The sequence below is a fragment of the Phytophthora infestans genome, genomic scaffold, assembly GCF_000142945.1.
Source record: "Phytophthora infestans T30-4 supercont1.21 genomic scaffold, whole genome shotgun sequence".
Lineage (NCBI taxonomy): Eukaryota > Oomycota > Peronosporomycetes > Peronosporales > Peronosporaceae > Phytophthora > Phytophthora infestans.
In genome coordinates this window covers 772,687-842,848 of record NW_003303738.1, presented here as the reverse complement: position 1 = coordinate 842,848, position 70,162 = coordinate 772,687, and the positions used below count along the sequence as shown (strand labels likewise).

Sequence of the window (70,162 nt, the reverse complement as noted above, 5' to 3'; positions counted from 1 at the left end):
GTGCCAATTTCTCGAAGAGAAGGCGCACCGGTATTTGTGATGCTGACATTTACCTTTTGTTATCTAGATGTTAAAGACTTCTAACGTTTGTGTACTATGCAGATAGAACTAGCTTGAGCACAACGTCAGCATGCTAAGACCCTAATGCAAATGACCGCGTTCCTCGTGAACGTAAAGGCTCCTCCTGGAAAGCCAGAGTTGAAGTGACCACAAATGCTCGCGAAATTGTAATGTCATAAATTTAGAGATTTCACGATAAATGTGCGCTAAGTTATAGCACATTTATGAGTAACCGAGCATGATAAATGTGCTTTAGCGCGTTAAATGTGCCGTAAGACTGTTGTGTTGTTGTCATTAAATGTGCTCTAACGAGAGTCCTACTTTTTCGTGTTACATGTATTACATGTATCTCTGGTTTTACACCTGTTTTTAGCAAGCTGACGAATGTTTTCTTTTGTCGTTTTACAAAAAGCTGCAAATCACAATCTATGAAGGTCAATTACATGACTTTATTTAGTCTTTTTAAAGGAATTTTTTCGAAAGCTATCAATAGTTGAATTACATGTAGTCTTTACATGCGCAGTAGTTTTCAATTAGGTAGCTCCTCAATCTCAGTACATCACGCAAGCGTCCCACAAATGATGAGCACGCTTCTTGAGTTTTTTTTTGGAGGAGAATAACCTCAAGAGTAATGCTCTTGAGGTTTTTCGATTCCACCTCACTATCAACTTTAGCAGGGGAGCGCGAAAATATTGCTCGTCGTGCTCATTATTAACCGATCCTATTGGCTAAAAAGATGCTACTGAAATATTTCATGACGCAGAAGAAAATATCCCCCTGATCAACAAGATGGTGTTAACCCGAGCGCAGGTCAGAGCACAAGCGACGGCGCAGCAACAAGAGATTCCTGAAGCGGCCATTGTCGTTGTAGACCATAGCGACGAGACCGCAGTGGCTGAGGTGGTGGCAGAACGATCTACCGTCGAGCTTGTCCCGCATGTTCAAGACTATTTGGCTAAGCTAGCAGAGTATTTTCTTACTCAAACACAGGCCCTCGCTGAAGGGCACACATTTATGCAGATCCAGCTCGAAGGCCAAGGCGAAGCCCAAAGTTCCGCTCTGCTTGCTGTTCGAGAATCCACAGATGCAGGCATTAAACAGCTAGCCAATCAACAACTGGCAATCGCAGGCCGATTTCATGAAGAGCTGATGGCGACACACGCTGGTATTCGCGAGCAATTCTTGCGGCTAGAAACAATGCAAGCTAACGTCGGAGAGGAGATAGAAAGATCTGTGGCGGAGAAGCTATTTCGTGCTCTTCGGGAGGCCCATAGCGAGTCGCAGTCGATGATTGCCGCTCAGGTAGACGGTGTCGCTCGAGTGGAGCAGCAGGTTGACGCGAAAATTGGCAGTGGCTTCCAGGTCCTTACCTCACACATCCACCAACTTGTCGAGGAGAAGATAGCAGCGCACCAAGCGAGAACTATAGAAATGACAACCGAACTGGCGCAGCAGCTTGTAAGAAAATCTACAACACAGATGAAGGACCACCTTGAGAGATCGTTCGAGCTGGGCTTTAAGTTGGCGCGTGATGATTTGAAACAGGAGCTTACTTCAAACACGATCACTTCAGATGGAACTTCGCATGACGCTGTCAAGAGCTTCGTGCTGGAAGAAATTGAGAAATCAAAGCGCCACTTCGAAGCTCAAGTGCAGCAAGCTTTAATATCTACTCAATCTGATCTTAACCTTCAAGCTCAACGTCAAGCCGATGCGGTCTCAATTCTACGAGAAAAATTACAGCAGCATTGCGATCGTGTACCTGAAATACGTGATATGGTAGATGAAGCTGAGGCCTGCAACACAATAAAAGAGCTTGTGAAAAAAGAAGTGGAGAAGCGTATGGAACTTGTGCAGCGCCAACTTCTGACTGCCCATCCACAAACAGGAAGGTGTACGGAAATTAGCGATATCAAGGTGGAGCATGACGTGGCTGGGGAGGTCGGCCAACGTCTTACCGAGGTACGGATAGACGATATTTCCGAGCAGACAAAGCAGACGGTGGAGAATAGCGTGAAGCTGATACACGATCTCGTTCGCGAGGCCATCCGCCGTTACGCTTGTGTGAGCGGCGATACTGGAGATGGATCGGGTGACGTTGGAGGTGAAGACGACGAAGATTTATCCAAAGAAAATCGCAGTATCCAGCAGCGAATGCGAGATGCTCTTGTCAAAGCGCATGCATCCGCCTTACCGTCGCAGTTGAAGGTCGAGGCGGAGAATGAAAACCTCAGCTTTCCGAAATAAAGAGTTCCCGAAATGATGAGGACATCGCATCGCCCTCTCGGGTGCATCATCAGGTATTGCCTCTTGCCTATCGTGGTGAGCTAAACTCAAACGGAAACGCGGACCGTCGGGCAGTGATTGCTGATGTTCAGAAAGAGGTTGCACAGAGAGCGGAGGCTGCAGCGAAACGCTACGGAATGCGCAAGCTGCGTTAGGATGTTGAAATGCTGCGAGTATCTTATAGCGTGCTAGAAAGAAGGTTGGGTACGCGATGGACGCAACAGGAAGGCCACGTTCCGAGTCCACCTAGGATGAAGTATCAGAGCTTAACTCAATATATTTTATGCAAGTAGCTTTAGTTAAGTGACATACGCATGAATGGGCAAACTTAGAGAAGTTTGCTTCGGCTTCGATTCACAATCAGGGCTCGTAAGATGAACTTTGGACGGATCCCAATGTAAACTACTCTAGTCCATTGCTGCTTCTCACGGACACCGATGGTTACCGTCGTAATCGCACCGGCATCCAGGTCCACGTTCGCAAAACCAACCAGACCCGTCGCATTGAGCTGAACGCCCGGGTACATCATTGCGGCGTCCGCCAGTGGCTCAATGTACACCTTCGGCACCCTTACGCCCTACGCGCTACCAGTGCCCGTCACTATGAACGACACACTGACGAAGGTGTCAGCGTCGCTCGGCCTGCACGAAACGTCCTAGTTAAAGCCGCTGTTGCTCTGCTGTGAGGAACTAGACACCGAACTGCTCGGGTTGCCTCCTGGATCAAGCGCACGGACTCGTCGAGCAGACCTACCATATACTCCTTCACAAATTCACGTTCATTGTAGCTATGTCGAGTCTTTCTCTTCGTCACACAAACTAGAGTTCGAGATGAAATTGGCCAGCATCTCGTCCGCGAAATCGTCGATATTCATGTCCATATTCAAATCCAGCGGATACGTAAAACACGAGGGTGTATACTGTCGGTGCTTTCCTTTAGTAATCGGTTCACACTGCAGAAGGTCAACAAACTCGCGATTGCGGTTTAGAAACGAGCACATATCAATGTTGTGCTGCGACAAACTAGTGCGTTGCACAGTGACCATGCTCCCACTCACGCTAAAGTCGCGCTCTATTTGGCAGGACGAAGCTGGGATAGCGAACAGCAATCGTGCGACTCTTGATAGAATTTTGTAGTCACCTTGGTGTTCAATTCTCCGCCAGAATGGTAGCACAGATTCGGGTGCTCCATTCGGTGAGCGCTCTACCGCGATTGGGTCGTCGATCCAGCGGTCTAATTCCTCTGCATTGCGTCGGTGCATCCGGTCTGAGGTGATGACTTGTGGTCTGCGTGGCGGAGGAGCAAATAAATTCTCCAATTCACTAAAATATGCTACAGGAGTGGGAGAAGGAGGTTCAGCAGCATCGATTGGCTCTGCGACGGCTTTCATAAGAGTGAGTAACTTATCGCGAATCTTCTCATTCACTCTGTCTCGCTTAGCACAAGCGTCACGAGTGCCGATGCCGTGCTGACGACACACCAGCAGCACAACAGCATTTAGACTCAATCTTGGACTTTTGTAAATCGGGTGAAGCCTTTGTTGCATTTCAAACACAAAAGAGCTCTCAGCCATCTTGGCGTTATCATAGTAACGACAAAAGTACCGCTCGTCAAGTGCATCCCGTAGTAGCAGACGTGTAGACTTTGCTAGTGGCAGCAACTCGCTGGGATCAATCCACCGAGGGTTCTTCTCTGTCGCCAGATAGTGTCGAACTGGTTTTTCTGGGTTAAGATCGTTCAAACGAATTTTGAATAGCTTCATCAGAGCTTCGACTTGAGTCGCAGACTCAGCTTGACAGGCGCGTTTTAGCTCTGTCACAGACTGCAAAATCGATAGGAGCTGGATCAGATTGGTTTCTTGAGCTGCCAGTGGAAATACAACTGGTGGTTTTTTATCTCGAATTGCTTTTTTTGCTCGCTCTGCATACCACGACTCCAAAGCAGGCCATTATTCTAAGACACGCTTAATGGAGCTTGTCAAACTCAAAAACCGAGAGGCCGAATAGCTCAACAACTTCGTTGAGGAAGTTCCGGTCTGGGCTTTGCACAGCGCTTCGAACAAATCACCAGTAACTTCAACGGACCGAACTTGGTAGATTGTCCGTGTCAGCTTTGCAATTAAATCACGCATGTCGGGATTTTTGCATGTAGCATTGTCATTCATTTCACAGGAAGCCTTCGTTGCCGCGTGAGCCATATGAGCCATGCACCATTCCCATTGCTAATCGAGCTCTTCGGTCAGCAAGCCCACAACATCGGAGCCCTTATCGCTGGTGGCACCGTAGAAATCCTTAACGGTCAGCTGGAAATCCTCCAAAGTGCGCTTCACCCACAGCAGAAAAGGTCGTCTGATCCCGCCATCTCGATCACCATAAGCGGGGTTAAACTTGCGTGTTCCCAAAAGTACAGACCGAAACTGCCAATTAGTATCAATAAGATATACTCGCAAGCCGAGGTATTTCTTGCCCGTCGTTTTGCATGTCCAGAAGTCCGCCACCATCGTGAAGTTAGGAAACAATTGGCGATTTGAATGGAGAAATTCGATTACTTCCTCAGTTGTCGACACATAGAGCTCGATAATTAATTCTTCGATAAGCTCAGCAGTGATGACGACCTGCATCTCGTCTTTGACCACGAGAGCTTCTTTGAGCCTTGATTCTTCGTACTCGCCTATCCGGAGCGGTAGATTGTGGTTAACAATGCGCAACGTCTCGAGGAGAAGATTTAAACGGGCAGGATTGCGAGAGTACAAAACAGACGAGCGTAAGTGCTCAATCTCTTCTTCCCGCTTTCGTTTTGTTGTCATCGCCTTCTTTGTTTTTGGAGACTCCAAGTGATGAACTAGTCGCAGGTGTTTCACGGCGGCGGACGTCTTTCCATGCGACAGCAGCAACAAGTTGTCGGCGGTATCAGTGCGTCGGCAATACTCATCTGCCAGGCAAATATAGCCAGCCTTCGTTTTGGCTCCTTCGGTGTATTCAACACGGACGCCCCAATCGAATATGAAGGAGCTCTCTCCGGGCTGTATGGGCTTTCTCTTGAAAGGACCGATATCGGCCCAACTCTCGACGGCACGCTTCACCGCTGCTGGCGGGTCCAACGTTGTAGTCATTACGTCAGAGCAAGGGGGCGAATACTTTGTACGGAAGTGCTTGGTCCACTGTGTAGATGTGTTATCCGCGTCTGGTAGCCCAGGCCGCCGCCGCGTGCTTCACGATGACTGGAAAAGATATGCAGGAAGATCGCCGTGATTTACGAAAGAACATCGCGAATTTCCACCAGTAAGGAACGCTACTGAAGGAGCACAGCTTTGAGCCGGCTCTTGAAAAAGAATAAATTCCTCGTGCATTGGAGTTTTGCTCTTAGCCATCGTACTTATGTGGAAGGAAGAATAAAACCTCAAAAACCGTGCTCCCCAATTTTGCGAGAATCTTTTAACCTCGTTTCTGGTGGCTGTATCCATTTTGCTCGTGGGAGGCTTGACATCACGGAGCACGTGACTATAATAGCCACACCCAGCCACCAAACCTGTTCCAGCCGGACTGGCATCTTTTGCTGTAACATCTGAGTCCACGTGCTCCTAATCATTTCTTTCCAAAATGAAATCTTGTATAGTCTGTGGACAGGATAGGAATTCAAGGACATGCAGTCCTAAAAACAATCGCCCCATGGCATTCGTCAACTTGCTACGTACATGTACAAGGAGCGCATACCGTTTCACGACAGCCCATGGTGTTCACCAATGCAGCACTTCTGGCTCTAGCCGTAATTTTGGCACGTCCGAAGCAGCAGATTACATCACAGTCGACCCCGCTACTCTGACTAAAGTGAACCTTCAGAACCAGCTACCAGGCCCCGTTACTTCGATCTCCACGGCCAATCCCGCTTTATTCATGGGGATTGGCCCTGAGATATTTCCCGGGGAACCGGGCTACAAGGATCGCTTGGACCCATCCAGTAGTGGCAGCGTGTCGGGCTCTGGAAGTGTCGGGAGTCTCATCGTCACCTGCGCCCCCGCTTGCCCCAGTGATGACAAACCCGTTTGTGGAACGGATGGCGTCACCTACCGTAATTCGTGCGAATTGGGGGTCGCTGCCTGCCACAATCCTTTCAAGGGTATCGCCAAGAAGTCTGATGGTCCATGCAACTAAATTTGAGCTCAAGCATGCCAAAACAAGATGCCCCATAAAGCTGCTTACAAATCGGTACGGATGAAAAGAATATTTTTCTTAAATCCTTTGCAAGTACCTCGGTGTTAGCAGAAGCTCTGATGCTTAACCGCGAGAGCTCGATGGCGTTTACCCGAATCGGGTTAGCATTCTAGGGTCAGATTTGTGTAACGGAGAAAAAAAATGAAGATCAGTGAGCTATCACGGCTCATAACCCCCCCCTCCATTCTGGTTTCCATTTTGGCTGTTACCCAGGAGTTTTCGGCAAAAACTAAAAAACTGGATGAAATGTTTGAATTGGACCGTCACAAATTTGAATTTTGGTCTCATACTTTGCCCTCAACGTGGTATTCTGAAAAATCTATAAATTACTGTTATAAAATCTAGAAAGACAGCTCCGAAATGAATCTGTAATTAATGTTTTCAAGTCTTAAAAAGACGGCTTCGAAAGACGAGTTTTAAAATTGCGTAAATATGTAAATATAATCAAGTACTTGCTTAGGATAGTGATGTTCAGAGGTACTATAAAAAATGTATTTTTCAGCTAGCCGAGAGCAATTTTCGGCCAGACATAGTTGTCCGAATGATTTATTCGGTTGGTCATTGTCGTCCGATACCTCGTCATAGGGGCTTACGGATGGGTTTGGCCAACCGCGATTTTGTCTTTGCGGCCTCTGGCTTACAGTGGAGGTCAGACGATGGCAAAGGTTTAACACAGCTGAAGCATAGCTCGTGAGAAATGTAGTTAAGTACATGCATCACAGGCCTAAAATCGCCAAGATATTGGAGTCAATATGTTTCGTGGGCATACGTCCCCGTAGGTCTGAACTAGACTGAGCTACAAGAATGTCGTTTAGAATCGATGGACTCAGTATTGCTCGCTTAGCGCCAAGCGCGTTTCCAGCGCCGGAGCAATTACTTTACGGCGTGGCACTGGAAGCTGGTATCTTTAGGACAAATATCGCAACAAGCCCAAGCGGGGGTCTTCGGTAGCTCACCATTTTCACCAATGTTTGGCAACTTCTCCCACCACTTCAGCAAATCAAAATTTAATTTGTCCGTTTCGAGTACTTCTGCGATCCCAATTATCTCTCACATTGTATATTATCTAATAATGTAGAAATAGCAGAAAGCTAAACGCACTGCGAAATGAATCCGAGATTTACTACACCTCGAATATCTAAAGGTTTTTGCTAAATTTTGGGTGTTTGGAGGGAATCCTCTCATAACACATCTTCAAGTCGTAGACTATAGGAGACAGCCCAAAACAAAATGATACTTATGAACCTAAGTACGAATCGCGATTTAAGCACTCTAAACGAAAGCGGGGCGTCTCCTCTATCTTTTGAGCCCTTATAAGCTGCAGAATGCTTAAAACTGAAGAAGTTGTGGTCGCTCAAAAATATTATCTTCATTTATGGGCCCTCGAAATGACGATACGTCTAGGAGTGTTGTGAGCTCAATATTTTTCCAATTTTAGAGATTTAAGTGTTATTTTAAAGCTCTTGTTAAAAGCAATTGAATAAGGGTAGTTTTACAGTTTTTTCGACGGAAGTTTACTATAATTGTAACTGTTTCGGCTAAGTGCGAAAATAAGTTGGCCGACTTTAAGCTCGAATATCTCGATAACTCTAAATGGTTCGTAAGTATCATTTTGCTTGACGTTGTCTCATAGATATCTCCCACTTGCAAAGTAGCGGTAATAACCAATAAAGTATGCAATTGGATCAGGTCGCCTGTGCTCACTCCTACCCACTGGAGCGATATTGAAGAAACAAATTATAATTTCGCGACCCATTTTTCGCAATAGACATTTGGATGTGTAGTAAACCACGGCTCAAAGTGCTGTTCACATACATGTAAGTCAGTGAGCTGCAAGACAACAGTGTGCATTTTTTTGCGGCTCAATGGGTACCATGCTCTGCAACGCTCCGATTGCTAACAAATCGGAGCATAGACTTTTATTTGGATCATATTTCAATCATCACATAAATGGTCAGTTGATCAAATCCCTCGACCCTGTCGAAAGTTGATCAAATCCCTTCACCCTGACGAAAGTTGATCAAATCTGAAGTGACTCGAAATTGTTCTCATGTACAAGTCCTTCTACATGCATTTCTAAATATACAGAAAATTGTATTATCTTTAGTACTCTACGTAATCTACGCGTTCGTCGTTAAGGTGTCTGCACTTCCTCCAAGTTCGACAGGGACAGGGAGATCTAGTGATTCAGGAGCTCGACGTTGCCGTTTCTTCTCTCGGGACTTTGACATATCCTCAATTCGGTTGACATAGCCTTTCGACAGAGCTTGGATTATGGCAACAAATGAAGGTAGAGAAGGGTGTGGGGCTGTTAGCTCCGCGTTTATCTCGCGGTTAAAACGCTCTAAAGGGTTATTAGTACGACTTACCATAGCATCATCCACCTCATGAACATTCCAAACACTAGGAGTGTATGTCTTCAGCCACGTTGTACGAAAATACGACCAAAACCGCTTCCACAACACGTCCGAATACCGAATGCTCTTGGCCACACACGTGTCTCTTATCTTGCCTTTCACAAATTTGATGCCTTCGTCTTTAATCTTCTCGTGCGGAATGACGGTAAGCATATCCAGACAGCCCTTACTCATTGCAATGATGACCTCACTTTCAGGGAGGCTTAGTGCCTTCATCTTCCTCGGCAGGCCTGCTTAAAATGAAAGTAGCAGCCGACGATATCTGCATCTGGAAATTGAAATTGTGCTGCCTTTTGCAATCCAACCTCAAAGTCGCAGACCACCATGCTCGGCTCGACTTTGTCGTCTGCAGCGACATTGACAGCCTCCATCAAATGCCAGTGCGTAGCTTGGGTCTTTGACGTGCACAATGCATAAAATACAGGGACGAATAGGTCCGTTGCATTATTAAAAACCATCACTACCACGCACTGGTAGAATGGGCGCGGGACGCACCTAAATGTCCCGTCGAGAAACAACGTAGTCTGTTTGTACTTCAGTAGCTTGATCAGATCAGGATGAGCCCAACCGACTAAGCGCTCTAGTGTTGTTCCATTCATATAGGACCTGTAAAATTGAAAGAATGGCTGTGTGGTCCCCGATACCAGTGACAGCGGCGGAGCCTCCACAATACCATGCAAATCTGCACCAAAGTTAGCACGTCTCGCTCGGTGAACTCGCTGGAGGACTTGCTCACGTGTAAGTCCGAATTGCACCAGTGATACTTCCTCAGGGTAGAAGTCGTTGCGAATCTGCTTTCAGATTCGTTCCGCCGTCAAGTAAATTCGAGTATAGCCATCACATCAGTGGCCTCCTCCATGTCTTCGGTAACATCTACTCCAGGTAATGCCACTCTACGCCGGTCTATCGGGACAATAATTGTGGCCCACAATCGGCAATGCCATATCGTATCCGACTTGAGCATTCTTCAAATAAAGATTAAAAAAACTAATCCCTCAAGAACTACAGTACAGCACATAAGCGAATCTGTTTAGTCGTACTTTATTTCCTCACATACCGTAAATTCCTGACAATGTCCGTTATCAATACACCGCTGCAATCGCTTCTATGACTCTCGAAGCAAGCTCGTCATGTGTGGGCAAATTCGGATTAGCTCTCGACTGTTGCAGCAAGTAAAGCTCCCGTTCGTCCAGACCAAGAGACGGCACTTGAAGTTGAGTAGGAAGCACAACGTAGTCGCTGTTGATCTCGCAGATTTCCATCATAGTGTGCGCCACCTGCTTCCAGATCTGCTTCAACCCCCTTAAGACACCGGCCACAACATGTGGGTTCACCACAGCATGTCCACGTGTCTCGGGGTGTCGATGACGCGGAGGTGAAGCAAAGAAGATGCGAAGGACGTTGTCGGACGAGTCATCATCCGCTGGCTCCACGACCGCTAGCACCTCAATCTACACCGTAAAAAAAACAGTTAGAGCTCGTACAAACTCTAGCTCGAAATACTAAAAAAAAACATACCGAGAACTGCGATCCTTCCGGCAGAGCAGGCACAAACAGCTTCATGCCAAACTCCAAGCGTCGACGTTTAGTACGTGGCTTCAAGTCACGAGTCTTGGTCTCTTTACTTAGTCCCGACGGCGGACGCTTTTTGTCCCGACCCGTATGCGACCCACCTCTTTTTTCTCCTCGAGAACTATCCGTGCGTTTGTCTCCTCGTCCGCTATCTGTCAAAGAAGATACTGGTGGATCTTGGTTTCGAGCTTTAATAAGCGCGTAGTATTGGAAATCCTCCACTTGGGCCACGTCGACTCCCGGGATCCCACTCAGCGGCATTCGGAAAACCTGCTTACGTATGAACCCATTGGTACGTTCACGTGCCTGTCCGGACGCCACAATAGCACGCCAGGCACTGATGTCAACTTCCATGTTGCCACTCTGTGTGTGTGCCGAGCGGAAAAAGGAGCAAGCATCGGACAGTAAGGCCTCGAAAAACAAGGGCGCCGTCACCTTACTGCCCATATTCTCTTCAAGTACTTGGGCGAACTCTTCCGGTATACTCTCGAAGAAAGGAGCGACCGTGGCGGCCACCATCGCCTGAGAGGGGACAATCCCACGAGACGAGGACGAGCCGCGACTAAAAGATCGCCATGGGAGATGGATAGGCAGAGTACTGAGATTGTCAGAAAGAGGGGTCGCATCGGAAATTGCTGCAATGAGGCCTTTCATGACTTCGAGCGCGAATGTTCGTGGTAGGAAGGCCAAGTCTGGCTTTCCTCTGCTGGACGAGACGAAGCCATTAGCGGTCAACGTGTCGGTCGTCGCGGTACTTGGTGTGTCGGCACTTAATAGCGAGCCACGACGTCCGAACTGGTGTCTCGTATTCGCGTCCCGCAGCAGCTTCAGTAGAGTCGTACACGTGCTCCGAACGCCTTCCAATGCTCCACGTTCAAGTTGCGTCTTAAGAATTGTATCTCGCGAGAAAGTTACACCCGCTCGCCATCGGATATGCAGTCCAGTAAGTTTCATACTGTTTTTGTCAAAAGAAGATGACTTGTCTTCAGTATTCATGTCGGAATCTTCGCGGACAGGAATGTCCTCGACGTCCACGATAACTTCGATCGAGAAGCAGTTGCTGTATGGGATACTGAGCGTGTAGATCTTGGAGCGAAGCGAAGCCCTATGTGGCAATTTCTGGTCACCTTGTAGCTCGTCCTCGAGAGAATCGTCCTCTATCGTACACGAGTGATACTGTTCGATAGTGACGGCTTTCATGCTGTTTAGCGTCACGTTCTTCCCCGTTCCTCTACTGCTCCCCATGGTAGGTATAGTGGCTGCATCAGGATGATAACTGAGCGCTCGTACGAGGCCGAAACGAGGGTGGGAATGCCAGTCTCGAAGCACATCGTCGCTATCTTTTTCTCCAGTCGACGCAGAGCTTGACGCTGATCCTACAGGCGCAGAGGTGGCTAGTTTAGCTCGCTCCATCTTGCACTTGAGACGTGTAGAGCGCGGAGTTACCATCTCTAGGAATTCACTTACACTTGACCCGGGTATAGTGGCCGTCATCAACTCGGTCATGTCTTGTTCCTTCATCTCCAGGAACGACGTGGCGTTGGCGTCCGCTTCTAGCCACGGTAGATACATGTCGCCCATATCCCATCTCGTGAGTATGGGGGCCTGGAACGCAGTACCCTTTGCTTGTAGGAAGCCTCCGGTTAAGTGCGGAGCGGTCTGTGCTCGGGCCAAGGCACGGGCCGACGACGCGCTCGACTGAGACGCGCTATCGGCTGCGGCCATCAAGGCCGACACGTCTGAGCTGTATAGTAAGCCTATGGCATGATCGAATTGTTTCGACAAGAAGACACCACGTCGGCGAGATGGGCCGTGGCCACTACGATCATGTTCACTGTGTGACTCATCGTCGTCTAAGCTCGCGCTGTTGCTTCTGCTGGTCGGCACGGACGGGTGGGCGAAACTCGTGGATCCGGGCTTGTCGGCCAGCCACATGCCCTTGCCGAACCGGGCCGAACACAGTATCAGATATACTTGTGGACTGCACGCTCCGGCCCCTTTGTCGCCGGGTCGTTGCAGCACACGGAAGGCTTCCCATGCGTGTGATTTCTTGCTGGTCGCCACCATCTTTTGTACTATGTTTTGGCCCATGTATCGTTGTGTGGCCACGGCCCGAAAGCCCCAGTGGTGGGTCTTGCCACGCTCCACATGGAACAGACATGACGTATTGGGCTTGCTCGTGAACACGAGCTTACGGTGCTGCGTAACCCGCAGGAAATACCCCGTGGCCGGGTCCATGAGGTACACGGGCGCGTCGGCCGCGCTACGACTGAACATGTGGTCCTTCAGACTACCCTTGACCTGCTCGTACAGCGAGCTGCCGCTTGTACTGGACGACACGACCTCGGGCCGTTGGCTGCTCAGTCGACGTGGCCGAGTGAGCGATGCCTGGCCGTGTTGTGGCCAGCGTTCACTAAAGGCCTTGAAGAGTTCGGCCCGGGCGACGGCCAGTGCCTCGGCCGGCGTTATCTTGTGCTCTTGGGCCTGGCGGCCGACGGCCAGCAAGGCGGTCAACGTCTCCCATAACTGCGCGAAAAAGCTCCATCCGTGGCCTTCAGTGACGACGCTGACGGATATAAGCGTCGGCAACAGTGCGAAGAAGGCGAGCGGCACGGCCGGCGTGTCGGCCACAGAGTCACTGAGCTTGGCCGCCACAAGGAGCAACGCACCGCTCGTCCCGAGAGACAACACCAGTAGCGGCACCTTCGACGCCATGCTGTTGTAAACTGATCCCCCCAAATGGAATCATCAGGTCGTTTGACTGGAAGTTTGTAAGGTCCTTAAGCCTGTAAAAATAAGTTAGCATGACGTCAGTTGAAGAGCCTGTAGGACTTAATCGTTTACGCCAGAAAAAAAACGAATGTGATTACGGTTTCGGGAAAATGATTTAAAAAAAAAAGACACCGTTTATTTTTTTGGTAGCAGACCAGTGAAGGCAAGCTCGCAAGGTGTCCGTGCGTAGACACCATTTTATGCCAATTCTTTTGATTCGGGTATTCGCTCGAATTAGCGAACCGTACCCGTCGTTTCGTGACGCTACGGGGACCAACTTGGCTTCATGGATATAATAGCTTGTACGCTGATCTGGATATTGGCCAAAGCAAGATATTGTCGTCAGAGATATTTTAAAAATCAAGGCTAACTGCATAGGCGATCATAGGAATCAAGAAAGGCCAGCATTTTTGCTGTCTACAACAACGCGAGTAGCTGGGTGATTTTGGCATTTCGAGTACATTCAGCATAATACAATGCCGGCTTGTTAAATTAGATATGGCGTTGTGCCGTGCCATGGGAATCTGCGGATCCTCGATGGCGAGACTAGGAGCTAAAAGATGCGGCTGCTATGTTTGTTAACAAATTAGCGACCCCACCGCAGCAGTAGCGTCTCGATTACATCAATTTCCAAAATTGCTTTTTGCATCCACTCTAAACGCTGAACGGGCGACTGTCGAACAAGGCTCCGTAAAAAAAATAACTCGAAAAATTAACGCAATATTTGTAAGGAAGTGGATAAAGTCACACAATGGGATCTACTTCGAGTCCGGTAATTTAAAATAAAATCCCGAGAAACAAAAATTCCGACAAACAGGAAAATAGAAAACACCCCTTCCTTCCAGCTCCCCCCTCCTCCGTGTCACCCCCTCTCCCCCCTTTCACCCGCCCCCGACGATTTCCCGCCGTTCATTTCGAAACAGGACCAAATTCGACAAAATAGCGAGCGTCGCGTCGACTGGCTCGGGATCGGACGGCGAGAGTGAGCCTGCCGAGGCACGCTCTCCGGAGATACACGTCCCGGAATCGCGGAATACGTCTACGTGTGCTCCCCCGTTAGAGCAGCGCTGTTACACAACGTGGGGTGCATTTTTTTCGGCGTTGGAGCAGTACCAAGAGCAGACCCACCAAGTGTTCCGTAAGCGTACCTCTACAAGTGCTGCATCTAGGAATGATGAATTAGCGAAGCGAGGCAAGCTGACAGAGACGACAAGAATTCCTGATTCGTTCGACAAATACTACCGGCGACTTTGTTGCACGCATGGCTGGAGTCGGCCCAGTCGGTCTACTGGCAAGCGCTCCAACTACTTTGTCAAGTCGACGGGGTGCGAGGCTCAGATCTCGGTTACAGTGGTGTGGTCAGGAGATCATGATTTTCAAGTGAAGATAACCCAGCAGAACACGACGCACAACCACGGCCTCGGACCAGACAAGTATAACAACCACCCTGCCAATCGACGTATAGATGATAAAGAGATGCTTGATTTTGTCGACGAGCTACAAGCTGCTGGAGCAAAAAAGAAGTTGATACTTGCATTTTTGCGGCGTCGCTCAGGTACTAGTACTATCATTTGCTGTTTTCTATTGCTATAATATTGCTGAACTAATCTGTTTCATCTGGCAGGCAAGCAGGTAGCCCTACGTGACGTGCACAACATGGTGCAGAAGCTTAAGGAACAACGCCGAGGATCTACTACTGTTGAAGCAAGGTTAGAGTCCAGCCTTAGAGACTTCTGCTTGCGAAAAGGAAACACGGCTACCATCTACGTGGATGATGACAAGTTGGCTCAAGTAATTACTTTCCAGACTCATCAAATGCGGCGCTTTTTCGAAGCTTTTCCTGAGGTTTTGATGATCGACGCGACTCACAACACTAACGACGCCAGATACAAGCTTTTCAGTTTCATGATTCACGACGTTTTTGGCCATGTAAGAGCGCTTCATCTATCTTTCACGGGTCTGACCGTCTAATGTTGTTCGTTGTGTTTGTTTGCACGGTGACTACTTGTGACTATTGTGGCTTGTTGACAAATGTGTGACTTTTGTGGCGATTTACTGCGGCATTGTGGCGCTTTGTGATTTACGTGGTCGCGTTGTGGCATTTTGTGGTTTTGGTGTGGCGATGTGGCATTTTGTGACTCTGTGGTTTTTGTGTGACTTGTGGCACACAGAGCCAATACGTGCAGCATGCCCGTATGGAGAACGAGAGTGCAGAGGGTCTTTCCGATGCGATCACATCTTTCAAGTCATTTAACGCGACGTGGGATGACGTCCGTGTAATCATCGTCGATAAGGACTTCGGAGAAATTTCGTTACTGCAATCTGCTTTTCCGGCTGCGCGAATTCTCCTTTGTGTATTCCACGTTGTTAAGTATTTACGGACCGAGATGGCGAAGCGTGTGTACGGACTTCTTGATCGTGAAAAGATCGAAGATGCTGTTCATATGATGCTAAGTGCGCAAACGGAAGGCGAGTATGAAATTGGTCGAAAGTATTTGTACTACATCGTGGAAGGGAAACAAATTTTGAAAGATGAAGAAGTACCGGAGCCGGAGCACGCATTCTTACAATACTTTGACTCGAATTGGCACCAGTGCACAGAAATGTGGAGCGGCTTTGGGCGTGTTGACGTCCCGCATTTGGGAAACACAACCAACAATCGCCTTGAAGCAGCATGGGGTCATTTAAAGGATGTGTTGAAGCCAACATTGATGCTGGACGAGTGTGTAGATACGCTAATGTTTTTGCAGTCGATGGCTGAACTTGAGTACGCAAAGAAGATGACGGATGTTGGATATATGCGTTATGGTGGCGCTGATGCTGAATTGGAGAAGCTGGCGAAGGAAGTGAGTCAACATGCCTACCAGCTCGTGGAGAAGCAGTATCGGGTTGCGAATGATCGTAAAACACACTACAATATTATCGAGCTACAAGACCAAGTGTTTCAACCTTCTGCAGGAGGAGATCCAGACCGCAAGTATCACGTCGACACTAGAGTACGTTGGGTTAATTGTGATCATCTTTAAATTCCTGTGAACTTATCATAATGTTATGCTGTGCTTAGACCTATCGCTGCTCGTGTGCATTTATGCGAACTGAGCTGTTACCTTGTCGCCATGTCATCTACTGGCGATTACTTTCCAACAAAAGTCCCATTCCGCTGAAGCATATACACTCTAGGTGGAGTCTGACTAGCCCAGCGAATGTTCCTGTTGACGATGAGCCTGTCAGTGAAGAAAATGTTAGCAGTTCTTTTCGAGTGAGCAGCTCCGCATTGAAGGCATCCCGACACAAAAAGCTCAATGGCACGAGTAAATTTCGTACATCACACGAGACTGCCACGCGTATAGCTGACATTATGAGCCGCAACGGCACACCTATCTTCAAGAAAATGATAGAAGCGTTGCAACGATTCGAGCAGATTGCGATTACCGGAGAAACCCCGGTTGTATCGACTTATTCTGAGTGGTTTAACAAGTTCTCTGAGCTGTATCCACTGTCGCAACTTTCTGGGCTGGATACATATGAAGTTGGGCTAAGTTCGAACGACAGCGAGATAGCACCGACTATTAATGCCACACCAAGCCAGGTGGAAACACTTGATGGCGAGTCCAGAGGCCAAAGTCACTCGGACAGTGTGCCTTCAGGACAAAGTCACTCGGACAGTGTGCCTTCAGGACAAAGTCACTCGGACAGTGTGCCTTCTGGACAAACCAATTCACCAACATTACCGCAGAAGAGAGCAAACAGTAGTGGCTCAAGCTCTAGTGAGGAAACGTCATTCTTCGTCTCAAAAAGTACGAAGAGCAGAGGTCGTCCAAAAATTCGGAAAGCTCAGAAGCAGAAGGAGAAACGACAACGGATGGTGGAGTCTCGTAAAGAAGCCAAGCAACTTGTTCAAGGAACACTAACACCTGTCGCAACGCTCAAGAATGTAGCACGAGTCCTTTTCTCAAGCTTCAGCTACGAATCAGCAAACGAGTTTCTGTCAAGCGTAACCGTGAAAGTTTTAGGTCCAAGGAAACAAGCGATGGCCAAGGTTGTTGCCCCACATGAGTGCTCCAGCGATATTAAGTTCATTTTTACGGATCAATTCGTTGCAAAGTGCCGGCGGCTGCTGGATGAGTACAAGAAGTCACTACCAAACTCGGATCAACATATTAGTATTCGTGTGGCAAAAGTCGGGGTTTTCAGTGAAGAGCAGTTCGGGATCATGCATGACTACTACACGACAATGCAAATCTTTGCGTCTGTTGGTGCCACAGCGGAATGGATAAGAGCCACATCGCTGAATCGTCTCGCAATACCCGCCGGACTTCGTGAGTACGTTGACCTTGACAAAGAGGCCGCTGCGATTGCCATACAGAAGATGATACTACCGCTGACGAGGCAGACGCCATTTGGTAAGGTTCTCAAACGATCTCTTTTGTTTTTTCGTGATGACGAATGGATAAATGATGACTGTCTGCTGCATGCAATGACAACAATTCAAGAAGAGCATGGCACAACAGGAATAATTTCACCCGCATTCTGTGGAACGGTTAGCGTGGAGTCACAGTACACGATAATTGCCGCAACTCAGCCATTTCACGCAAGCAACGAGTATGTACTACTCCCTATCCATCTCAACAACAATCATTGGTGTGGAGTAGTTTTTGACATTAAATCACAGACGCTTACCTTCTTCGACCCGATGCAAAAGGAGGATCAATATGTCGAGTGTGAAAATATTGTCAAGGATCTGTTTTCCGACACGGCGGAGGCAATGATATCAAGACGTGAGCACCGCATGAAACAAAAAGACATCACCAACTGCGGTCCGCTAGTTCTACTGTTTTTCGAGTGCGCTGTGCGTAATTTAACGCTGCCGACAACATTACCGAAGAACCTCTTGCGCTACATCAGATTGCGTTTTCTGATGAAGTCGCTTTTCGCCTAGGTTCAACTAGCGTTCAAGAACGTGTATGTGCCTTTCAAACGAGATATTGAATCAACCTTATGTGAAGCTGCATCTTATAAGTAGCCACGAATATGTCTGCATAACTAGGACTGAGGCGGCCGGCACGTCGTCTCCTTTAAAAACCATAAATGCTTTCGTCTTGCATGCGTGTTCGCGAGCTCGCGCGCCCGTTTTTCGATTCTCTTCATGACCATGCAGCATGCCGTGCTGCATGGAATAGCGTAAGCACTTCTCCACCATGTATCTGCTTTCATGAGTCCATCAGCAACCGCTACAAATCTCCGTGTCCGACCTGGAACCGCGTTGTTGGTACTGTTGGCAAGGCACGAGCTGCGCGGCCATGCCCATAAACATGCTCTTACGTCGACTCTGCGGTGGTCTTGACAGCGCTGTACGACTGGGTGATGCCCACATTGCATGGCTCTCGGGCACTTGGTCACATGTCCAACGCCGGATAGCTTGTTCGAGACCTTCAGCACGGCGGTACAGCCTCCATGCAAAGCAAATCACGTCGTGACGAGGACGTCCCCTCCCCGTGCTACTTGCATCTCGGACGCTTGTTTCCATCGTCTTCATCCGTCATTCCTCGCGCGTCCGCAGCGCCCGCGTCGCCTCTCACTGCGGCAGAAATCAGACTGCGCGAAGTCTTGCGTACAGTCGTGCAACACGACCATTAGCACAACATACGCACACATTTTGGTATGCGCAAGCACGCGGCACGGGCTGAAATTTTTGAAATATATCGGGTAATTTATTTTGATAGTGTGCCCTTTTGTGGCTTTGTGACGCTAGTATTCGCCACACAAGACGGAGTGCCGTGTCTGTGTCACTAATATGCGCTTAAGTACGAAGTCACACTCTTATTGTGTGACTCTAACACTGGTCATTTTTTAAACGCAGTTAGATTTTACCATGCTGATCAACTGGCCAATTCTAGATTAATTCCATTTTGAATCGACAAAATGACACTGGTAGACATGATCGTAGATGCTCTGACCACCAACAGCTCCAGAAGACATGCTAGCGATTCTGAGCTGCTCACTTTGCATTTGCACTTGCTCTACTAGCTCTCAAGCCACCTCCAGCCTCTACTGCCCACCATGTCGCTCTCAAACCAAGACATCTGCGTCATCCTGTTCCAAGAGGAAACCCCGAAAAAGATTGTCTGCAATAGCTGCAGCCGTACCTATCGCAGCGCTCAAGGATTTACCAACCTCATGAACCACCTCCGCCGTTTCCACCCAAGCTACGTAGCAGAGGCGGAGACTGCGCTCGGTGAGACGAATGCACTTCGCCTGCACATAGTGGATGCGCGAGCGAACGACATCTTCCGGTGGGTTGTTTTGGTTGTCATGGAATGCCTTCCCTTTAGCTTTTGCGAGCGTCAGGTCGTGCGTCAGAGCACAAAGATGACCGACATTAGTGAAAAAAACGCTGACTCGCTACATCGTGCTGCTGCACCAGCATGTAGACGGCCGCATTATCGAGGTGCTGCCACTCAAGTTTGGCATCGTCCTTGACGGGTGAACGTGTGGAGGTCGACACTACGTGGCTATCGCTGCTGTCTTCGACGACAGCTCCTCCAGCAAACCTAGTGCACGTAAGGACGACGACGTTTACTTCGACGATTTGGACTGGCCATCGCGCCGTTTCCTACTGCTGGCGTTCTCGCCAGTCGACGACGAGGAGGACTTAGGCGCGCAAAGCCTCTTCGATCTAATTGCCGACACATTGTGTCGGCTCCAACGTCCGTGGGAGTTTGTGCTATTCATGGTTGGTGATAACCGCAGCGTAAATCAGTACATCGGACGTCGGGTTGGCGCCATTCCTCTGATTGTCTGCACCAGTCACCGCTTTAACCTAGCGATGAATGACTTTCTGGTACCAGACGAGCCACTACCGACTCGTGTCCACGCACTGATGAAACGGCTTACTACTATTAAGTGCCGCAAGATGCTGCGAAAGCTAACCCATCTGGCTCCAGTGATGAGAAATGCTACTCGATGGTCCAGCGTATGTGCTATGGCCAAGCGCTACACGGAGTTGTTGCCGCTCTTACTAAAGAGACTGTGGCTCTGTCTCTGACTATCGCCTCGAGAGCTATCTTTTAAGCCGGCGCGAGAGCGAGCGAGTAGCGAAACTGTGTGGCGACTTAGAGAAGCAAATGGCGTCACAAAAACTTTGCAGAAGTCGACACTGACTCTCTCCGGTATTCGCCGGCTGCTCGACCATGTGTTAGCGAAGTATTCGCAGCTGGGCGACCGCTTGGGAAAGGCTGCTACCATTATCAACAGCCAGCCACCGGAGTCAGGCATCGTCAAGATGCAACGCCACGAGGCACTTAGCCTTATTGCTGCAGGAAATTTACTTGGATTTTTTATGGTAAATATTCCACAGTAAAATGTAAAACGTGCATTTATTCTGGGTTTTACTCCGCCCCCCCCCCTGCAGCATATTAAATCATATTGCTTGGGTTTACCAGTAATTATTGCAATTATTGTAGTAAAACCAAGCAATATGCTTGGGTTTCTCGCAAACCAAATGATTCGTTCAAAATGAAATCCTCACATTTTGGTTGAGTAAAAAGGGTAAAACCAAGCTTATTGCAGGGTTTTAGTGGCAACGGCAGCAATAGGGTTAATGCTGCCGAGCGTTCGGCGTGTGCGATGTTCAGGCTGGCTGATGACGATCACAATCAAGCCGAAACGCCTGAGGAACGATCGTCGTTCGCTCGAAGCGCGTTCAAGAGACGCAAGTCAAATCGGCGCCAACGCTACATGAACGTCGGTTTTGTTCCGCCAACGTCAAATGAATGCGAGCGGTTTTTCTCTGCTGCGAAGTTGGTTCTGACAAACCTACGCAAGAGCATGGAACCAGAGCGGCTGGAGGCTGTAATGATATTGTCAATAAATAGGGAGCTCTGGAACATGTACGCTGTCGAAACCGTTAGACACCGGCTCGGTCAGAATGATCGCGATTAATTCAGTAATTTATTGTTTGCAGATTCTAAATACTATCAATCTGAGAATTCAATTTTACGGAGCCCTGCTGTCGAAGAAGTTGGGCTTTTGTTTGAGGTCAAACAGACGTCGAGCGCGCAGGAGGCAGCAGGCAAGTCAACGTCAGCGCCGACAGATGAAATTGATGCCGTTCTTCAAATTGATCTGACAACGGACATGACTCCGGATCGAACTGGCAACAAACATCTACTCGCTTTTGTTGACTTTGGATCAAGCTTCAATCGTAATTACCTTCTGCAGTCGAAGAAAGAGGCATCCGAGCACGTGAAAAGATGAGCTTGTATCTGTATTTCAGCGCCAGGACGGAGTCACTGTGAAGGAGATTTACACAGGCAGAGGTGGGGAGTTTCAAGGGCGGTTTTTTTGCGTTCCTAAAGCGACGCGACATTCGGCAGCGGCTTACACTTTCAGACAGCTATTTACGATTGGCAAAGAGGTAAAGATGCACAGAACGACCATAAACGCCAGTCGCTCCATGATATGGGGCGTCGACGCTTCCAGAGTGCTTTTGGGGTGACACCGCCAGATACGCCTTTCAAAATAAGAACCACCTCCCACGGCCAAGCCCTTTACTGATTTGATGCACTAGTGTGAGCACAAATTTTGATCCCCGATTTACTCTGAAATTTACGAAATTTAGTAGAGAAATCTAAATATTGATGAAACGTTTGTCTTCGATTTTGTTTCACCGCCAGGGTCTGTGGACCTGTTTTGCGTCATAATCGCAGCTATTACGACTAAAAGACACATCAACACGATTTATCAATGACTCTTAAAAAGGGTCAGGAGCCGTGAATTCTTTCAGCTAACAAGATACGGAGAGTAGATTTTGTTCAAGTCCCGGAACAAATGGCACTTCGTGTATCAGTAAGGCACACGTTTTGCCATTACTCCGTACACGGAGAACATATTGATGCTAGCATCCACCAGATACGTCTCTATTCCGCTTTGAAGGCTCCGTCGTCGTTGGCAAAATGCGACTGCAGAGCCTGAGTGAGTGGAACCGCTGCCTTCGGCGATTTCGTGAAGCGCAATTGGTCTCGAGCTGTTAAAGTTGCTGCGGCGTCATCTTGACTCTGGTCCAATCCGTGACGGGTTTTCTCCAGCAGGCTTGTGCACACTTGCACTCCCAGAATTTGTGCGCGCAGATTTCCTTTCTGCCACGTCTCTACTTTGCGGTAGCTTTTATCTTCGGGCCCCTCGGCGAAGAACACATTGAATTACTTCGTTGGGTGACGATATGCCACCCATACTTGGTAATCTGATAGTGTATTGACCGCTCTCCAAAGCTGTGCTGTGTTTGTTGCATTGGTTGTTAGTGACATTCGTCGTAGGTCGTGGTGCCCTCCAGCTTATCAGCAATGTTTCTTACCAGCTCACCGAAGTCACTTTTGAATTGCCGGAACGGTTAGTGCAGACCGTTGTTGCGTAAGAGGCAAATGCCGAAGTGAGTAGATTAAGGTTAATCAAAGCTGTTTAACCTGTCTCTCTGAACACCATCTCTCTGTTGCTCTCTTATTGTCTTCTTGGAGGTGTGACGTATTCACGATATCTGTGCCTTCATCCGATATCAGCGTTTCTGGAGGTGACGAGCTAATTGCGCTCCAGAATCAGCTCCCATCCGATGGCCAGCCAATAGTGGAACGGTTCGGCTGACCACTCCACGTTCAAACAGTAACGTCTAGCCGTGTCGAGCCGGTGTAGCTGTAGCACAGACCTTTAGCAGGTATAAACTTGTCGCGTGGTGCTGACGTGTCATGCGGGAACCAGGCGACCACAGCTTGCGATTAGCTATGGCTGCAGCGACGTGGAACTACTGAAGTTGTCGCTCGAGTACTGTACAAATAGATTTTAATTTTGCTGTACCAACCATAGGATGCGACTTGGTGCTACCAGGATGACTGAAAGCATAACCAAAACCGCTCTCCGCAGCAGGTAATGATTGGAGGTGTTAAAACAATTTAAAATCGCTCGCGAAATTCCGTGTTTTTACAGACCTTAAAGGCGAATTTTAATGTGGCGTCACAAATGGTAAACTTAATATTGCTCACTGCTACCATTTTTTTTTAGGGAAAGCACATTTCCGATATCGAGCTTCCAACGGACGGGAGCATCGCTCAAAACAAAACATGGCAGCCACAGTTGTATCTCAATATTAAGTCGCAAGTGATACCTCGGTTGAGCCGGGCTGCTGTCGAACAATGAGCGAGGCAACTGTGTTTCTTCGATCGGGTACGAGAATTTCCTCCGGAGCTTAAAACTATGCAGGGCTTCTAATCGATGAGATGTGTTTGCTTCTGGTGCGTCTAATCATATGTGCTTGAGCGAAGACATGCCGGTTGGGACGTCACGTTCCATCACATTTGCCAATGGTGATCTACTGCACGCCAGCATCAGAAGCCTCGATGCCCCCCCCCTACACACACACACACACACACAAAACGAACTACTGTGACCGTATCTTGGGGCCGGTCCAGACCCGGTCGCATACTAATCTTTGCAGATCAGATAGACGCCGCCGAAAAACGTGGCGATTACCAAGCAGCACAGCCCACAAATTGCAATATAATTCGATCGCAACTTGCATTATAACTCGACCATCATACCGAATAACTCGACCACAGCTAGCAGTTTAATTTGACCGTATCTTACAATATAACTCGACAGCACCTTGTATTGTAGCTTATCATAGACTACAAAAACCATATATAAAAGCTACTTTCAAAATCTGAGCCACTGCTACATGGTCAATGTATTCTGTAGAGCTGTCCAGCTAAATATTATATGCTATGATTGAGATATTTATTATCGCAGTCGAGCCACAAAGCAGTTAAGCTATTTGGCAAGATGGCTAACTTATTTTGCAAAGCAGATGGTCGAGTTTTTTTGCAATGCGGTCGAGTTATTCGGGGTAGTGGTCGACTTGTTTTGCACTGTGGTCGAGTTTTTCTGTGCGATAATGTCTTGAACAAGGGCTCGGACTCGCTTGCCAAACTGATTGAGTGATTGTCCTGCCTCTCTGCGCATTTCCTCTAGCTCAGATGCAGATCCCGTTTCCGATATCTGGCGTTTTGATGCGAGCGTCTTTATTGCTTCGTAGAAAACTTTACGTCGAGAGAAGAAACTATTCGCTGTGGGCTCTTTCCGCCTCTTGCTTCCAAATCGCTGCTCGGCTTCATGAACGGAAATCTGCCCTCCGATGCCACAGGAGTACTCTAACCAAAGTTCCTCTACCGTTTGCAGAGAGCGACTTAGAATCATTATACCCACCGACAAATTTTAAATTGATCTTGTCGGGGCTGTACAGCGTTAGGTACTTTGTCGGTACCATGCTCGAGGCTTTTGCCACAGTCGTCTGCTAAAGAGATCACGCGCTTTTTTTCTACGGCTAGGACGCCTTGCGCTTTAAGCTGAGGCTGTCGATCTTTCCGTGCAGAGTTTCGAAATCTGCTTTTAGTGTTGCTGCTACAAACGGAATTGCTGCTCCAAGACGGTTATATTATTGCTGGCTCGAAGATTGCTACGAAAGCAAAACCTCCGCTTCAAACCTCACATAGTGCTCCGAGATGAACGAAGGGTCTATACAAATAGAGTGACCGGGAAATTTCCTACGTAGCACTACCAAGTCTTGAAGAAATATTACTCTCAGAACGTGCAACAATCCAATAAATCCACCTCTAGCAACTTCACGGCTTCCAGACTCGCGAAGGTCGCTCTCTGCAGCATTATGGCCAGGGAAAACCTTTTGTTGTAGCTCAACTGGTGAGATTTTTGTGGCACGATATAACTAATACCCACTCCCTTTGTTGGGAACCCTGCCAAAGCGCGCATTGTCTTTCGCGGTAGTGCTGCTAAATAGCACGCTTCCATTCGCTCTCCATTCCATCTTCCAGCTCGACTTATCTGGTTTTTATCCGCGCCTTGTAGCTCAGCCAGCTTGGCTCCTGAGCCCCGATTGGCATGCGTCCAGACTGACGAATCGATACCACAGGCCCTAAATGCTGTCTTCACTCCTTCCAATTGCGTATTGTGCACAGCATCACACGTTGCACTTTTTCCTTTTAGTAGACGGAGATCGTACCAGAGGTTTTGATCGGTAAAGCGAAGAAATGACTCCAAATTTACATGCCATCGTCAGAACAAGTATAGGGCCACCGCATTTAAAGGGCATATCATCACTTCATGCATCGCATAGCACCGTATTCAACCCTGCTACTTTTGTTAGTCTTTTCTTTTCTTGTGATAACTTCAAGGGGACTGCAAACTTGGGGGCCTTCGTCAGGTAGTGTAAGAGATAACATATCAGGGAACTGGATAAATCGCCTTGACTCTCCACGAGCAAGAAGAGCGTGTCCGACTAAAACGTCCATTCGAGGCCGCTCCAGTTAATTTGTTCAACCAGCACGTATTTAAATTCCTCATGTCCTCTAAATTGTATCCATCTAGCATCTTTCCCAGCCCTCGATCGGCGTATGGGCTGTCTTTCCGCTCGTTTTCTCCTCGCTTTAGCATGTCCATCAAGCTTTTAGGGCTTTGCGCGCGGGTGTGAGTGTTGGTTTATGTTGATGGATATTTGATATTGGTAAAGATAAATGATAGCCTTTACATACGCATCCACAGCTTTAAAACCAAGCCTAGCAGCACTTCCATATTCATTTTCTTTCGTTTGTTACCGCGAGGAATGACAAAATTGTCGAGATAGTGCACAAGCTTCGATTCGTAATTTAGTGACCCGTCAAAAACATCTTATCTCCACACCACCTTACAAAAGTCATCCTGCTTGTTCTTGTACTGCTTAATTGTGTTTTCGGGTCTTGTTGAGGCGTGTCGAGCCATAACATTGACCACAGCTCGTTGGGGCTCCTGCGTATTTGAAGCGTTCACAGAGTGTTCATCAGCCATGTTCATTGTGCCCTCGGAACTGGCACAACGATTCGCGTATAATGTGTGCATATGGGGGCGAGGGTGATAGCTGGTTAGTTTGACCAAGTAAAAGGGTGAATAAGTGGTTTTGCAAGAAGGTCTCAGAGAGTGACTCTGATTACTATTCCTTTTAGTAGTTTCAATGCATTATTCAGGACTGACCTGATAGTCAAATATGTGCGAAATACGTTGAAATACGTATGGTTTTTTCAGTGGGATCGTCAGACGCGGTCCAGACCTACTGGTAGATACTGAGCAGTAATATTAGAAAGGGACGCTACAAATAAAGTGGATTATTGAGCAAATCTGCCACTACCGAAAGGATAGAGCACGCATGGAAACTAGTAAATCTTATATTTTTGAGGGTATAGCACTACTTTTTAGATTACTTCATATTAAGAAAACCTTGCATAATTCATATAAGGTGCATTGCCAGTGCATCAAAGTGCATCAAAGTGCTGTATCATTACGAGTTTTCCGGTACCGCGATCTGCTTACTGCTACTTCATCAAAGAGCAGATGACATTCTAACATTTTATACGTAATACCGGTACACTTATTTGATGGTAGTACGAACTTCGTACTTACCATCATATATGTGTGTCACCCAATGTTTCTTGGTGAAACAAAGAATTGGATATTTCAGAAGCGTGCTTCACCATTAGGTCGCATAACCAGTTGTATTAGAATTTGCGAGCTACATTTTGGGCCATAAATGTGTGTGCACAAATCGAACACTCGTGTTTCTTCTAGAAGATCGCCGAGATCGTTAATAATGCAGCCCGTTCCTACCATGCTGTTTTGTCTTCGAACTAAACTACTTTTAACTAGTAACCCGACAGTTGCGTATCGTCTGAGTCGCAGATGAAATCGTCGTGGCCTGGAAGGTCGTCAAGCGTCATGCTGTGGCGCAGTCTCTTTCGGCTTCGGTACTTGTCCTGCGACAGACGTCGTTTTGTTTTAATGGTGTTGCCAATAGCACGTAGTCTGTTCTCCCGCTGTGCGTAGGCCTCACCGTTGGCATCTCGCAGTGGGTTTGACTCAATGTGGAAGTTGGTCAAACTCACGCAAACTTGGAAAATATCGTCGTACAAGTCCTCGCTCCAGCGGTACTTGTCCGCGACAATGCGCCACAAACTGCAGAGCCTCCCAAAGAAGTTTTCAACGAGGACTCGGTCACTAGAGATGTTTTCATTTCGGCGCTGAATCTCGGGCGGGAGGTTCGAGCCTTTAGTCGGGTGGATACAGCGAAGGTGGGCTTCCAGCCCCTGGTAACCTTTATCGGTGAGTACTGCCCATTCACTGGGAAATTCCTCGCGCAACGGGCCCTCGTCCGGAATTGTTTTGTCGGTCTCCGACTTCACGCGCATGCTCGAGTGGAACTCCATGTTATTCCGAAAGATCGAAATGTCGGGCGTGTTGCCGCGCTCGTGCTGGCTGCAGTTGATAGCGAAGCCTTTAGGGTTTACAGACACCTCTACCTTGAGGCCGTACAATTTGTGCTTAGCACTATAGTACGGCATCACTTCGGCCATGTTTCCAGCAGGTCGATTGGCCTGTTGGAAAGTGACGTCCGTCGCATATAACGCACACGGGTAGTGACTAAAGGTGTTTCCGGAAGTCACCAGCCGCCGCATGTTGGTCTCTACCGCTTTTCCTCGCACCCACTCATCGTAAATGCGCGGCGCAAGTACACGGCAAAACGACGTTATCGTCTTGATAAACGTCGGGGTTTTGATCCGAAAAACGTGAGCATTCATATCCCAGGTGCCTCCGTGTTTGAGCACAGCTACTGTCATGAAGAGAACGTCCTTTCCAGCAAACTGAGAGCGACGTCCTCTTCCGACGTTCCAGTAGCGCGTGACGTGCAGCCGCACTATGGACCACAGTGCGTTGAGTTCGCGAGGAGTAAAGTTGGTCAGGCGGCTTACGGCGTCAGCTCCTCCTTCCATATACCACGCGTCGAAAATCGGGCACGGTGAGTCGACATCCACGTCGTCATCATTGCGGAGCACGCGTGAAAACCTGTCGAGCTCAGCGCGGCGGACGATGTCTCGATCAGCAAGCATGCTTAGCATTTGCTGGCGGTGATCTTCTTCCGTAGCGTGAGAGCGGCGACCAGTGCGACCTGACATCTTGGGCGAGTTGGGGGGATGTTTTGTAGCTTGGTAACTATTAGGTTAATTGCGAAGTGATTAAGTCTTAACAGTTGGAGTGGCAAACGTTGTCGTCATAAACTACCTTTAAGTAGCTGCGCATTGTTCTAGAAGATCGATAACATCGCTAATAGATCTAGAAATTTCGAATGTGTGTCATCTAGAGGAATTTACGGTCAGTTGTGTAATTTTTGCAAGTTGTTTAGTGCTCTGCACAGATACTCGCTGGGTGATTTGTAACTGGTTTTTAGGTCTATTCAACGTATCCTTCAACATCCGACGTTCACTGTTGAGACGGTCTGTGCGGTACAGTATGTTACGTTTTCATGCACATGTCGAGCAGCCAAAAATGAAGCATAAGAATCACGAAGAATTCCCCAATACCAACCATAAAGCTTGATGGAATCCCTGAATGTCCAACGAGTTAGGTTCATGTTCTTGTCCATTTCGTAGTCGTGGGGCGAGCTGAATCAACTTTGATACAGTCGGGCAAGTAAATTTACTCCCGGTGTTGCAAAATGTGTTGTCAATTGTGAACCCATTTGTCAAATTAATGAGGGTTTGTCACATGTGCACTTCAAGCAAGCCCCAAAACCTAAAACATACTTCATGTAACCAATAACATTTGCGTGGGGAAAATATCCACCCGCGTCGTATCCAAGATGCATCGTATCGCCACCAGCGATTCACTGGCCACGATAGTCGCGTGCATGTACTTTGCTAAAATATTGTTTGCTGCATTGGAAGCCACACCAAGTTTTGATCACGTGTGAATTGCTTGCCGAACCTATTGTCCACCAACGGCTGTCGCAGCAATGCATTGGTTCTGTATGTGTACCGGTATGTACAAGGCACAGCCGATCAGAGAAGCATCCCGGCGATTCCTTTCCTCAACGCTTCACACAGACAAGACTACAGGCAGTTCGATCCACCCATGTGTGGCTCTTGTAGTGTCTGACGGTTGTTCACCCCACGCCGCGCGTATCGATCCTCATTCTCAAACTCGACAACTAACGAGCAAGCTCCCACAACCAGCAACAACCTCCACATTTTAAGCTACCATGAACCTACAAGCTCTTCTCCTAGTCGCGGCTTCCATGACCGCTCGCACCACTGCCGAGTTCACCGTCACCTCCGGAACCACTGAGGCCACCACGTCCAGCACCGAACATGTGAGCTTTGTCAAGCAATGGACGCTCAACTCCGCAGCCACTGGCGACCACATCGACTCGATCGACCTTGATCTGGCCGGTCGTGTCTACGTGAGCTACGTGAGCGGCCTGCCGAGCGGCGTGCTCGGGTACGTCAACGTGTCGGGCGACTCGCAGACCGTGGTGGATGCTGTGACCGTCGGCAACGACGACACCAATGACAATGATGATAATGACAACGGCGACACCAACGACAGGGACGGAGAGCTAAACGTACGTATCGGTAACAGCACGTCTACCACGCTCAGTGGCTACCTGCTCACCGAGATCTTCCTGGCTTCGAGCGGCATCGTGACGGACGTCAAGAGTCAACGATCTGCTCAGGTGGTCGTCGAGGACGGCGTCCTGGTGTCGAGTAGCACCACCGCGGAGTTGCAAGTCGAGGCGAGCGGCTCCAGTGCCGTGTACGTGTCGGCGGCCAGCACGGCCGTGAGCGTTCGCCAGCTGCACCTAGATGCCGCAGGCACTGCCCGCCTTCAATTCAACGTCGCGAGCGTGTCAGCCACGGAGGACGTGCAGATCGACGCCCAGGGATCGGCCGGTGTCTCGCTGCTAGGTTCGTCTGTCGAGACGGCCACGCTCGAGCTGGAAGCGCAGAACACCGGCACTATCTGCATCAGCTCACAGACGGTCACGGCCGCGAGCTACGAAGGCCAGGATGCCAGCCGTATTTCAATGCCCAACGCCTCCAACAAGTTTACATCCACGGGCTCCACAGCGTGCGATGAATCAACCGTACCTGCCCGTGAGCCGGCGTGTGTGTCAACCGCGTGCGCGACCTCATCGACGTCAGGCACAACGGCTGGCACGGCCGGCAGCAGTGCGAACACTACGGCGGCGGGGACGACTGCGCCGACGACGGCCAGCGATGATGATGCTAACGACGATATCAACGACGACACTAGTGCGTCTTCGACCCCACGCCTTGCTGCGCTGGCTGCTGCTGCGATCGGTATGGCGACGGCTGTACTGCTGTAGACACCGGGTGATCCAGTACCACAACGAGTTTACTTATCTCCATTTTATTGAGGCATGTGCTAGGTGTTCGTACGCGTCACTTCTAGTTGCAGAAGCTCTACGAACATCGCTATTGTAGTGGTACAATGTAGTGAAACACCAACTTTTTAAACCGCTATCCATTGTTGAACCACTTGTTCAAATCCGCAAATGAACCACCATTTTACAGGACTGTGTCACATTTTCTTAGTGAAGCTTCAAGAATTGTGCTTTGCAGACCTCTATTCTAGAATGCTAATTCAGACTTTTAATTAAATTAACTCTATCTAATAATAAACAACAAAGTCGTGGAAATTTGAGAAACATCAGATTCTATTTTAAAAAAATCTGTTGATTTGTTATTAAGGTGTTCTTTTCACTCGCAAAGTTGCAGCAATGAAGTCGTTGACGTGTGTGGTGGTCGGAGACGGGAAAATCTTCGTGGTGGAAATTGATGAGCGCAAGAAGGTCGGAAGCTTGAAGAAGATGATCAAGGAAAAGAAGACGGGCGACTTCCTTGCGGACCAATTAACGCTATACGTCGCGAAGAAGGGTGGCAACTGGCTATAGACAAACGACCCTGCTGTGATGATGTTGGAGAATGGTGAGGTTCCTAAAGGAATCGAAGATCTCATGGAGAAGAAAGAGAACAAAATGGATCCGAGGTATCGAATTGGCAACGCTGCGTTCAATTTTCCAGACGAAGACGATGCTGGGGAAGACACGTACTGGTGAAACTTCCGGCTTGTGTGGACCAACGTGTACGCAAAAAGGCCAGATTGTTGACACCGGTCGAGCACACGAAGCTAAACACGATTGCAACAGCCTTACAGATCGAACAGTGGCAAGTCGGTGGCCTCGCGCTCGGCATCCGTGACATCGAGCCGGATTTTCCCGAGTATTTCTATGTTCGGAAGGAGACATTGGACATTATCAAAATCTTTCGTCGTCAGCTGGAAAAAGACCGAAGCGTTGTGCTTGTCGGTACCCCTGGTGTTGGAAAAAGCATGCTGGTCGTGCTGTTTGCCTTTCATATGGCGCTGTGCCAACAGAAGCGTGTCGTGCTATTGCGAAAGTTGAAACGGAAAGGGTTCACTTTGTTGTATCTAGACCCAGAGTGTCAGCAATACTGGCATAAAGAGGAGGTGATTATTACTGACCTCGATCTGCTGGAGCATCGCGACTTTGAATTGTGTCTGGATGGGTTGCTGCACCATGACATCGAGTCGAATTTTGGTCGTCTGGCTCGGTTCCGGTTGCTTGCCACACCAGCTCAATATAAATTGAAGGACGACGACATTGAAGTACTACGGCAGTGCATTGCTTCGTTTTGGTCGAAAGCGGATCTGAGGATTATTGGAAGGTTGTGACGTGGTGGTCACTAGCCAATGGCATGGCAGTGACCAGCCACGTCAATTATTTGAGTTCAGCTGGTCAGATTATTCTGATCAGCGTAAACTTAAGATTGCGTGTCTTTACATCATACTACAATCCTATTGGTCCAAAATCCCATGGATTTGCAACAATCAAGCTTCCAGCCGGAAATTGTGATTATGGGACGCTGTGCGAAATTTCCGACCAAGAAAAGAATTAGGATTCATAGGCTTTCATTGGTAGTTACAGAGAAAATCAGGATTTGAGAAAGATAGGTTTTAGGATGGACCTGGATACGTGCGTGAATATCCGGTTGTCAAGAACTACTGGTTGTGCGGCAGCTACTAGCTTGCAGCCGCCAACTCTAACTGATTAATCACTTCTCAATTTGCTTTCGAGCAGCAACTCCTCTCCTCCCCTTCAACTGTCTACGGCGCCGTACTCGCCGTCTACGCTCCTACGCTTCCTCGCTACTTTCGTGACATAGTAGCACTTGTCGTGTCATGCTTCGATTCAAGTAGGGCACTCGTGGTGGCATAGCCAGAAGCGAGTTGTCCTGAGGTTATTGGTGCCAGCCACATAGTTTGGGAAGCACTAGATCACAAAGGGTATTGCCTCAGCACGAACTGTTACGTTCAGTGGCTAGTTGGTGTGGTTGCGCACTAGTGTGGTACACACAATCGGAAACTCTTTCTGGTGGTCTTGGGTCTAACGCTTTCACGTTAAGTGGATCCTTATCCCGCATCAGAGCTTAAAGGAGCGAACGTCCGATTAGATACTCACTGGTTGTGCTTGATCTACATCCGTTGCTACTGCATCTGTTTCAGTGTGCTTGTTTATGGGTAAGCGAAAGACTCGTCAACCCGAAGATCCGTTTGTAAACAGCACAAAGTCCTTGACTGATCGACACAAGCAGCTCGATCAGCTTCGTCTGGACTTGTGGCTAACAACGGTCAAGCAACTTAAGCTCGTCCGCCTGATCCGAAACGAAATTCCGGAATCTAAGGACGCAGCCGCCCGGAACGTCATTCACGACTTCAGTGAATTGCTCAAGAAACGTATTAAGCAAACCCCAGAAATTCTTGAAGGATCTTTTGATCACTCCATCCACGTAGACAAGAAACGTAGATTGTAGGGAGGAACTTTATATATCGGAACCTTTTTTCGCTTCGTTTAACTTCGGTATAGGGTTCTGGTATCTTAAAAGACTTGCGCTGAGAAGTCCAGCTTGAAATGGCTCAAAGAAGGAGTCGTGCAGCTGAGCGCCCGTCACCGAACCCTCGTCCTCGTCAACAGAGCCGTGTTAGTGCTCCGAGCGACGCTGAAGCTACCCAACCCACGATGCGAACAAATTCAAGATCGCAAGCGTCAAGAGAAGGGGCCAGTGCCAACGCACAGGCTGAGTCAGCCTCCCCTGCTACTGCTGCTGCTCAGGATGCGGCTGGACCTGAGACCATGTCCATGCAGCAGCTGCTCGTATACATTACGCAGCAGCAACAGCAGTATCAAGCTCAGATGCAAGCGCAAATGCAAGCCCAAATGCAACAAGCTAATGCGAGATTCGAATATCTCGTTGCCGCTAGGGGTGAGCAGAAGAAGAAGGACCCTCCGATGTATGAAGGAAAGTATGGTGAAGACATTGAATTGTGGATCTTTGCCACCGAGCAGTACTACGCAAGCAGACGTGAGTTAATGGAGGCAGACTCGTCAGGTTTCGTGACGATAATCTCCAGCAGCTTAGGCAAGTCAGTGTTGAACTGGTATCGCGCTTTTATAGCCGAATGTGAGAGAGCGAGTGTGAACCCCACGTGGTCGTTGTTTAAGCAACAGCTGCGCACGCGCTTTCGACCAAAGGACTTCGAGTATGATCTTCGCGAGAGAATGTTTCGTCTCAAACAGACCGAGACTATTCACGAGTATGTCTCCAAGTTTCAAGACCTGCTGTCGCAGACAGAATTGACGATCAGTGAGTTGGAGAAACGATTCTTCTTTTAAAACGGGTTACGTGAAGAAACAGCAAAGAAGATCAAAGAAGAGAGTCCATCAACGCTACAAGAAGCCATTGAAATTGCTTCGAGCTTCGAGTTTGCGCACTACTCCGGGAAACCTCCTCGAGCACCTTCGAAGCCTTCAAAAGAGTCGTCGGACTCGGGGCATCATCCGCCTAAATCGAAACAGCAGAACAACAAGCGTTACGAAAAGAAAAAAGGGCAAAGACCGGTGGATTGGAAGAAGACAAGCTACGTGCAGAAATTGGTGCCAGGGTTGGTCACATTTCTCCAGATTGTACTCAGCCAAAACGTACGGAAGCAAACCGGTACATGCAGGGGCGCAGTGTATGCGATCCTAGAGGCTGAAGCTCGAGCATTCAAGACGGAAGACCAAGAGAGGCCCGTCACGATATTCATTGACAACGGCAGTAGCCTGAACGGCGTAACTGAGGAGTTAGTGATGAAGCTTGAGTTGGATGTCACTGAAGGTGACATGATGCAAGTTGATCTCGGTTATGATCAGATTGTGCATCGTCCACGTCGGCCTGTAGAGATGTCTCTACAGTTACCAGGATTTCCCTTGACAACGGGAACATTCCAAGTCATGCCTGTTCCTGAGGGAAAGGACATAGTTTTAGGCATGATGTGGCTGCGGGAGCAGAACCCTGTCATCGACTGGAGTACTGGACAGATTGCACCTCGCATAAACGTGGAGAACACGCAGACTGTGAAGTTGAGAATGCCGAAGACACGTCCAGCCCGTTGGGTGGCAGGACAACGCCGCGCCAGAATTGCGCAGAGCCGTGAGATCTACAACTACTATCGGCAGCATGGCCACAACGGCCGGTTTAGACGAACGAAGGTTATTTCGTCCAACCAGTTCCAGCAAATGTTGCGTAGGGACAAGGACATCGAAGCGGTGTTTGTTATCAATCCGCATGACTCGGAGAAGGCGGAACGCTTCAAGAGTCAAGGATGGGATGCTCTCAAGGACAATCCGGCGTACGATACGCTACGTAAGTATGCGGATACGGTTTTTCGCACGGAACTTCCGAATGAGACACCCCCAGTACGTGAAGGGATTGAGCATGAGATTCTGCTCAAGCCTGATACTCCGCCTATTTCGGTAAAACAATGGCGCCAAAGTCCTGATCAGAAGAAAACGATACAGGAATGGACCAAAGAGATGGTTCAAGCTGGTATCATTCGACCGAGTACGTCAGCGTTTTGTGCACCGACTTTCTGTGTGAAGAAACCAGTCGGATGGCGAATTGTGCACGACTATCGTCAGTTGAATTTAGCTACGGTTCTACCGCCTATTCCGATGCCTCGCAAAGAAAACACCTTTGATGCGATGGCCGGCAGCTATTGGTACTCGTGCATGGACTTACTCTGGGGTTACTACCAAGTTAAGCTACGTGAATCAGATATACATTTTACTGCTTTTTCGACTCCAGACGGTCTTTTTGAATATTTAGTCACGCCCATGGGACTCAGCGGTAGCCCGGGAACCTTTAACAGGTTGTTACAGAAGGTTTTTTAGGGATTTACGTGACGTGATGCGGATCTACTTCGACGACATTTACGTGTACACCAAGAGTGAAGATGTCGACGAGCATATTGCCGCGTTGGACAGGGTTTTGAGGAGATGTGAAGAGCAGAAGCTATACATCAAGCTGTCCAAGTGCCAATTTTGTGTCGACGAAATCCCATGTTTAGGTGACTTTGTCGGACGCAAGGGCGTTCGAATGGACTCCGATAAGGTGAAGATTATCACAGATTGGCCTGTTCCCAAGACAAAGAAGCAAATGGAAAGCTTTCTGGGGACAACCGTCTACGTTTCTCAATTTTGCAAGGATTTCGCTCAGTTTGCAGGTCCTTTGCACGAATGTATCAAGGGAAAACGCTCTAGAGATGCGATCGAACTCAATGAGGACCAGCTGCGGTGTTTTGATGAGCTAAAGAAACGCTTGTCATCACCACCGGTTCTCCGTCTTCCTGATGTCATTAAGCCTTTCGGTATTCGAATGGACGCCTCAAATTTCGCAATTGGGGGAGTCTTATTTCAAAAGAAGGGAGAGTTGGAACATCCAATTGCCTTTACTGGCCGGAAGATGAAACCTGCAGAGCTGAACTACCCAGTACGCGAACAAGAGCTTCTCGCAATCATGCATGCTCTGAAGGCATGGCGTGTATATCTGCTAGACAAGCCTTTTCTTGTCGAAACCGATCATAAGAGCATCGAGATGATTCTTACGCAGAAGACAGCGAATAGACGCATTGCGCGTGGGTTCAATGAGCTCGCGGAGTTTTGGCCCATGTTCAAGTGGATCCCAGGAGAAACAAATGTAGTCGCAGACGCATTATCAAGAAACCCTGAGTTCGAGCATAAGGCTGCGCAAGTAAGCCTTCAGGAACTTCTTGATACGGCTCAAAACCGTGAGATTGTGGCAACCATGATAGCGAACAACGTGACTGTGGCACAGTCCGCAAAGAAGATGTATTCGTGGAACAAGGACTTGCAGGGAATTGTCAAGAAGCTTAAGCTTGGAGACAACGTTCCGCATTACTCGCTCAGTGATGGTGTTTTATACTACCAGACCGGTGAAGATGAAAGTCCGCGACTGTATATTCCGGATGACGAAGATCTGAGAAACCGTGTCATTTGCGAGAACCACAATGCCGTAGCGGCAGGCCATCCTGGATCGTACAATACTTACGTCGCAGTACGAGAGAAGTATTATTGGCCGAAGATGATGAAGTATATCCAGCGTTATTGCAACACTTGTGAAATGTGTCAGCGCAACAAGGCGAGACAAGTGAAACCGCCGGGATTACTTCAACCGCTGGAAGTACCAAGAGGTAGATGGATCGACATTTTGATGGATTTCATTGTGTCCTTACCTCCCAGCAAGGATGGTTGTAATGCCATCATGGTCATCGTAGATCGATTGACCAAGCGTGCAAAGTTCATTGCAACGCAGACGACAGATAGCGCAGAAGATACCGCGCATGTCTTCATGAAGAACTATGTAAAAGATCATGGCCTTCCGAAGACGATTGTGTCTGATCGTGACTCCAAATTTACGTCCAAGTTTTGGCAGGCTGTTATATCTGCTATGGGAACGCAGCATAACCTGTCATCGGCATTTAGACCACAGACAGATGGACAAACGGAACGTACGAACCGTTTTATCGGGGATTATCTTCGTGGAGTCGTGAACCCAGCCCAGAGCGATTGGGATGAGTTTCTTCATATGGCAGAGTTTGCCTACAATCGACGTGTGCATTCGACGATCGGAATGGCACCGTTTGAAGCGGATCTTGGGTATATTCCGTACATGCCCGACGAGGTTTCGTTAGATCCGGAATTCAACAAGTTGGAAAAAGCAGCAAAAGAGTTCTTACTCCGGCAAGAGGTCTTCCTCAAGGTAGCACAAGACCGTATGAGTGAAGCCCAAGAACGCATGAAACACTATTACGACAGGAACAGACTTGTCCAAGACTTCGAGACTGGTGATATGGTGTTACTTGACGGAAAGAACATGGACATCCGCCACAAGGGGTATGCACAGTCGAAGAAGTTAGCTCCGAGATTTATTGGACCTTTCCCGATACTAAAGAAGGTGTCTCGAGACTCGTATGAGCTAGGACTTTCGCAAGGATTGAAGCTGCATCCGGTGTTCCATACGTCACTATTGAAGTTGTACCGCAAAGATCAGAAGCGGAGGCAAAAGGTGAATAAGGTTGTGTTAGCCGATGGTACCGAGGGGCAACTCGTTGAAGCCGTCATTGGACATCGCAAGTACAAGGGAAATCCGCAGTACAAGATCTGGTGGCTTGGTGAAACCAAGAAGGAAGCCACTTGGGAGCCCGTAGAGAATCTAGCGCAAATTCCCGGACTCATCGACCTCTACTGGAAGTCAAAGAAGAAAGAGAACCCTTTTCTCTAGGAGAGGCTCTTCTTCGAAGGGAGGTCATGTGACGTGGTGGTCACCAGCCAATGGCATGGCAGTGACCAGCCACGTCAATTATTTGAGTTCAGCTGGTCAGATTATTCTGATCAGCGTAAACTTAAGATTGCGTGTCTTTACATCATACTACAATCCTATTGGTCCAAAATCTCATGGATTTGCAACAATCAAGCTTCCAGCCGGAAATTGTGATTATGGGACGCTGTGCGAAATTTCCGACCAAGAAAAGAATTAGAATTCATAGGCTTTCATTGGTAGTTACAGAGAAAATCAGGATTTGAGAAAGATAGGTTTTAGGATGGACCTGGATACGTGCGTGAATATCCGGTTGTCAAGAACTACTGGTTGTGCGGCAGCTACTAGCTTGCAGCCGCCAACTCTAACTGATTAATCACTTCTCAATTTGCTTTCGAGCAGCAACTCCTCTCCTCCCCTTCAACTGTCTACGGCGCCGTACTCGCCGTCTACGCTCCTACGCTTCCTCGCTACTTTCGTGACAAAGGTATCGTCAATGGACCGAATCTGACATTAATGACAGATTCTTCGTTTCGGGCGCAAATCTGTGTATTTTCTTGGCTGGGAAGAATGCTGCAGAGACGTCAACTAACCAAGCAATTGCTGGCTCGGCTGGTTATGTGGCCGAACTCGTCAGCACGCAATATGGACGCACGTCGGTGCCGCAAGTGGATCGCTTACGGATGACAACAATCCCGGCCCACACTTCGACCGAGAATCAGAAAGATTGTTTGCGTAAGTATGTGGATTGTGGCGAGTGGGTTTGTGGGATCACTTCTCAGTATGCGTTGAGGCAACTTGGCAAAGCTGTCCAGCCATCCTACTATGAGAAGCTGTGGTCCAACGCTCGCAAGATTGGAGACGACGCGTTGATGGAGATTGCATTTGAAAATTACGTGCACTCGATGGCAAGAGATGGAAAGAAGATCGAGCTACAGGTGAGGTCATACGATCGAAGAAAGCAGCAGCAGCATACTATGCTGCGGTGGAGTTTAAAGCCAACTCGCATCGCAACGAAGGAAGGAGTGCAGTGGATTGTGAAGCAATTATGCAGCAACTGGCGGGTGTCGACTATTGGTATCCCTTCGATCGTTGTCTGGTAACTAAAGACAGCGTTGCCAAATTGAACTGGGGTGCGGAACACGACGCGGTCGGATTGATCCAAATCACGAAGTCCGATAACCACACAATTGACTCGGTGTTGCTTGCCAAGTATGCGTCGCTGTTTCCCGGTTGTGCCAGATACATTGCGTTGGTGCCAGACAAGGAGACGTGTGATAGATTTCGACTTATTCCAGCTGACCCTCCAACTCAAGTGCCATTGGATGTTGCGTATATTGCAACATGGAATTTGTGAACTAGACTGGAATAAGAAGCTCGGAGCTGGAATGAATGATTGTTAGATGGAGCTGTGCAGATGAATTCTCTGCTACGAGTACTCCTATGCAGCAGCTCGCCAGTACATCGCTAACATGACTAGCATGTTGTGCAAGCAGGGCTCGAAAAATAAAAAACAAAATTGCTCTGGAATTATCAGGAAAAAATTATCCGTTATTCCGTTTAGCGGGTAGCTAAAAATAATCATTTAAGAAATTAATTGCGGGAAAGATTATAAGACTCTTTGCGTAGAGTAAAGAGCACTTTACACCAGAAAATTTCTGGCGTGTACAGTAGTGTTAAAAAAACAAATGTGAAAAAACCTTTAAAATGGTCATTGGTACAATATCGAATTCTACGGGGAGCAGTAATTCGTTATTCCCGCCAATGCAATTAAGAAAAGAGGATTTTATTTAAGTATTTACTGAAATGTCATTCTGCCTTAAAAAACATACGCTTATTATCAGCCCTAACAAAAAGTGGATTATCAATTTATTACACAGAAACTAAACTGTAGTACTTTTGTAGCTGCTATATCTTAGTGACGCCAGGATTGAATAGCCAACGATTGCGCTATTCACTTTCATACAAGACGAGGTATCTATTGATGTAGATAACGAATTTTAGGCCCTTAGGAAAATAAAAGCCTGGAGCAGATATTGATGCCACCGTTTATTGCGTCTGCGAGCGAGCCAAGGACGGCTTCTATTGAAACACCAACTAGTGCCCATGCTGTAGGAGCACACGCAACGCCATCGGAGAAGCAACAGAGTGAGGAGCAGTATCCTATTTACATATTTGAACAAGTGATAACAGCTGTGGCGGTCGGATCGATTTGAGGAGCTAGATTACTATTAACCGCATAACCACTTGTTGTTTGAGCCGCGGGATACGTAGCTGGACTGAGCCCAATGATAGAACCAAATGAGGAATCGACTTCCTGAAGCTGAGAGGTATAAGCACTGACTGGCATTGTAGGAAAGCCACTTGCAGCAGTGTAGCCTGTGATATTTTTGACTGGTTGCATTGTGAATTGAATAGCGTAATTCGATGGGTTCTTAGCACATGATTTAAAAAATTAGTTTTGATCCAGTCGTATTGTTTGTAAAATAGAGATTGTTTTGGATAGACCAATATTGAAGGTAGTTATTGATGTCGCTTGCCGAGTAGGTGCCATCAGGGAGCGTAATTGTGTATGTCGTTGTCGTCGAAGCTGTCGGCCATTAAAGCTGTTGCTTTGACGCTGGGCAGTAATTGCTCGCCAGGAGTAGTAGATGGATATTGATTCTAGTGTAATTTCATACTTACTGAAGTCGATTGGCTGCGAGATTTCTGTCATGAAACTACCAATGGTAATGAAAGCGCTAAGGTGATTGAGATCGGGTCGTCGAGCAACTGTGATGATGCCATACCGTCCAAATCGCTTCGTCACCCACGCCCACATCGCTACAGCACCGTCACCGACGGTAACGTCGAAATGGAGGATGGGGAGAGCATCGAGATGGCAGCCAACAAGCTTGTGCCGACGTTACCAGCACCACTGCCGTGCCATTCAGTCACGAAGGCTCCAAACATTGCACTTTCAGGTGAGGGTTTCGACCCAACGATTGTTTGGGAGGTGTGAACTATACTCGATCGAGCAATTTACGGCAAGCCATATGAGGCATACCTGGTGCAGCGGTGTGATAAAGAGCACAGGCTCTGCGCAACGTGGATTTAAGTAGCATAATTGACGCGTGGAAAGACCAGTACGCGCAGCTTACGTACGCCCAGTTCAACATGAAGCTCCCGTCAGCATACAAGACCTCAGCTGATGGAAAGTGCTTCTTCAAAGCTGTTCGCATTGCCTGTCGCGTTGCTGAAGATCCCAGTATTGTCCCCCTTAATCGAAGAATTCGAGCTAATGCTAAGCCGTGAAGATGCGGAGAAGGGCGAAGCGTTAGACGAAGTAGTGTCGATAAGAGTTGCCAAGACGTTCTTAGCCTTCCACCGATCACGCCGCACACCGCTGGCCTACAACGCATTTACGGAGAATCAGCTGGATCCCTCCATTACAAGCTTCGAAGGACTTCGCGACCTGAAGCTGGCTCCAGATGTTTACATGGTGATTGATTCGTGCGCGCGGCAACTCAAGCACTGCTTCGTTCTCCGCGTTTGCGTTGACACGCGTCCTCGCCGCGTGTTCGAAAGGTGGTACGAAGGTGGAGAAGACTTTTATGACGATCGGTTTAAGTTTTTGCTGTGGGTTCGGCGCTGTCGTTTCATATTTCGCTTGGAGCGCGTGGGCAAAATTGTGCGTAAGAGAACAGCGCTAAAGCGAAAAAACTAATGTAGGGGTAGCTATCGAAAAGGCGGCCATGATTATCGACGTGGAATCATACATGTAAATAATCAAGAATAATCCTGGCGACACAATCTAACTTAAATAAGTATTCATGTGGGTAAGATTCGAGAAGATTCGTTGAGGACGTGGGAAGATGTATAGTGGGGCTTTCGTATAAGCAGGATTCAATCCTGTTGTATCCAGGACTAAGTTCTGGTCACAGATTCATACTGTAATGAATAGACCATTTAGCATGATTAATCAGGTATTTGGCCATGATTTAATCTTGGCAGCCGACGTGAAGTCTGGATTCCTGTCTGCAAATGCAATCGAAGAGCTCTTTACGCTCACTACGACGAAGCCCTATCAATGCTGCCTCTACGAAAAGCTTCATGTCAAATGTACTGAGTTGCAGGGTAAAACAAACTTGCACATCTATTCAATGTAGTTATTACAGGCGAGACTTACAACCAGCACAACTAGCTTGTCAATGCTGCGATAATGGTGGAAGGGATTTCTTCGTCGTTGTCCCTATTGTCTTCATCGCTCGGGGCCTTGGGTTTTTCCTCGTCGTCGTCTGCGCCGGATGTTGCTGCATCGAAAGCGTCATCCAAAGGAAGTAGCCGACCTTTTATCAAGTAGAGGAATAACTCGACGCGACGTCTCGTGAGCGACTTGTCACTCATACTCACGTGAAGTCCACGAACGGCCTTACAGAGGAGCATCCAGCACACGTACACCCCGCAGCTGAACCCGTCGAGCTGGATGGGGTTGATTTGCGCGATTACATTGAAATCTTGCAATCCAGAGATCTTGAGATTCGTCGCGACACCCCTGGCAGTTTTCATGTACGGAGCTTGTTTTAGAGGGTCGTAGTAGTATATTCTCTTCTTCTTGACCTTGGTCACCACGCAGCACCAGTGAAAATTGTTGAAGTTCAGTGGCAGCAACACAGTTTCGACGGCACCATCGGCTGCATGTTGTAGAACAGACGCTTGAAACGCTCCATCCATGGGGTGCCCTTCGCTATTACGCGTCCGCTTGGATTTCAAGAGCACAGACTGGAACCCAGCAAACTTGCATGTGGGATAATCTCCCGATAAACGCCAGCACAACGCGCGTATAGCAGCGTCGGTGAGCCATGTGGACGGGCTCGCGCTGTAGAGCATAGCGTAGTCGTAGTCTTGGAGGTTCGGAAGCTCCGTGAATAGCTCATATGGGAAGGTCTCCAGGGCTTCGTCTACCACCTTCTTAACAATGTCGTGGTGCTCGGCAGGGAGCACAGCAATAGCCTCCTCCACAAGCCACTTGTGCATTCTGATGCCGTTCTGCACAACGGTCTTCGAATTCTGGATGCGCTTGAATATCTCAATTTGCCTGCGCGTAGAATTACCAGCATCCTTGATGGCCACAGCCTTCACTGTTCTTTGGGTTGACGATCTCTGCGTACGGGTAGCTTGGCTGGACTGCGAATCGCCAATCGATATCGCCGTGTCGACAGTGTTTGACAGAGAGAGGACCTTCACACACGCGTCCAGTAGCTTACTGGGGAGGATGTAGAGCGGATTCTGGATTAAAACAGAATTCTTCTGTGCCTTGAACTTTGGCTTTTTCTTTTCTGCTTCAGTGTGTTTGATGAGAACGCCCGACAAACGTCTCTGCGTTTCGATCAATCCAGGCTTCTGGTGTTCAAGAGCGTTTAGTAAAGCAGTAAAAGTTACCTCTCCGGCAGTTTTTCTCCCTGCCTCAGCTGCTTCGATTTTCGGTCCTTTTCGCTAGCGCTTGTAGCCTTCTTCTGTTTTTCAGGTCTCCCTACCTTCTTGGCTTTAGGATTCAATCGAATCGTCACTTCCGTGCTTGCAGTAGAATCTCAAGAAGCATTATCTCTGTCTTCACTGGAGCTGATACCAAATTCGACCTTGACTTGGTCAGAAGTACAGCTCTTTTCACCATCCAACAGTTCTTCACCATCTGCATCTGTATTTTCGTCTGTGCTGGAAACAGACGAAGCATGGCGGTGCACCAGATTGTCCACGTCGCTCTGGACGACATTATCGTCATGCTCCGGCAGGTAAGTATAAATTCTGGACCTTTTGCGCCAGTAGCCAGCATTCTCTCGACCCGAGCACCAACGAGCGGATCCATAACCACGCAAGAAGCAGAATACGTATCGAAGGCTGCAGGAGAAACTTGGTGATGGTGCCCAAAAAAAATTATTGACCTGTAATTCTCCACGAGCGAGATTCCACTGTACCACGAAACGAAACGGGCAACTCGTAAGATGGATATGCTACCTGGGACGACTTCCTTCGCTGCGGGACTTCCTTTTCTTCCAGCCATGGGCGCAAATATACGTCCGCTGGTACGGGTCGTAGCCGTCGGGGACCAACTGGGACTCGTCTTCGCCCTTCTTCGTCTTCTGGAGCCTCATGTTGCGCTATGCAATGGACATGGTCTTTTTTACTGGTACTACTTGCAGCGTACGTTGGCAGTTTTCCTCAAAATATTCTTGCAATGCTTTCCAACTGGCGTGATACTTCACCGACGGGTCCACATACGTAATTGCAGCGTCATCATCGTCCGCTCCATCCGTTTCCGACGACGTTCAGCCTCTACATCTTCATCCACCTCTCCACCGCTCGCCTGACCTTCCGTTTCATCCATTTCGCCGTCACTATTGCGATTCTCGCCGGTTTTGCTCTCTCCACCTTCCAAAGGGTTATCTCCGCCTCCAACCAGAGATTCAGGTGGCGTCACTTGGTCTCCTCACTGCGTATCGGAAAGGCCCCGGCCTCGGCATCGGGGCAGAAGCCGTTGTTCACCGGCGCGTCCGCGAGCGCCGGTTGCATTAGCGGTTACCGCGTCCTGGGGCATCTTATCTGGAGACGGCACAGGATAAAATGAAATGCTTTTGATTTTTTCATTTCGGAAATAAGTTCGGAAATAGGAGTATTTTAAGCATGGACGAGGACATGATTAATAGCATGTGTGTTTCCATGTAAATAATCCTGGCCTGCAACGGTTTCCTTTCGAAAATAGAGGCATTTTGTCCCCCTTCAAAATATTTGTGTGGCTTTAATTATGTGTGGCATTGCGAATCACGGCACACTGCAATACTATTTGTAAAGTATCATAGTTTGAGCTACTGTACCGTACGTTGTTGATCTATAGCGTTACAGCTTAATAGTACTGTAAGCAATGAGACTTATTCAGCTACTATAGATAAGCTGTAGTCTTTGTTCCCCAACGTTCACTTGAAGTTCTGCGCTTACCATGGACAGTCGCTTCTGGGACTTATGTTGGGAGCAGGGGACCGCCAAAATGAAGCAATATGTATGGTCTCGATAGGAGCTGTCTAAAGAAGAGCGCAATACGCGGAATGAGCGGTTCTTGCGAAGCCCAGGAGGAACGCTTATGCGGTCACGATTTTGGTAATACGACCATGCCTGTGAGAAGGGAAAAGTCGATGAAGATCCTCACGATGAAGTCGAGCTTCTGGAGATGTGTGTTCGCGACCCGGAGACTGATATCTGTTCATTTTTGGATTCGGAACTCCTCAAACGAACGTTCGCAGCGCCGCGACTGCCGCAGAAATGCTTGAACTGTACAATAATTTGAAGGTTTGTCGTGACGAGCTGTCGCAATCTTCGCCTTTGAAAATGAGCACGGTGATCAAAGCTGCTTCAGCGAGTACGAGTAAGAAGCGTAAGCGCGCTAGTAACAAATATGACAAATTTCAAGACAGTCTCAAATTTGCGTAAAATACAAAGAACAATGTTTTAATATTGTTCAAAGCTACTCATGCGCAAGGGCAGGCCCGACGGCCGGTGTTCTGTCTTTCCACTTACGGTCGCTTAGAGCGAGTAGGAGCTCAGCGTCTTAAAGAGCGACACTATCATATCCAGCAGTAGCGGCATGATGAAGCCGTCAGGCTCGCGCAAATTCGATACAATGAAGAGCTGTCCCCAACGGACAAGAGCGATTCCCAGGACGACACAGCGACATTATCATCTTTGGAAGCTACTCCATTATTAATACGAAGATGGATAGCTTTTTATATGGTATACCGGCACTTATCATTGACGCTAACAAGAAAATCAAATGTAATGCATCCGTTAAACGTAGCGATCCTGAAACACTGTACTACAGTAGTACTTCTTTGACAACCGGACATTGCCTTACTTGAGTGTTATCGTCGGCTACTCAGCCGAAAGCACAGGACCAACAGCGTCATTCCGCCCCTTACGTTTTCTGCACCTGTTGACGAATCGCTCCTTGGCTGCAGGCATACCTGGGAAATTGTGGTCTATCGCCTTAAGCGCTACTAGCACATGCACACAATTCTGGTATTTGTACCAGGAGCGACACGGGCACGTGTATGCTTCCATGTCAACACACCACCTTCCCACGGACTGCGCTGCGCTCCATCCGGTGTTTACTGCGCTTTCATTGTATTTTTTCTGCTTTTTTATCTGGGTCTGGAATGCGCGGTGGGGCGCCTCTTTGGTACACATACGCAATGTGAGGTTTAGAGGGTCCATCTAGAAGAAAGCCGAGGTCATGTTTATGAGGCTGTATCAAACTGCTGCGTCCACCCTTGGTGAGATATCGAAACCGATCTTGGAGCTCGCGGTCTGGCTTTCTGCTCAGCGCAAACACATTTGAGCCTCGTGAGTGGTGTCGACACATCAAGGTAAGGTGCTTAGCCAGTGCAACTAGTCTTTAAAAGCGTGCGAAGTGAGTAGTCTCGTTTTATCGCGCTATTACATTGATCAAGTGGGCTATCCATCTTGGAAAAGCCGGGGGGGGGGGGCATGGAAGCAGGCCCACCTCGAAAACGGCGATTCGATCCACTGTATCTTGAATTATACAGCAAACATCTTCAGCTCAATCTTCGAATTCCCACTCTGATAAAGCCGTCTGTGAATGGCCAACAACTCATCTTCGCTTTGCAAATAGTGCATCGCCTAGAGGTGTTTGAACACCAAGAACACCAGCTCAATCGGTAGTTTCGAGACGTGATCTGCCACTTTCTTAACGACGTGGTAAATAAATACATCAAATAGGTGGACACTGTGCGAGTACTGATCTTCTCTGTTGTCACGTTTGTGACAGCATTTAACGGTGCCTTATCAGCATTCTCCTTGTAGTACGGGATCTCAGGATATACACCAGTCACCGCCTTGTACGTCTCAAACAGGCTGCTTAAGGCCGAGGCGATGATATCCCATTGCTGCTGCGACTGTATAAACAGACTCGTAGGATGGAAAACAACGAACTTGGTCTGACACACCAGCGACAAAAACAGAATATCCCGATTTATGTCATGAGATAATGGGTAATGCTGAGCTGGCAGGCCAGATCGCGTAAAGCTGTTTCAAAGATATACAACAAAAAGAACGGGTGAAAGTGAGTCGCCTTGGGGTGTACATGTGTAGCTCTCAAATGGTGAGAGCAGGTGGCTGTCGAGCCGGATAGACAATTGTGTGTTCCGGAGCGGTAGGCGGATTAGGCGAAGTTCGTCGTCGTCGAGGATGGACTTTAGCGTGGAGAGAAGTTGGTCGCGGTTGATAGTGTCAAACGCACGGGAGAGGTCGATTCCGAGGATGTGGAAGCGTTTTTGTATTTCTGGGCCCGTGATGCTATCCACCTGTGAGCCCTTACTGCATCGGCAGTGCTGCGACAGGGCCTGAACCCACTTGAATGAGGGGACAGGAATTGTTCGACCTTGGGCGAGATGCGACGTAGGACCACCAGCGATATCACTTTGCGGATGCTGTTCAATAGAGCGATCAGTCGAAGGCTACCACATTGGCCAGACGGATTGTTTGGCTTGGGGAGTCCGAGGAGGATCCCGTCGTCCAGGTGGATGTTGTCTCCGGTGCTAAGTCCACGATTGATGATGTCGGCGAGAGGTTTTGCTAGATGATCGGAACCGTAATAGAGTAGCTCGGTGGGGATTGCGTCGGGTCCTGAAGCGCGTCCGTTGCGTAAGCGGCGGAACGAGCGGCCAAGGTCTTCGGCGGTGATTGGATTCTTCAGTGGCCACTGTAGCCCGTCGTCAGCGATGGGCTCTCGTGTTGTATCGAGAAACTGGTCTTGAATTTTTTTCTTGATCTGAATACCTGTTTGTTTGCGGCTGAGTATGTAGCTGCTATCTGAATCGAATAACGAAGTTAGCTCAGAGCGTTGTCAGAAGAGAGCGCGTGTGGCTTCGAGCACTTGGACTGATTGGTTGGTCTTTTCGATGGCGTTCAGCTTTTCGTCGATGTATGCGCCAACAAGAGCTTTACTGCGCTCTCGGATCTGATGGAGTATCTTGTTGCGCTGTGTTCGAAGGGTCTTGATGTACTGTGTATGGTCTTGTAGATGAGCTGTAAAAGCTTCTATTGGTCATGTGAGAGGCGGGAAAACTCGAGGTCGACCACTTTGACGTGGTTGCTCGTGGCATATAGCCAACTGTGTCAGCGGTCGCCTCCAGTGCAGCGTTTTCAGGTCGTTACCCAGCGTTGGTTCATCGTGTCCGGTTGGTGTGGTATGTCTATAAGGTTTACCTTGAGCTGTTGCTGGTAGACCGTGCGGGGTTTCTAGTCATGCATGAGAAGGTGTGCTGCGAGTCGTGTCTCCGCGCTGTTGGCGTTCCTTACCCCGCTGTGCTGGCGAAGTACTTGGAGAGCGCGAAACCCAGAGCCGAGTGTGACGAGCTTGTGGTCTGACGGCGTGAGAGTGTCGCCCCATGATTGTGCGTTCACACAGACTTGCTCGGTTTGCTGGTTGCAAGTGATGTAGTCAATTTTGGTTGTAGATACTGTGGATCTTGAGGCGTAGTGTCCAGGTCATGATTGTACGTGCACGTTTCCTGATAGATGTGTTTGTGATAAACAAGCTGTCAGCATCGCAGAAGGAGGCAAAGATGTGGCCGTTGCGGTTCCGGCGTCCGCGACTCTAAGCTCCTCAGAAGCTTTCGTGGTCGCGGCGCTGGCCGATTTTGGCATTGAAATCGTTGAGGATGATTGTCGTGTCACGTCGGGGAAGCTTGGATATAGCTGTATTCAAGTCTGCGTAGAATCAGTTAGCTTCCGTGGAGGTGTACCCGCTGTGGTGGTGGTGGTGGTGGGGGGGGGGCGTACACATTAATAACATTGATTCGTTAAGCCTTGGGGAGACGTAGTTGGAGAACTCCAGCTCTGTCATATTGGGCCCAGTATTTGTGAAGATATCTGCGAAGACGTGGTGCAACAGCGAAACCTATGCCATGCCACCGATTTGACGCGGGGAGAGTAAGTAGATGGTACGTACCGGTCTCTGCTCGCTCGGCTGGGCTATACGAGTTTCTTGGAACCCGAGAATGTCGAGCTTGCATGCCGACATGTCTCTGGGGAGTGTTTCATGCTGCTTGCGTTGAAAACCAATGGATTGGGCAATAAACGCACCTAGGCGGAGATAGCGCTGTGGTTTCTTCGGTCGTGCCTGTGTGCGTCGTGTCTGCTTGGCTGGGGGTGAGAATGAGTATTAGAGAGAGGTGTGTAGAGTGAGTGACCCGTGAAAGACTGGCAAATGCCGCAAAGCATCCGTCGGACGGATTGAGCTAGCATCATGCTGGCCCAGCTTCCCGGGAGGGAGCCACCCCTACCAGACCAATATCAACTTAATTTCAGCTAATTAAATATTATATTTTTTAAAAATTGCCTAATTAATTTTAGTCCACCATTCATATCAGGATCATTCTGGTTGGTGTGGTGTGTTGGTACTACTGAGCGCATTAACCTAGCGTCACAGGCTGCAGGTTTATGAGACGCACGGTCTGGACGAGGCTATCGGCAGATAGCAAAAACAAATGTTATTTGCTCTCAAACAACTGCAACCGTTTGCAGTTTTCCATCTTGATCAGGTTTGTCTGTGTCACAGTGAAATACTAGAGCAAATACTCGTCAGTTTTTAAAGCCTGTCATCACTACTGCTGCTTTAGAGGGCAAGAAACGTACTTACGTGGGAATCATAAAAAAAATATTATCTTGTTCCTAATACTTATCAAATCTTGGAGCCAATATCAAAATATTATGCTAGCTTTTAAAACAGCTACGATTGATATTTAATATCGATAATAGTACTATATCTTTTAGAAATATCAAAGGTTGCCATTATAGTTGCAAACAATTTCCTGCAGTGCTACAGTACTGCATTTGTCATTAGAGAGCACTTTTAGGACGAATTTTAGATTAATTTTACTTAAAAATAAGTACAATACATATAAACAGCCCATCCTGTGAAACTGCAACAAGCAGCACCACAATGCCACCAATGGCAGGCAGCAAAGCAATAATTGTTCTCTTCTCAACACAGCACAAGATTGCAATTAGGTACAGTACCAGTACTGTATTGTAGCTCCATGGCAGTGCCACATTACATGTACTGCTTCGACACTTGAGTCGATCTTAAAGCCTTTCACGGAAGCTCATTCTCGAAATCAACGGCAAGCCGACAAGTCCTCCAACCCTCCGACACTATGAAGCTCAGTAGTTTCCAAGCCCTTCTGGTCGCTGCTGCCTCGCTGGCTACTTGTGCCACAGCTGACTTTAAAATCACCCCGGACCGCACCGTGAAGGCGACTGCCTCGAAGAAGAACCTGAACTTCGTCAAGCAATGGACGCTGAGCGCCGGCGATAAGACTAACGTCATCGACTCGATTGATCTAAGTCTTGCTGGCAATGCGTACGTGAGCTACGTCGAAGGTCTCCCCGCCGACGTCATTGGATACGTGAACGTGTCTGGTGACTCGCGCGCTCTCGTCAATGCCGTGAGCGTTAGCAAGGATGTCCTTAACGCCGTTGAAAGCGAGCTCGATGACTTGTTCGGCAACGACAACGACGGAGGAGAGCTCAACGTCTGGCTTAGCCACCAGGCCTCCAGCGGCTACCTGCTTACTGAGATCTTCTTGGCTTCCCCCGATGCCGTGACGGAGCTGAAGAGCCAGCGATCGGCTAAAGTCGTCGTCGAGGACGGTGTGCTAGTGAAGAAGGGGCGTCGCTCTGAGCTCCAGATTGACGCGACCGGCTCCAGTGCCGTGTACGTTTCATCTCCGGAGACTGATGTGAGCGTGAACCAGCTCAGTTTGGAGACGACGGGCTCTGCTAGCATTGAATACAACGTGAAGAGCATCGCCGCTCGCACTGAATTGCAGATGGATGCACAGGGTTCTTCGAGCATCACGGTGCTCGCCAACACCGTCCAGACCGGACAGCTGGAGCTCGATGCCGCGCCATCGGGTGCGATTTGCATTTCTTCGAAGGTGGTGAAGGCAACGCTGCGAGACATTCAGGGCAAGGACCAGATCTCCATGCCCAGTGCTGCTGAGAAGTACGGCACCACGGGCACGGAAGTTTGTGAGGAGGCGACGCTGCCTTCCCGTGGGGCTGGAAAGGTGACTGCTGCCAACAACCGCCTTAGCAACCTCCTATATGGCATCGACAACGACAATGACGCCGATGACGCCAACGACTCCACAGAGAACTAATTCCAGTAGGAAAGTGATTGCATCGTTTTAAGTCAAATTTTACATTGACCATTTCTTGTTAAGATCGATGTACGTATTTCAAGGAAGGTTTTATTTACATTAATTGAGACGCAGCTCAACTGTTAGCGGTGGTCATGTCATGAGAAATCGTTTCAGCTTGGTGCTGCGCAACGCGCCGCGAAGGGTGGGAAGTATCTTACTGCTACATGTGCATGTATTACTACTAGTAGTAGTAGTAGTACTTTACGTCTGGAGAATTCTTCCTTCAAAAGCCGTTGTTGTCATATCAATTCGGTGGGGGCTTGAAATAGAAGGGGTACAAGTTTAAATATTCACTGTCAATATTCTTGGAGCTCTAAGGCATGCGTTGGTGCACGTGTACTGTATTACTGTAGGATTCACGGTGTAGCTATTCATACAGTCCCATGGATTTGGTTAGAGAGGTACTATACGGAACTGCGAGGGTAAATATAAGCAGGCTGCATCTCGTGAGTCACGGTGAGGACCTGTCCAACGAGTGCTTGATTCAAGAACAGCTATTAATATAGATAATGTACGGCTTCTCCTCGAGCTCTTAATTTAAAAAAAATCTACTCTTGTTAGAGTCCAAGACTTGGACTCGGTGGTAATCTTGCAGAGGTGTACTGTACCTATAGCAAAATTAATCTTCAAGATCAACAAATTAATTCTGTACAGTTTTGTCGCAAACATCTGACAAAGATCACTTGGCTGCGTGATGGTCCATACGCTTTGAGTCAGTAATATAAGCTCATCACTTCACGCAAGTGCACTTCACACATTTAAAACGAGAAGCCTGCGTGGTCTTCTCCTTCGTCCTTCGAGCTAAATGCCATCGCAGAAGCTGACTTTCTAGATTTCCATTCGCTTTCGCTTTGCACCGAGACAGACACCCCGCCAAATTGGCGGCCAATCTCAGCTGGATCTGGGAAAGCCGCGGACCTATTTTCCTCCTGGCGGCTGTCGCAGCAATGCATTGCACACAACAGAGCAGAGAAAGCGCCTCGGGGGCCTCGACATCGATACACTGTGCGTGAGACTCGCTGGCTCCAGTCTACCGGTACATTTTTAATAACAGGCTGTTTACTCCACTCGGCCACGCCGTTATCCGTGCACCGGGCGTAGCGATTCTCATTCTCAAATTCGACAACTAGTCAGCAAGACCCTCACAGCCACACGAGCATAGCCATAAAGCTACTGACAGCATGAACCTCCAAGCTCTTCTCCTCGTCGCGGCTTCCTTGACCGCTCGCGCCACTGCCGAATTCACCGTCACCTCGGGAACCACTGAGGCTACCACATCCAGTACGGAACACGTGAGCTTCGTTAAGCAATGGACGCTCAACTCCGCCGCCACCGGCGACAACATCGATTCGATCGACCTTGATCTCGCCGGTCGTGTCTACGTGAGCTACGTGAGCGGCCTGCCGAGCGGCGTGCTCGGTTACGTGAATGTGTCGGGCGACTCGCAGACTGTGGTAGACGCCGTGACCGTCAGCAACGACGACACCAATGACAACGATGACAATGACAACGACGATGCCAACGACAGAGACGGAGAGCTGAACGTACGTATCGGTAACAGCACGTCTACCACGCTCAGTGGCTACCTGCTCACCGAGATCTTTCTGGCTTCGAGCGGCATCGTGACGGACGTCAAGAGTCAGCGATCTGCCCAGGTTGTCGTCGAGGACGGCGTCCTGGTGTCGAGTAGCACCACCGCGGAGTTGCAAGTCGAAGCGAGCGGCTCCAGTGCCGTGTACGTGTCGGCGGCCAGCACGGCGGTGAGTGTTCGCCAGCTGCAGCTAGATGCCGCGGGCACTGCCAGCCTCCAATTTAACGTTGAGAGCGTGTCGGCCTCTGAAGAGGTTCAGATCGACGCGCAGGGGTCGGGCGCTGTCTCGTTGCTGGGTTCGTCTGTCGAGACGGCCACGCTCGAGCTGGAGACGCAGAACACCGGCACTATCTGCATCAACTCACAGACGGTTACAGCTGCCAACTACGAAGGCCGGGACGCCAGCCGTATTTCCATGCCCAACGCCTCCAGCAAGTACACGTCCACGGGCACCGCCGCGTGCGATGAGTCAACTGTCCCTGCTCGCGAGCCGGCGTGCGTATCGAGCGCTTGCGCGGGTTCGTCGGGTTCCGGCACCACGGGCACAGTTGGCACGACGACGACCACGACTGCACCGGCGACGGCCAATGATGACGATGCCAGCGACGACACGAACGCGTCTTCTTCCCCGCGTCTTGCTGCGTTGGCGGCCGCTGCGATCGGTGCGGCTGCAGCTTTCCTGCTGTAGACGTTGGCGATCCAGAATGACGACGTGTTTGATTGATTTCCTCCTTTTATTGAGCCGCGGAAGTACTAGACTTTTGTGCGCTCCACTTCTTGTAGCACCAAGAGCTATCATAAGCAGCCACCATAAACTCCAATACTGCCATTGATCTTTTCATCGTACCGCAGTGCATACTGTATATGACAATACTGTAGCAAGAAATTATAATAACTCGCTCCTTTCAAACACTCATGATGGTGGGCCAATGTTTGCATGAACATCAACACGAAAGGTTAATCGACAAAGATGCCAAGTTGAAGTGAAAAGATTCACACCGAGTATCGTGTGGCCGCCATGGAATGAACCCAAAGTACAGGAGATTAGCCACGTGCGACTCTGCTTACGAACCGCGTCATCAACTTGCAGCTTGGTGGCTGAGACTGTCGGTTGGAGGTCATGTGCGCATGCGAGAATCAACTAGCGAAAAAATCGGCATCGTCGGCAGGTTTCTGTCCGTCTTAGCTTCCTGTACAATGGATTTCACTGATCGAATACCTCCACTTAAGAAACAAAACAAAGGGAGCCAAACATGGGACCGCACGACTGTCTGTCAGCGACAGTATGAGCGTAAGATTAATGAAGTGTGATACGCCAGAACGACCTTCCTCATGAACATGGGGAACACCGTCGGTGCGACAAGCAAGTCATTCTTTAAAACGCCATCTACTGGTTAAACCACCTACTCTTTACCGACTTAAACCGACAATGGTCTCCCTTTCACGTCTACCTCTCCTGCTCCTGCTGGTCGCCTTGACCAGTACTGGGGCCGACTCGGACTTCTCCGTGTCGTCCACTTCGACGGAGAGTGTCGACTCGAGCACGGAGCACGTCAGCTTCGTCAAGCAATGGACACTCACCGCCACCAACTCGCCCAACAACAACAACGACGACGATGACGACAATGACTCGGACGATGGAGACGACAAGATTGACACCATCAAGTTGCAGCTTCCTGGCCGTGTTTTCGTCAGCTACAGTAACTCTTTACCATCTGGTGTCTTGGGCTACGTCAACGTATCGGGAGACTTCCAGACCGTAGTTGATACTGTACGAGTGAGCTCGAATGACGACGATGAAGAGCTGGAAGTCAAATTTGACGGTCGCAGCACGAGCTCCACGGGGTATTTAATGACGGAGATCTTCCTGGCTACGAGCAACGTCGTGGACGACGTCGAGATCGAGTCGACCGCCGAAGTGATCATTGAAGACGGCGTGCTGGTGGCCAGTAACACGAACAAGGAAGTTCAGATCAAAGCGAAAGACTCGAGTGTCGTGTACGTGTCGAGCTCGGCCTTGAGTCTTCAAGATCTCAAGCTGGAGCTGTCGAACAGTGCGACGCTACAGCTGAGTACCGACAGCATCACACTTCGTGAAGATGGTCAGTTCCAGGCACATGATAAAGCGAGTATCAATGTGGTCACCCCTTTCCTCACAGTGGATGATCTGGACTTGGACGCTGAGAACTCGGGCACGATCTGCATCTCAGCTACTGACGTGAAGGCCAGAAACTTTGACGGCCAGGACCGCAGCAGGATCTCGCTGCCGAACGCCTCGTCGAAGTACACGTCCACGGGTACCGGCTCATGTGCGAAAACGAGCATACCGTCCCGCGTGCCTGCTTGTGTGTCTAACAGCGCTTGCTCCTCGACAACAAACGGGTCGAGTACGACCTCTGCATCCAACGCGTCGACTGCAACGAGTGTTCCTAGTAGCTCCACCACGTCAGCACCCTCGGCTGATGCTATAAGGACGAGCGAACAGACTAGCGACGCTGTTGCTTCGACGAAAGTGTATGCCGTTGGGATGGCACTCACCACTGGACTGCTAATTGCGGTCTCGTTGTAGGTACACGTATGGTGAAGTTGTTGCGAGCAACGCACGCTTTGTGAGTGTTGATCATTTCAATCAAACATTTCACAGTTAACGAAAAAGTTTGTACTTCAACACCCGTCTCGGTGATCGATTTCTTTTTTATTTTTTGTATGCCCTACAATCTACAATATTTCCTTTTGTGCACCACCCAAAACCAAATTTGGTGTTTCGTACACCACCCCCTTTCAAGCGGACGCTCTTGTCATATCCAAACGCTCTTCGTGTGTTGGCCGGACGTCGCCATCTTCGCGTGTGATTCTCTCCCTCCTCTTTCACTCCTGACCGATGTACGTATATGTATCATGTGCGCCGCTTCATGCTCTTCCTGTCCGTTCTAAATCATTCCAATTCGCATAATATTGACTGTGCTGCCGTCCACTTTACTCTGTCCTGTTTGTAGTGTCGCAATGGCTGCGTGGCCTCAGCCACCACGCTCACCCAAACTGAATGGCGGGCGATTTGAGTCGGACACCGCAGGCTTCCAGAGTCTCGGCGCCTTTAGTCACGACCCCTTCCGTGGCGGCACCGGCCTAGAAATGGGCGGGCTCGACTTAGGTCTGGGTCCTCCCTCAGGTGGCTCCATGGGTCTCGACATGGGCTTGAACCTTCAGCAGCCGCCTCTACCCATGGCGCCTCCTCCTGCGCCATCTTCTGGTCTTAACGAGGGCGGAAGTGCGCTCTACCACCTCCAACACCAGCAGCAGCTCCACCACCGACAAGATATACGTATGGGCTCCGGTTTAAGCTCCCTAGCTTCTCTAGGGGGCGTGGAATTCGGACAGCAGAACAGAGATGACTTTAGTCTTGGCTCATCAAGTCTTGGAGGTGAACCAATGGGACAATCAGTCTCGGACAGACGTGGATTCGATCTCTCGGACGCTATGCTCAATCTGGACTTAGGCGGAGGAATGCTGGGCAATGAACGTGGTGTCTTAGGAGGCAATGAATGGGGAGATTCCTCTGCAAGTCTCTCGTCTGCGTCACCGTCAACAGCGTCACTACGAGACCAGATGAATGCTCAAATGGCTGCACTGTACCAACACCCGAAGCCTCCCAGCGACCGATTACTATTCCAGCCTCCACAGCAGCATCAACGCCAACCTTTGGCACAGTCAGGGAGTGATTTATTGGGTCTTCTCAATGGGAATAATTCTAACTTAGGGGGTCGTGAGCTATTCCCTCTTAATGGGACTATTCCAAGTCAAGGAGGGTTTCCAGGTTTCCCCGCATCCAGTCCGAGTAATACTTCCTCACATGGGGGGCTAGCACCTACCATGTCACCTAGTCGAGGCCCTCACTCGAGAAGCTCCACACCGTCACGTACACGTCGTTCTCCCGCCAAATCTCCGCTGCTACATCGAGATAACTCAGCCCCCAGTTCACTATCTGGAGGTCAAGGCAATTCGATCCACGTGTCGCCTGAAGTAACGAAACCCAACGATAACATCAAGGTGCAAGTCTCTCTCTTAGCCGAAGAATGCGTCGTCGGGCGCGTGTTACTTGTGGGACTCTTTCGTCTCGGACAACCCACCAACGACAAGCCAATCTTCGTGAAACAAGTCCTCTTCGAGAACAAACTACACCGAAACTACCGATACCTGAACACGCGCATCACCTTCCGCGCGCCTCGTTCACCCGGGGAGTTTGAGTTCCGTGTCTTTGAAGACAAAAGTCATGGCCATCAGAGCGGGAAACGACCAGGTGACGACCATCACGACTCGCATCATCACGGCAAAGTCTCGTACTCGAACGTCACGATCGCGCGTAGTAATCGACTCAAGGTTTGTCTGGAGTACAGCCACTTTATCGACACGTTGCGTGCCACACACGACAAATTCCAGCAAGGCGTGGTGGACGGAGACGCTGGCTTAGTGCTGAGTGCGCTTCTCGCGTTGATGAGACTGGTGGATCAAGTGGAGACGGTGTTTCTACACGGCCACGCTCTATTGGGAGATCTATTGGAAGCCTGTCTTGGATTACTTGAACGTCGCGCAGAGGACATCGCGCGGTCTTTTACAGCCACTGAGACGATCCCACATCCAATGGAGACTTTCCACGGCACCTTGCGCAATGTATTGAACGCGATCGAAGCCAATAAATACGTCCGAGAACTCGTAGCGGACGACCAACTAGCGGACATCGCTCGGATTCAACGTGAACGGTTTTGTCAAGTCAGCGGCCTCTACTTTGCGAATAGTGCGGATCGCTGTGCCTTCTGGCTTGAACACTTTGGGTTTGCACCTATTGAGATGGGATCCGAAGACGGCGTGCTCCACAGTTGTGAGTTTGTCACCCGTGCGTTGACTCAATGGGTGGAACGAGAAGCTGCTGTGTTGATGCCGGACCGCACGACGTTCCGAGCGTCGCGCCAGTCGATTTATGACCAATTACATGCTGAAGTCATCTCGAAGCTTTCGTTCACGTGCGAGTTGGACGTTTTCGGGTCGTCAGCGAACGAGTTTGGCAACGAACATAGCGACATGGACATGTGCTTAGTGTTACCGGAAGTAGCGACCCCCACAGTGGAGGACAAGCAGCGTATGTTGATGGAAGTTGTGGCTTGCTTGGAAGCGCGTCCGGATCTCTTCACGTCGGTGGACACGACGCGGTTGACGGCGCGTATTCCGATCGTCATGTTCGTGTCGCGTGCGTCGGGTATCGAGTGCGACTTGTGCGTGGAGAACCGACTAGCGCAACGCAACACGTCGCTGCTACGTGCCTATGCTAGTGCCGACCCACGCGTGCGTATGTTGGCGTATGTGCTCAAGCAGTTTGTAAAGCAGAGACGGATGAATTGTGCTGCGGAGGGCACTTTGTCGTCGTACGGGTACTTACTACTGCTCATCCACTTCCTCCAACGTCAAGATCCTCCTGTGTTGCCAGTCTTGCAAGCGTTACCTCCCAATTGGCCCGAGTTGCCGAGTGAACCGCTACCAACTGTGTTAAGTCGAGGCCCCAGTGAAGAATTGGATCCATCCGACGGCAAGAGCGGCATCGACACGTACTTCTACGACCCGTTCGCGTTCCAAGAACCCAAGGAAAAGCTCGCTGTCTTGCGGGAATACTGCTCACGTAACACACAGACAGTAGGCGAGTTGTTGCTGGGTTTCCTACGCTACTACGGGCTGCAGTTCGACGCCACGCGAGACGTCGTGAGTGTGCGTCGTCCGGATGCCGGGACGGTGACTAAAGACGACAAGCGCCACACGTGTCAATGGCGCTTCACCACACGCTTAAGCATCGAAGATCCGTTCGAAGTGGGCTACGACGTGGCTCATGTGCTCAAAGGTTCTCGTGACAAGTACATTCGACAGCAATTCGTACGCGCCTACGTGTTGCTCATGGACGGCGCTATCCAACACGAGAGTTCAACCGAGGAGAACGCTGTCGAAGCGGTGGAACGCATCATGACGATCGTCAACGAACATGTCCTGGACGTACCGTTCCTGCAGACTTCTCATCCTCTGTCACCTGTGCCGATGCAGTCCTTTGACCATCAATGAATAGAAAAAAATAAAGACTGAACACTGTTCCTAACTTTTGGGGGCTTTTGGTCTATCACTTCTTGTCCTTCACACACAAAGTCCACGAGACGACGAGTACTTCTTCAGCTCGCGTGTACTTGATGTGAACTGTGTCGGCCACACTCACAGTGTACGTTGCTCCAGCTTGGACCACACTTTCTCGCAGATTCCAGCCCAACAACTGCCAGCAACAACAAGTCAGTACTCTTTACCTCTTAGTAATAATCCTTCCAAGACAACAAGCGCTTACCTCTGTGCATGTCTTGGCGTCAAGATCCAGCTCGATCGTCGACGTTTCCGACTTTACGTTGCTCTGTCCGACTAGCGATACGAAGGCACTTGCACGCACACCTTCGATCCGCTCTTCAAAGCTCAAAGACGCCGTCTTCTTTACCACTTTACACGCTGCTTTACAGTCGATCTGAAGCACACTCTTCCGCATGCGCGACACCATCTGCCACTTCACTCGCTGTGCTTCTGGCAGAGCATGTCGTGTCTCGCGCTCTTGTAGTGCCAGTATCTCCGTCTGCTGCTTCGCAAGTGTCTGATTCGTCTCCACGAGCTTCTGACGCAGCGTTGCCAGCTCGTCTGTGGCGAGTCCGTCAACTTGTTGCTGGAACTTGTCCACGACAGCCTGAAGTTGCGTCGTGTACGTGTCTGTATCTCTCTTTTGAGCGCGTTGTGCGACCATCGCTCTGCCTAACTCATGTCGAAGAGCACGACACTCGGCGTAGTACCTGTCCTTCTCCTCCGCACCAACTCTACAGCCACTCGGAGCCTCACTCGGGAGCGACGATGACGGCGCGAGCGCACTAGCAGGCACCGCAGCACTTGTAGACCCTGATACTGTCGCTCCCATGGTAAGAACGGACGCATCTGTCGGGAAATACGTCGAGTTCATGGGCTCCGATTTTAACGTATGAAGACTCGAGGCAAAGCCACTCGTTGCTGCTTGATGGGAGCGATGCAACTCGTCTAATCCTGCACTCGCGTTGCCATTGTGCAAGCTGTTGGTCGCTGAGCCGTTCAGTCCATTTCCTAGTCCTCCACCTAATCGAGACTCCAACGCCATCGTCTTACTTGTCAACACATTGGCACTGTTGCTGCTTTCCGAGCCTTTAATCACACCTCGACCAGGTCGTTTTATGCCTCGATATGCAGTCGAGTTGCCGGCATTCTGTCGAACTGTCAGAATTAATTTAAGAAATGGTAAGAAAAAAGCTACGTATCCTGACAAATTTTCACAAAACGTACACGGATTCCGTCGAAGCTTGAGCACTACCGAGTTGCGTGACGTCGACTTAAGACGACCAATCACAGTCGAGAACTGGAGTCCACGTACCGGTAAACCGGACACGGCCACTAACGTATCGCCCACACAGATGCCGCTACTGGCAGCAGGTGTATCAGGTGCAAGGCCTGTGATCTGGACGTGGTCGTCCACACACGCAAGAGTGAGGCCCAGTCCGCCATTGCGCTTTGTGATTACGCACTCGTACAAGTCTCCAGACTGCGGCTCCTTCATCACCTTCTCACGTGCTGCAGCAGCCGCCGCCGTCAATGCGTTGCTGGTATTATGGAGATGCCGGGCCTGTTGCTGGATCTGTTGATGCACGGACACTGGAGCTGCCTTGACGACTGTGTCAGGCTTACTGGGCTCTGTTTTCTGCTTCTTATGCGTCACACTGGCTGCTGTGGCCAGCTCGGCTTTCCTCCTCATTGCCACAGTACCGGTCACGGCAGGCTTGACGACTGGAAGTTCGCGTTTTACTGCTGTGGTTACAGTTGTTGCTGTTGCACTTGAAGTTGCTGTTGTTGCCACTGTTGCATCTCCAAGTAGAGATAATGATGCGACGTCTCCGAAGTCGGGTAATAGTGAGGTGGGAGGCGATAAAGCACGCAGCATAAGCCCCGGAGGAGGCTGGAGGGGCATACTCATAGACGTCATGGGTTGTGTCGTTCCTGCTTGACTCACAGGAGCCTCTACGGGTGGAATCAAGTCCATAATATTCTGTTGCGGATAAATGCAAATAGTCAGTACCTTACTTACGCCAATTAGTGAAAATTTGCACCCACATCCGAGAGTTTTTTCTCATCCGAGACAACGGCAGCGATCTGATCAAGGAAAAAATCGGCAGCGGACTTGGTACTGGTTATTGACGTGCTTGTGGCCGACTCTGTGGCGCTGGCTGATGCTATGAGACTCTCGTCGAATGGCAATGGCGCAAAAGCTTGCGCGCCGCCACTGGAGGGAGACGAAGAGGCGACGCTGCTCTTGCCGTCCACTGGCGTCTTGTGCTGCCCTGCCGCCATCGCTGGGTTCAGTGCCGTCGCTATTGTTGCTCCTTGTCCGGGATAAACACGGGGAAAGCTCGGCGAGACACGCAACAACTCAGAGCAGAGCCAAATGAAAGTGTCCGATCCGCGTCTGCCACCAACGATGTCGACCATGCCGAAGAAGTGCTGTGATTGGTCAAAATTCGATTAGACACTGAATAAAAGGGGAGAAAGGACTGCTGTGCCACGGTGGCAAATGTTGGCAATTTGGCACATTACGGTTGCCTATGATGTCCTACTGATCCTGCAGCGACCGTGCGATGGCCTGGGCGATCTCGTCCTCTTCGTCGCCGTTGTCGGTCGAAGTGGCTGCGGCGGAACTGGATGTAGGAGCGGACGACGCAGCAGCAGAGGCAGACGCAGTGCCAGGAAATGGAGTCGGAGCGGGTGCGGCAGGTGTGGGAGCGCTAGCGAAAGGGTTAGCCACGCCAGAGCCGGCAGCGAACGGGTTTACCGCTGCTGGCGACGGTGCTGCTGAGGCGAACGGAGAACCTCCGAACCCACCGAGACCGCCCATGCCTCCCATGCCCCCTGCCATCATTTGCTGCATATGCGCCATGGCGTTCGGGTCGCTCATCATTTGGTTCATCTGTTGCATCATCGCCGGGTTCTGCTGCAGCGCCTGCATGGACTGCGCCAGCAACGCCGGGTTTTGCAGTGCCTGTGCCAGCATGGGGTTTTGCTGGGCCATTTGTTGCACCATTGGGTTAGTCGCCATAGACTGCAACATTGCCGGATTCTGCAACAAAGTCTGAGCTTGCGATGCAAAGTCCCCGCCCAGTCCGCCCATCGATGGAGCCCCAAACGACGAAGCTGCAGCGGGTGCAGCACCGCCCAACGACGTCACCACGGAGTCCACCACAGCCTTGCACGCCACTAAGATCTCCCATTTCTCAGGTGTTGGCGTCAACACCAAATGTCCCTACAACACGCTCATCAGTCTCGTATCTATAACCCTCCTTTTAAAATTGCAACTCACCGCCTGGACGCCGTCCTGGAAGCCCAGTAGTTTGACACTATCCTGTCCCCTCGTTCGGTCGAATAACTTGGCTTTCAGTGCTGCGTTGTCCACCCTCAGCTTCCTGTATTTATCCTCGTTGGGATGGCCCACAATGTTGGCACAGATCTTCTGCAGAGTACGCGCCGCAGTCGCGTATTGATCGTGCGATTCGTTGTCGCGCATCTGCTGCAGGAACGTTCGTAGCTGTGAGGGAGGTGCCAGACCTGCTGCTTGTCGGTTGGCTGCCGCTACAGCGCCGGGCGTGATCGTCAAGTGCAGCGCACAGCCCGCCGACACGTGGTAATCGGTGAGCATCTTGTCGTCCTGCAGGATCTGCCCCTGGAAGATCAGACGCTGTGCAGATATGGGAAAACGCTGCGCATTCTGCTGCTCGATCTGCTGCTTAAGCGTCAGCACCGAGGCCGACGCCAGGTCCACACGCACGTGCAGATTCTCGGACGTGCCGCTCACCACTTTGATAGTCAATTCGTCCGCCATGTCGAATGATTGCGTAATTATTAGTGAATTTGACAAAAATATAATTGTTACCGGTACATCAAATTCACATACGACGCAAAGAGAGAAATGGGGCAAAGGTTGAAACGTTAGGAGCAAGTCTTGATCCCGTCCGAAAGCCCAATCAATAGACTCGGTAGCAAATGCGAGCCGTTGGGTACTGAGCTCAGACATTGAGGTAGCCTTCTTCCAGCTTTGGAGTCGACCAGATTCATCGCCATCAATAGCCACAGCATCTTCCATTTGAAGGCTGTTCATTTCTCCTTTTCTTAGAGTTGCAGCACCAGTCAGCCATGACGCACCCAACCGTTCCGCTTTATGGCTATGAGCGGTTCTTCGCCATGGATCCTTGTGCTAGTGCCAAGCTTGCACATGTTGCGACTCTGCGTGGCGACATTCCCGGTCTCCTGCAGCATTTGCCTCAAGCAGTTCTTGAGACATTCAATCGACACCCGAAGATGCGAGCTTCGGTTCTACCGGGTAGTTCGCCTCAGAAAGTCATGATCTGCGCTCCATTTGCCGATGTCTCGGAACTGAAGAACCTGCTTACTGTCTACGAGTGCTCTGCAGAGGAAGAGGAGCGTGCTGAACAAGAACGCATTGATGCTGCACTGGACACCTCTACAGTTCCACGTCTACGTTGGATGGAGTTCGTTCAAAATGAGTGTGAGAAGCCTCTGGACCGCGAGAAAGACTTCCCGTTCTACCTGGTTGTCCGAGTAGACAAATCTTCCAATACATTCGCTCGTCTACTGCTGTTTGCCGACCACTACATGTCGGATGCCACGTCGGGTGCAGTTATTCTCCGCGAGATCCTCCAGACAGTGTCCAGACTCAGTGGTTCATCGTCAGACGACCTTCCGAAAGAGCTGCCTCTGCGCGAGTCTCTGTACGAAGGAACCCACTACGTGAACGCGTGGATGAACGTAGTGCACGAAGCGGTGTCCAAGTACGTGATGCAGCCACTGATGAACTTCGACACGAACGCCTTTGTGCCTTTGTTGCCCATCCAGAGCGAGTCCCAGCTCGACTATGCAGGCTCTCCACCGACGCCTCCTAATCAAAGTTTCGCCTTGTTCGCTCAAGGATCCGAGGCGAGTATGCGTAGTGCAATGGCACGGTGCACGGAAGAGCACGTGAGTCTGCAAGGAGCCATCATCGCTGCGACGACGATGGCGTTCGGCCTGACTAAGCACGAAGGCAAACTTTGTGACTGCACTGAGCCACTGCAACTGCGCATGGATGTCATGGGTGACATGCGACAGCAAGTGGCTTTACACCCAGTCAAGAGAGGGTTATTCGACTCCTTCTTACCTCAAACTAAAGGACACAACTGCGAGACGCCTGTCGGTCTGTACTCAACTCCAGCCGACCTGGTCTTTACAAGTAGTGAAGGGGTGGACCCACACGGCATGTCCTTCTGGGACGTCGCGCGTAAAGCTGACCACGAATGGGAGTGCGCGCTGCTGGGCCATGAACTCAAGATGCAGTCCATGTACGTCAACGAGATGCTCAACGCCGAGAACAGAACCGACTCGGGGCTTTCCGTGGCCAACTGCGCGCTCAACGACGTCACACTGTCGTACTTGGACTGCTCGGACGCCGCGTCGTCGCCCTTCCCGAGTGAACTGACAGTCGGTAGCAATAACTTGACTGTGGAAGGTCTGCACGTGTACAACTCGCAGCCGTCGCTGAGTTCGACCAGCAAGTTGTTCGTCACTGCGCTCTCGCACTTCAACTACGCGCTCATGTACAAACTGGAGACTGACACGGCACACAAGCTCTTCAACTGGATGGTGCGGTGCACGGAGCGTATTGGCGAGTACCGAGAGCAAGATTCATTCGCGCAGGCAGCCGATCGACTCGCAACTGGAGCGGCAGCATCGTCGACGGACAACGCAGTAGCGTCTGCTGCGGATGACGCTGACTCGAGTGAAGCTGGAAGATTCCAGCAGAATGAAGAGGCCTAACGACCTGCTGCTCGTAGCAGATGACTAAATCTAATACATACCCCCCCTCGTTATCTAAAGGCTTTTAGACCAAGCTAATAGAGTCTAGAGACATCACGGCAGCTCGCATCTTCATGCCAGGCATGTCGTACTGTTTACAAGCGCCGAAAAGTTGTTGCAGAGGTTTGTCGCCAAGACTCTCCGCTAGCTGAGGGTCGTCCACGACATCATTCACCAGACAATAAGCTTCGTGGTTGCCACTCCAGCTCACGTAACGTGGCTCAAACGTGCCAAGTGGTACAGAGAGATACGGGAAGTCGGAGTACCACGACTCGTACGACGGCACGTAGCCATTCAAAGTCGACACGTCCGAAGCGGGAGTATCACATTGCTGGGCACGACCACCGAGGAAGCCGGTTGGGAGGTTCCCCACGATGTACCGCATGCAGCTGCGGTACAGCGACTTGAGAAGCACAAACGCCACGACAGCACTCGTGACAGAGAGGATGATCCAGTACAGAATATCCATGAGATGGTGCTGCTCTGTAGTCGGGTACTGGTCACGTAGAAACGGGAGCACGATGTGCAGTGTATTGACAAGCGAGTCGTATCTCGACACGGTTGCTTCCCGTGCCGAAGCCACCGCACGCTGCGTGGCATGATCGAAAGGCCAGCCATTATACCAACGCCCCATCATGATGAGAGACACCAACGCCATCAGCAGCAAGTGATACCGAGACGCTCGAGCGAGCAAGCCGTCGTATCTCGGAGGCGTCTTCCACTTGCGCAAGAGACAGTATTTGTCCACCCAGTAGTTCACGAGTAGAGATACACTCGTAATGAGCAGACCAGTCGGTAGCAGCGACTTGAAAAACAGCGCAATGCCCACAGATTTCGTGATTTGCGTGTACCGTTCCGCCAGTTGCCAGTACGCGCCGGAGTAATACGAGTTGAGTTTGCGTTGAGTCTTCGCTTTGGGGCCGTAATACCAGCGATTGAACTTCTCGAACGGACTCGTGAGTTGCAGCACAGGTGCAGCGATCAAATTCGCGATGAGCAGCGCCTGGATCTGCAGTAGATTTTCCTGTGACAAAATATCCGTGAAGTCCATCAACAGATAGAGCACCACGGCGCCATTAAAGCCACGAAAGAGCAGTAGTTTGTTCAGTGTAGACAGCTGTTGACGTTCTTTCGTCTGGTGCTGCTCGAGTCGATCCACGTAACTGAGAAAGCGACACCCGAACAGGTCGGTCACTGCCAGTGTGGATGCGAGGATGAATAATCTGCCACGACGCTTACTATCAGGCTCGGCTTCACCTCCAATATAGTCGTTTTTTTGCCACAACGCGAGGAAATATATACCCGTCATCATTCCACCGACAATACTCATCGTAAGTGCCTGTTGCAACACTCGCCTTCGCCATAATACCCCTGCACTCTTCCACTGTACTGACGATGGCTCAGTGGCCTGTTCAATGTGTAGAATATTGGTGCCTCGAAAGCGAAGTCGATTCGACAAGCCCGTGCTGGTCCAATCCAGTATCGAAGAGCACAACCCGATGCGCGTCTCACGTAGACAGCGTCGTTGCGCTTCTTCCGTCTCGAACATGATAAATACCGACCAAACACGGTAGTTGTCATGCTGCAAGATGTCCGCAATGCGTCGACGTAATATATCGAGCTCTGCGTTCCAGTACGTTAAATCGTAGCCACCCAATCTAATTTTCTGCCTTAATCGACGAAGAATTGACTGCTCCGGTGCTGTTTGTGTCGGGTCCGCAGCGTTCTCTAATGCTAAGCGCACTGTCTCCTGATCTGCGCACTCCATCTTGAGCATATCTTCCATGTATCTTTTCTTGGCCAACACTGATAGCAACCGGTCATTATCCACGCATACCGTGACGAACTTGACTCTCCCGAACTGAGCGAAGAATCGCTCCCACTCATCCGGATCCCACGCGTTGGCGTTGGGATCTTTAATCACGACGGAATAGTCGGATGCGGTCTGCTCCAATGCATCCAAGTGCGCTTTGTCTCTTGTCTGCATCACTGCGACTACCAGACAATAGACTGCCAAGATACCCAAGCCGATCATGTCGACGTGGAGTTGGGTCATGATTAACGGACAGTCGTTGATGGTCACAATGCGAATTTCGTTGTTGCTTGCACTCGTGTCAATTGCATTCATTTCCCGCGTGCAGGCGGCAGTCCCCAGTATTCGGAAGTCGAGGTTCCGGGACCCTAAAGTTCCGGAATAGCTCGATGATAGGAAGTAAATGATACTGGGCGTAGATACGCACGCTAGTATGAAGAGCAACAGACTTAACTGCAGCAGCATGCGGAAGTATAGTCCGAGTCCGATACCGAAGGCTGACAGATCGCTGAGCCACGTACCGAATACGGGGAACAACTCGCTGCCTGGCGTATCCTCGCCCATGTCCACGAGGCGGAAAGCGCCGGCTTCCTTATCTCGGACACGGTGCGGCAGGATCACGTCGCGGAACCACTCCTGGGCTACGGCCACGCTCGGCCCGTCGTCCGGAGCCGTCACGCTCAGTCGCGCGGCCGCACGCGAGCGTCGAGGCTGCTCCATCATTTCCAGATGGTTATCAAGACTCAAGAGTGATGGTTATCAAGACTCAAGACTCTTGTGAGAATAAGTTGTGTTTTAGCACACAAAATGAGAATCCATTTTTCGGCGATAAGCACGGTACCGGTACCAGTATCGTACCATTGGGGTGGTACAGACACGTACTACTTTACTGTACAGTACAGTCGTGCACCTCCAACTCGACACCGGTATCAGTCGATACCCTGCCAGGTTTTATGATTACGCGAATCGGATGCGCAATTACCTTTGCGCATCACCACCCTAGCAATTAACCTCAACGGTTTTCCGAGGGATGACACGCCGCATCGATCTGATTTTAAATTTTGGATCGGACGTCTTCATACAAACACACACTTTGATTTTTACCGCCAAAGACAATGGGACATCGCTCTTCCTCCTACATGTCCCACAAAAGCAGTCTTTGTGCGAGAAGCACAAGTCAGATCCTGCATGCTCTCGCGCCGAACTTGCTCGTTGGGCAACGGAGCGCTTTTTGACCCCCCGAGCAGTAAAGCGCACTACCGTCCAGAGTATTTTCTAAGCGGTCCGCGGAAGTTGCCGCCTTGCCGGACGCCTACCGCGACCGGAAGCGCTGTTGCGCGCCCGCGATATTATGCAGAAGATTGGCGTAATTTTTGTACTAAATTAACAAATAAAATATCAGTGCTCTGGATTTGCGTTTGTTTTTTGCTTTACGTTGTGCACTTATGCCCTGGCACTGTTAATATGGTCCGCCATGTAGAATTGGAGGTGCACGACTGTAGTTCGACGTACATGTACTGTACAGCTAATACTGTACTTTAAATTAATCAGACCCGACATTCAATTTGAAGCAATCTCTTGGCATCATTTGCGTCGGGCAGAGTGTTCCGGGCTTCGGCGGAGCGCATGCTCAGGACATTGCCCTTGAAGCAGGTGTAAGGAATCCTTACCAACTAAGGATGCCCAGCAAATCCTTTGTGAGCAACTCACATCAGGCCAAGAGTCTTGGCCAAGATTTTTAATAAATACTACCGGTAGCTCCAGTCTCGGACACATACCATATATCACTGCAAATTCATTTTGAAGGAAATGATCAAGAGGACGAATCGTCCTGCATGACTCATAGAAGCACCGCTTGTTACTGAAGCTGTGAGCAGCGTTGTTAGGCACTAAGAAGTTGCACTCCAACAGTGGCCAAATAAATCAGATGCAGCCCTTACAAAACCCAGGTCAAAGTAGCAAGCGACGGTTTCAGCCAATCATCGTATCCGGGGTAGGGTGTCACAAGCCAATCGTACCACCTCGTCAGGCATGGGTACACATCCACCGTTGCGGCAACAGTGCAGGATCTCCCCACTCTTTGATTTGCCTGCCGTCAAGCAATAGACCATCAAGATGCTAGGAGCCAAGACCGCCACTTTCGCCGTCGCAGCAACGCTGGCTCTGGCGAAGACGCAGGCCGAGACCGCTGCCCACCTACGCGTGCGCGTGCACTCCAAGACAACGTGCCCCAGTGGCCAGGAAAGTATCGGTGTGGCCGGTTGGTCTCAGGACGGCTGTGTCGCTTCAGGCAGCGTGTGTGTTGCCAACATCAATGGTGACTGTCCGTCTGGTGCCCATTGCGAGATGCTGGACACGGGCGTGTACGGATGCGCGGACGGTGGCGCTTCCAACGAAACTTCGAGCTGGGCTGGCTGCAATGGCACTGAACAGACCATCGGCGTCGTCGGCTGGGACCACGACGGTTGCATCGACTCGGACAACGTCTGTGTTGCCCAAGTGAGCAACGGTGCCTGCCCTCAGGGTGCCTACTGCTCGCTTCTGGACACGGGTGTGTACGGCTGTGTCGCCAGCTCCAAGCGCCACCGCCACCACAAGTCGCACCACAAGTCGAACGCAACGTGCCCCGGTGGCCAGGAAAGTATCGGTGTGGCTGGCTGGTCTCAGGACGGCTGTGTCGCTTCAGGCAACGTGTGTGTCGCTAACACTGACGGTACCTGCCCTACGGGAGCTCACTGTGCGTGGCTCGACACTGGCGTCTTCGGCTGCAAGGACGGCGCCGAGGAGGCTGCTTCGACTGGCTGCAATGGCACTGAACAGACCATCGGCGTCGTTGGCTGGGACCACGATGGCTGCATTGACTCGGACAACGTCTGTGTTGCTCAGGTGAGCAACGGTGCCTGCCCTTCAGGCTCGTCTTGTCAAAAGCTGGACACTGGCGTGTTTGGATGCGTCGCCAGTGCTAAACGTCACCACCACCACAAGCACCACAAGGCGACCGTGACTTGTCCTAGCGGTCAGGAGAGTATTGCCGTTGCAGGCTGGTCGCAGGACGGTTGTGTTGCCTCAGGCAACGTGTGTGTCGCTAACACTGACGGTACCTGCCCTACGGGAGCTCACTGTGCGTGGCTCGACACTGGCGTCTTCGGCTGCAAGGACGGCGCTGAGGAGGCTGCTTCGACTGGTTGCAACGGCAATGAACAGACCATCGGCGTTGTTGGCTGGGACCACGATGGCTGCATAGACTCGGACAATGTTTGCGTAGCTCAAGTGAGCAACGGTGCCTGCCCTCAAGGTGCTTACTGTTCTCTCCTGGACACTGGAGTGTATGGATGCGTTGCCAGCTCGAAACACTAAGGGCAACAGTCCGGTCAGACTTGAGAGTCCATACTCGCATGTCGTTTTGTTTTTAAGAAAAGATCTTTTCGGTTTGCTTCTCAGACATTTTGCCAGTAGCATTCCTGCGATATTACCTGCTACTACTCATACGTTGTACTTGTAGTACTACGTAATACTACATTACAAATAGTAATATATCGTAATATTACCTCAATCGATTTTACAAAAGTACTACTTTGTAGT

General features: G+C 49.8%; 11 protein-coding genes and 1 pseudogene across 11 annotated transcripts; 8 read left to right on the top strand and 4 right to left on the bottom strand.

Moving 5' to 3' along the window:
• Positions 1-10,010: 10,010 nt before the first annotated feature.
• Positions 10,011-13,261, bottom strand: PITG_11895 (uncharacterized protein; the record flags this gene model as incomplete). Its single annotated transcript, XM_002901326.1, has 3 exons — positions 10,011-10,425; positions 10,493-11,238; positions 11,335-13,261. 3 exons carry the CDS (start codon positions 13,259-13,261, stop codon positions 10,057-10,059), a joined length of 3,042 nt encoding a protein of 1,013 aa, XP_002901372.1.
• A 17,002-nt stretch (positions 13,262-30,263) lies between these two features.
• Positions 30,264-30,566, top strand: PITG_11893 (uncharacterized protein; the record flags this gene model as incomplete). Its single annotated transcript, XM_002901325.1, has 1 exon — positions 30,264-30,566. The coding sequence occupies one exon, from the start codon at positions 30,264-30,266 to the stop codon at positions 30,564-30,566; it is 303 nt and encodes a 100-aa protein (XP_002901371.1).
• Positions 30,567-30,980: 414 nt separating this feature from the next.
• PITG_23272 lies at positions 30,981-38,846 on the top strand (annotated as a pseudogene; the record flags this gene model as incomplete).
• An 11,264-nt stretch (positions 38,847-50,110) lies between these two features.
• On the top strand, positions 50,111-51,214 carry PITG_11891 (uncharacterized protein; the record flags this gene model as incomplete). Its single annotated transcript, XM_002901324.1, has 1 exon — positions 50,111-51,214. The coding sequence occupies one exon, from the start codon at positions 50,145-50,147 to the stop codon at positions 51,150-51,152; it is 1,008 nt and encodes a 335-aa protein (XP_002901370.1).
• Positions 51,215-52,375: 1,161 nt separating this feature from the next.
• On the top strand, positions 52,376-53,473 carry PITG_11890 (putative GPI-anchored serine-threonine rich hypothetical protein; the record flags this gene model as incomplete). The annotated part of the gene is made up of 3 exons (XM_002901323.1): positions 52,376-53,020; positions 53,096-53,307; positions 53,389-53,473. 3 exons carry the CDS (start codon positions 52,376-52,378, stop codon positions 53,471-53,473), a joined length of 942 nt encoding a protein of 313 aa, XP_002901369.1.
• A 741-nt stretch (positions 53,474-54,214) lies between these two features.
• On the top strand, positions 54,215-55,354 carry PITG_11889 (putative GPI-anchored serine-threonine rich hypothetical protein; the record flags this gene model as incomplete). The annotated part of the gene is made up of 1 exon (XM_002901322.1): positions 54,215-55,354. One exon carries the CDS (start codon positions 54,215-54,217, stop codon positions 55,352-55,354), a length of 1,140 nt encoding a protein of 379 aa, XP_002901368.1.
• A 434-nt stretch (positions 55,355-55,788) lies between these two features.
• Positions 55,789-59,079, top strand: PITG_11888 (uncharacterized protein; the record flags this gene model as incomplete). The annotated part of the gene is made up of 3 exons (XM_002901321.1): positions 55,789-56,182; positions 56,228-56,545; positions 56,588-59,079. 3 exons carry the CDS (start codon positions 55,789-55,791, stop codon positions 58,882-58,884), a joined length of 3,009 nt encoding a protein of 1,002 aa, XP_002901367.1.
• Positions 59,080-59,120: 41 nt separating this feature from the next.
• Positions 59,121-61,218, bottom strand: PITG_11887 (uncharacterized protein; the record flags this gene model as incomplete). The annotated part of the gene is made up of 4 exons (XM_002901320.1): positions 59,121-59,167; positions 59,251-60,090; positions 60,160-60,916; positions 60,982-61,218. 4 exons carry the CDS (start codon positions 61,216-61,218, stop codon positions 59,121-59,123), a joined length of 1,881 nt encoding a protein of 626 aa, XP_002901366.1.
• A 259-nt stretch (positions 61,219-61,477) lies between these two features.
• Positions 61,478-62,740, bottom strand: PITG_11886 (ubiquitin family protein, putative; the record flags this gene model as incomplete). Its single annotated transcript, XM_002901319.1, has 2 exons — positions 61,478-62,164; positions 62,222-62,740. The coding sequence occupies 2 exons, from the start codon at positions 62,738-62,740 to the stop codon at positions 61,478-61,480; spliced, it is 1,206 nt and encodes a 401-aa protein (XP_002901365.1).
• Positions 62,741-63,048: 308 nt separating this feature from the next.
• Positions 63,049-64,787, top strand: PITG_11885 (cleavage induced hypothetical protein; the record flags this gene model as incomplete). The annotated part of the gene is made up of 1 exon (XM_002901318.1): positions 63,049-64,787. The coding sequence occupies one exon, from the start codon at positions 63,052-63,054 to the stop codon at positions 64,726-64,728; it is 1,677 nt and encodes a 558-aa protein (XP_002901364.1).
• A 5-nt stretch (positions 64,788-64,792) lies between these two features.
• PITG_11884 (uncharacterized protein) lies at positions 64,793-67,300 on the bottom strand (the record flags this gene model as incomplete). Its single annotated transcript, XM_002901317.1, has 1 exon — positions 64,793-67,300. One exon carries the CDS (start codon positions 67,298-67,300, stop codon positions 64,793-64,795), a length of 2,508 nt encoding a protein of 835 aa, XP_002901363.1.
• A 1,371-nt stretch (positions 67,301-68,671) lies between these two features.
• PITG_11883 (uncharacterized protein) lies at positions 68,672-69,937 on the top strand (the record flags this gene model as incomplete). Its single annotated transcript, XM_002901316.1, has 2 exons — positions 68,672-69,337; positions 69,566-69,937. The coding sequence occupies 2 exons, from the start codon at positions 68,696-68,698 to the stop codon at positions 69,935-69,937; spliced, it is 1,014 nt and encodes a 337-aa protein (XP_002901362.1).
• Between the last annotated feature and the right edge of the window lie 225 nt (positions 69,938-70,162).